General features: G+C 41.1%; 2 protein-coding genes across 2 annotated transcripts in view; both read right to left on the bottom strand.

Moving 5' to 3' along the window:
- Positions 1–34733: 34733 nt before the first annotated feature.
- Positions 34734–53427, bottom strand: srm (spermidine synthase). The gene is made up of 8 exons (XM_055659449.1): positions 52981–53427; positions 44568–44688; positions 42286–42378; positions 41146–41299; positions 38758–38841; positions 37387–37532; positions 35770–35892; positions 34734–35189 (listed from the first exon to the last, which is right to left on the bottom strand). Exons 1-8 carry the CDS (start codon positions 53109–53111, stop codon positions 35172–35174), a joined length of 870 nt encoding a protein of 289 aa, XP_055515424.1. The 5' UTR covers positions 53112–53427; the 3' UTR covers positions 34734–35171.
- Positions 53428–55955: 2528 nt separating this feature from the next.
- The window catches only part of exosc10 (exosome component 10), a 39308-nt gene continuing 23174 nt past the window's right edge, over positions 55956–72089 (bottom strand). The window contains exons 14-25 of the mRNA XM_055659448.1: positions 71608–71719; positions 71176–71226; positions 70853–70928; positions 68253–68347; positions 67362–67457; positions 65030–65104; positions 64289–64388; positions 62756–62829; positions 59606–59771; positions 58458–58525; positions 57793–57860; positions 55956–56147 (exon numbers count right to left, since the gene is read on the bottom strand). Of these exons, the coding sequence (XP_055515423.1) occupies positions 56117–56147; positions 57793–57860; positions 58458–58525; positions 59606–59771; positions 62756–62829; positions 64289–64388; positions 65030–65104; positions 67362–67457; positions 68253–68347; positions 70853–70928; positions 71176–71226; positions 71608–71719 (1012 nt within the window). The 3' untranslated portion in view covers positions 55956–56116. The remainder of the gene's footprint in view (positions 56148–57792; positions 57861–58457; positions 58526–59605; positions 59772–62755; positions 62830–64288; positions 64389–65029; positions 65105–67361; positions 67458–68252; positions 68348–70852; positions 70929–71175; positions 71227–71607; positions 71720–72089) is intronic.

Genomic DNA, 72089 nt, shown 5'->3' with positions numbered 1-72089 from the left:
TTAGGGTGGAGAGCGAGATGAAGAACACATTAGGGAAATGTCACCCATCTTCTGAAATATCGCCTGTCTTTTATTCTCCAGAGATGCTGCCTGACCCGTTGAGTTACTCCGCCACTTTGTGTCTATCTTTGTTATACACCAGCGTTTGCAGTTCTTTCTTTCTACCATTGGCGGGCATTTGGATGAAGACTGGCCGAACTCTCCAACATCTGAACCGAAACTTGGTCACTCTCTGATACACAAAGCAAGGTTAGCTTCAAGCAACAGCCCGCTGCGTCGGCAACTCTAGCCCCCTGTCTGTCCCTTAGAACACTAGTGTTAGCAAACGCTGTCTACAGACCACTCCTGCCACCCAGCTTGCCGAACAGCTCAGTGCACTTCTGCGTAGCATTTTCTGGAAAAATTATATTAAAGATTCAATGAGAAGGGTTTGAATTTCATGCCGCCTATTAGTTTTGGTATACTCCCCAGATTTTGGAAACTCAGCACCCTTTTATTAATGCAAACAAGAGCTAACGCTTAAGGACCAGATTACATCCAGATGGGATATATGTGGCAGGGAAATCTGTGGAATACTGGGTCAGAGTTGCTATTGAAATCAGAGGGTCACTGCACAGCAAGGACCAATATATTAACTGTTTCAAACCAATTTCACAGCCAAATCCATTTATGTTGTGCCACGTGGCGATGGGATTGTAGAACAGCTGTAATCAGTTGAACTAGCACTTAATATCACCAAATAATACAGAAATAATAAACACCACTCTGCTACTTTTGGGCCATTACCAGAGAGTGTGGGTGTGTTGGAATAAGGATGGGGTGTTGGGTGGAGGGTGAGGGGTGGAGAGTGAGGAGTGGAGGGTCACATCAAGTCAAGTCACTTTTATTTATACAGCACATTTAAAAAACAACTCTCATTGGCCAAAGTGCTTTACATTGGTATAAGAATAGTGTAACAAACAACAGTGGTTCATAGGGTGAGGGGTGGAGGGTGAGGGGTGGAGGGTGGATATTGAGGGTGGAGAGTGACCTGATCACAAACAGCAAAAATGGAATAAAGATTGAAAGAACATTCATCTTAAAATCCACTGTCTCGCAATGTTTAAAATGCAAAGCAGTTCTGCAGCAAGTTGAGCCTTTGATAACTGTGTACCATTGATCTACCCAGGCATGTCCAAGCCTTGCTTATCTGACAAGGCATGCATAAAGTTTATTATCTTGTCTCAGTTACACCGCTGCTCTCTGGGCTATTCTGTAACAAGCTGCTAATACAGACCACACCTACCCTGTCAACTCCTTCTAAAAGCAGACAATCCATTTTATCAAAGCACTTCAACATTTGTAGATAGGGCCTGTTCCTGCACTGCACTGTTCTATATGCAGGAAGGAACTGCAGATGCTGGTTTAAATCAAAGATAGGCACAAAATGCTGGAGTAACTCAGTGGGTCAGGCAGCATCTCTAGAGAAAAGGAATAGGTGACGTTTCGGGTCGAGACCTTTCTTCAGGCTGGCCCGAAACGTCACCTATTCCTTTTCTCCAGAGATGCTGCCAGACCCGCTGAGTTACTCCTGTACTGTTCAATGTTCCATGTATAGTTAGGCTGTGCCGAGAAGCAGAACATTTTAAGAAAAGAGAACTTAAATTAAGCTTGTATTCCTATGAAATGATTATTAAGAATTAGAGGTAGACAAAAATGCTGGAGAAACTCAGCGGGTGAGGCTGCATCTATGGAGCGAAAGTAATAGGCGACGTTTCGGGTCTGAAGAAGGGTCTCGACCCGAAAGGTCGCCTATTTCCTTCGCTCCATAGATGCTGCCTCACCCGCTGAGTTTCTCCAGCATTTTTGTCTGCCTTCGATTTTCCAGCATCTGCAGTTTCTTCCTAAACATTTAGAATTAGAAAATCATTGAGCGGTCAAAATCCAGGTGAATTTCAGGGCAAGGTGAAAGTTAGTCCAAGTGAATCACTGATTCAAGGAATTATGATTCCTTGAAAACCTGTTGCATTGGACCACAGATTGTGAGGATGTGATTAACTCTGTCAATAGTCTTATTGATTGAACAGACATTTAAACCATAGACATAGTACAAGAAGATGACAGTAACTTGTAATCAAAGAAAAGTTTTTAACTTTTTGTTTTCCTTTATTTCACATTTATTTTGCACGCTGAGACTGATAGATATTGGTCAGTTGAATCAGGGCCCTTCCTAGATGAACAATGATAACAGTGCATAAACTAATATGATGGTGTCTCAGCTGAGGTTTGTTGAATATATCTAATTGTAGAAGGCAATAAACCAATGGTTGTTTCAGTTTCCCTTCTCTGGAACGAATGTCAGAGGTTGAGGGGAGACTTGATAAAAGTATATAAAATGATGTGAGGCACAGATAATAAGGTGGACAGTCAGAACCTTTTGCTCAGGGTGGAAATGTCCAACGCTAGAGGTGAGAAGGGGACAGTTTAATGGGGATGTGCGGGGCAAGTGTTTTACTCTGTGAGAGGTGGGGGACTGGGATGCTTTGTGGAGGTGGAGGCAGATACAATAGTGGCCTTTAAGAGGCTTTTAGAAAGCATATGGAAGTGCAGGGAACAAAGGGATATGGATCACACACAGGCAGATGAGATCAGTTTAACTTGGCATCATGTTCAACACAAACATTGTTCCTCTCCTGTACTGTTCTATGTTCCATGTTCTGGAATGAATTCACTCCAGCAACATCACAACACTGGTTTCCCCATGGAAACAAGACACTTTACTTTGCACACTTATACTGAAGCCACAAACAATCTTCCTTCGTTATAATGAAGTGTGGAGCCACCTCCGCCACCACTCTAATACAACCTATGCTCAGCAGGTCATTCCTTCCATATCCATCCTGTCCTTCAATACTTATGCCAAACTTATCTTCACCTTGTCTAACCTTAGTTTCAGTTTGATCTCAGTAAGGGGATTTTGAAATGAACGAGTCTTGTTCTTGGTGGCCCTGGGTAACAGTGCAGGGGCCTCAACAGTTACAGTGTATAGAATTGACTTGAATGAACTTGCCAAAAGAATTACAGATGTTGCCTAAGATTCCAGCATCTGCACACTTTTGTGTCTCGGTGTTGCCAAAGAATGGTTGCTTCATTTGCTGTTGATGCATTAAAAAAAAATCTAGGGGAGTAAGTTGTGAAGAGAGCAATGGGAAACTACAAAGGAATGTAAATAGTTTGCAAAGACCTGGTAAATGGAGTTTAGTTTAGTTTAGCTTCAAGATGTAGCGCAGAAACAAGACCTTTGGCCCACTGAATCCGCGCCGGCCAATGAGCTCCTTACACTAGCACTATCCTACACACAATTTTACCGAAGCCCATGAGTCTACAGACCTGTACATCTTTGGTCGGAGGAAACCGGAGCACCCAGGAGAAAACCCACGCGTTCACGAGGACATCGTACAAACTCTGTACAGACAGTGCCATTTGTCAGGATCGAACCAGGGTCTCTAGCTCTGTAAGGCAGCAACTCTACCAGAGTATATAGTGCAAAAATGTGAAATTGTCCCTTTTGGCAGGAAAAATAAAAGCAACATAATATGTAAGCAGTGAGAGATTGAAGCGCGATGAGATATAGTTGGATCTGGGCAATGAAGCAGAGATTTTGAATATAGTTAAGAAAATATTTCTTGATATACAAAGAGGTGAGATGTTACCATGGGTATATGGCCATATGAAACTGAGGCTATGATCAGAGCAGTCATGGTCACATTATCTTGCATGCTGGGACTGAAAGATATTCCCTGGTTGAATCAGGATCCTACCTGAATGAACAGTGATAACAATGCATAAACAAATATGGTGGTGTTTCGGCGGCACAGTGGCACAGGGGTAGAGTTGCTGCCTTACAATGCCAAGGACCCGGGTTCGATCCTGACTGTGGGTGCTTGTCTGTATGGAGTTTGTACGTGGCGTGCATAGATTTTCTCCAGATGTTTCAGTTTCCTCAAACACTTCAAAGATGTACGGGTTTATAGGATAACTGGCTTTGGTAAAATTGTAAATTGGCACTAGTGTGTAGGATAATGCTAGTATGCGGGGGTCGCTGGTCGGCTCAGACAGAAGGGCTTGTATTTCTAAACTAAATCTCCGAGTTAAAAACTAAATGATGAAGCAGGCTCGATGGTCTAAGTGATCTACTCCTACCCATATGTTCAAGAAAACAATTTTGTTGTTAAAATAATTTTCCAAGCACAAATTGCTGTTGTTCAGCTGGCTAAATCACAGCAATCTTGTAATGCAGGTACTCTACAACCCACCAGTATGAATATTGATGTCTCTAACTTCCCCCTCTCACCATCCTCCCCCTCCAACGTTATACTATCTTCAAACTTGTCTTGTTGAGTCTCATTGTCTGTAACTCGTTTTCACCAGCTAACAATGGCCTGTTTCTTTTATGATCGTTACTTTTTTGCATATCTTTCATTCATTTGTTCTATATTTCTCTCTATCACCGTCAATATCTCTCGTTTCCTTTTCCCCTGACTCACAGTCTGAAGAATGGTCTCGTCCCAAAACGTCACCTATTCCTTCTCTCCAGAGATGCTGCCTTACCCGCTGAGTTGCTCCAGCATTTTGTGTCTATTATACTCCGTTCTCCCCTCAGGTAGTGGAAAATCTGAAAGGTAACTTATTCTTCCCCGCTCACCTACTCGAAGTGTATATGTAGTAATTGTGAGAGAATATGATCACTCTAGATCTTGCTGTTAATGTGGCCCACCAACCTTTGTCATCAAACCTTAATTAGTCCTGCAGGACTCAAACAGAGCCTTGAGAATGCGACGAGTATCGAAGCAAAAGAAAGAAAATGGGCAAAGAATCTGCATCATTAAAGTGGTGAAAATGGTTACAATTCTGGTTCATAAACACTGCTTCATCACACAGTTGGATCTGAGTTGTTGCAAGCGAAATTTATGTATTTACCAGCATACCAATTAAGACAACTGGCAATTTTCAAATAAAATTAATTTTATTTATCTATATTCCATGTTTGAGACAGCAACACATAAAGTATCATTATACGCAGAGCAAAGTAAGCACAGGTTAAAATCAATATGCATTTAGTTTCACATAGAACATCTTCTACCATTAAGACTAGGCAAATACCCAGATATTACATTAGACCCACACTGAGAGCACGTTGACACAAAGAAAGTCCATTCAAGAAGGAATTTGATTAACACTCAAATGGTTGTGGTTCCAAATCTAATTTCTCCAAACTTTTGTTTTTATTTTCAATTTACCTTGTCCCCAGACCAATGAGTATTTCTGGATGAACTGTTCAATATTTAACTAAGTCAAACCATCCTTGGAGCGCAGGAGGACGAGGGGTGACCAATAAGGTGAACAGGATCATGACAGGAATAGATTGGGTAAATGCACAGAATCCTTTACCCAAAGTAGTGGAATCAAGAACCAGAGCTTATAGATTTAAGTTAAGGGAGGAAAGATTTCATAGGAACCCGAGGGGCAACTTTTATACACAAAGGGTGGTAGGTAGGTGGAACAAAGTGCCAGAGGCGATAGTTGAGGCTGATACTATCCCAACATTTAAAAAACAATTGAACAGGTACATGGTTCGAATAGGTTTAGAAAGATATGGGTCAAATGTAAGCAGGTGGGACAGGTGTAGATGGGGCATGTTGGCTGGCATGGGAAGGTTGGGCCAAAGGGCTTGTTTCCACACTGTATGAAATTATGATTCTAACTTTTATAGAGACATAGAAACTTAGAAAATAGGTGCAGGAGTAGGCCATTCGGCCCTTCGAGCCAACACCACCATTCGATATGATCATGGCTGATCATCCAACTCAGTATCCCGTACCTGCTATCTCCCCATATCCCGTGATTTCATTAACCCTAAAAGCTATATCTAATTCTCTCTTGAATACATTCAGTGAATTGGCCTCCACTGCTGTCTGTGGCAGAGAATTCCACAGACTCACAAGTCTCTGGGTGAAAAGTTTTTTCCTCATCTCAGTCTTAAATGGCCTACCCCTTATTCTTAAACTGTAATGCATGCTCCAATTTTCACTGATAGTAGCATTGCAAACTAAAGCAGTGAGTTTTTTTGCAGTGTTGCAGTCATGCCTGTTGTACCTTGGCATTAAAATGAAGTAGATTTAACCTTGGAGCATTGTGTTACATGTTCTTACACGAAGGGATAGTGCGCGTGTGGCTGGAAAAGAGAATGAGAAGACAGCTGGAGCAATGTAAAATAATGCAGAGCAACATTGGTAGGAATATTTCATCTGACTGTTGAATGCCCTGACCCTTTCCCTGTTGGATTATCTGCCCCACGACCATCCTACCGAGATGGAGGCTTACTGTGTGGAAATGATGGTTTGAGTGACATCATCCCGCTTATTTCCATTCCTCCCCCCTCACTTCACAGACTTATGCAGATTCAGTGTGAACTAAGGGAGAAGGAGAAGCTGGAGTGAAGATTAATTTGTGATAAAAGTGAAACTGTGCATGTGTCCCCTGTAAACTCCAGCTGTGAGAAGTAGTCCATGTCATGGTGTGGTCTCCCTGTCTTAAGTGTATAAGTGATAGGAGCAGAATTAGGCCATTCGGCCCATCAAGTCTACTCCGCCATTCAATCATGCCTGTCCCACTTGGGTGTCATTTGCGCGTCATTTACGCGACATGGTGCGTGGACACCCGTACTAATCAAGAATCAATCAATCTCTGCCTTAAAAATATCCATTGACTTGGGCCCGGCCCCTCCAACCAAAAATAAGGACAGGTTAAAATTAGCCTGGTATCCTGGCTTTGGTGATCTTGGCGTTAAAGCCAGCCTTTAAATTATTTATCCGTAATTAAAGCTGCTTTTCACTCAGGCTGTGACATTCCTCAAGCCTGTGCAGGTAACTTACCGAGAACAACAGACTACAGCTTAGGGTTCTCACAGCTGAAAATGTGTTTCAAAGGCAGAATGAAGAGTCAGAACCTGGAGAGAACATTCCTCTGGCCGACGTTATAGCAAATGACAAGCTGCGGAACAAAGCACATTTCCATCGGGGAGGGGGGGAGCGTGTTCTGAATTCCCAGCACGATTTGAAGCGAGCTGGTTAAAGCTGATAGTTTAAGTCCCGATGTATGTGTTAATAATGAACAGCGTCGCATATACACACACACACACACACACACACACGGGGCCGGGCTTAATGAAGACATCCAGTGCATGCGATTAGTTCAAAGCACAGAAATCCTGCCCATCATCTGTCAGTTCAGCTTTGAAGTGCGTGCATTAGATGTTCTGTGAGACCGGGGCTGCTATCAGCAGTCAGGAGAAGGAAAGCACAAAGCTACTTTTATACACGTTACATATGCAGGAAGCAATGTGAGTTGCTGCACACCACACTCGGCTCAGCTGGTCTCATTGTCGTTCAGCTGAAATCTCAGCCTTCAAACGAAAGAGCAAAGATGCAACGCAGTTTATTTCAACATTATTCCAAGCCCCTCCATGAATGGGAAGTTGTCCTTGGGCTCCACCCACTGTGCACCCCTCGCCACTGATGTGCTCCACACTCCCGAGCAGCACAAATTGGGTGCCGTTCTATGAGATGACCTTGCCTTCTCATTCAGGTATAATTACAATATTTCCCAGTGTGTCTTCTCCCTTGGCAGCTTTGATCTACGAGTGTTTGCTTTACACAACTGTAATCTACAAGTAACCTAACCTTTTAAAACAGGAAAACACAATTGCACTTTGAGGGAGCAAGAAACCTTGACCCGTGGCAGAGCAGTAACCAGACAGAAAAGGCGCTGATGTAAATGCTCACGTTATGGCTGCGGGTTTATTAATCCCTGTAATTAATCATTGCTGATTTTCCCATTTTCGGTGATAAACAAGAATTTGTCTTCGGCACGATCATTGACTCGACTGCTGCAACACCAGGAGATTATACTAATTGTGCAGGATTAGCAAAAAAACAAAAACATGATCCTGTAAAATTAATGGACTAGGCATTTGCAGGGAATATATCATTGTGAATATTAAGGGTTGGTAACCAATACTTCCATCAAAAACATCCTACCTGCTCCTCTCTTTGTTCATTTCTTTATATTAAATCTTCTTTGGGTTATACTGTATAATCAAATGTATAGTTTAGTTTAGTTTATTGTCACGTGTACCGAGGTACAGTGAAAAGCTTCTGTTGCGTGCTATCCAGCCTGTGGAAAGACAATACATGATTAGAATCGAGCCATTCGCAGTGTGCAGATACATGATAATGGAATATGGTTTAGTTCAAGGTAAAGCCAGTATCCCCCAATCAACGATAGCCCGGGGTACCCGATGAGGTAGATAGTAGTTTAGGACTGCTCTCTGGTTGTGGTAGGATGGTTCAGTTGCCTGATAACAGCTGGGAAGAAACTTTCAGAAACTGTATAGAGTTGAACAGCACAGAAACAAAAATGGCCATTCAGCCCACCATTCCATGCCAACCTTTTATGGCCATTTGTTTTAATATGAAACTTGTACGATCCATTTTACTTCAAGTAATTCAATTAGTTGCCTGTAAATGGCAGAATTGCACCTTATTCCATTATGGGGGCGGGTGGTCTCTGCTGTTCCTCTCCGTGCAGGCCACTCAGACACGGTGACACAGCGGTAGAGTTGCTGTCTTACAGTGCCAGAGACCCGGGCTCGATCTGACTACAGGTGCTTGTCTGTACGGAGTTTGTACATTCTCCCTGTGACCTGTATGTTTTCCCTGGGTGCTCTGGTTTCCTCCCACACTCCAAAGATGTACAGGTTTGTAGGTTAATTGACTTCGGTAAAGATTTTAAATTGTCACTAGCGTGTCGGTGCAGACTCGTTTGTGTTTTTGTGCTGTATTTTTCAACTAAACTAAACTACCAGTATTTCCCCTTAAAAACACAAGAGACTGCACAAAACACAAGACCCTGGGAACATCAACAATTAATAGCATGGGGTTAATTTTCACAGGGATAATAAATGTGTCCAATAACTAACAAATGGAATGCAGAAACAATAGACATAATTAAGCAACTAGCCAAACCCAAGATGTTTTATTAACTGAGAACTGGGGGATGAAATGGGGAAGAGGTATAACGTGTACGGCATGGGTGATAAGGAACTTCCCTGTACCCATTATCACTGATATCCATTGGTGTGGAATAATGAAGGCAAATACAGTACATCAATCATGCAATGAATGGATGTGCCCATGGCTGCCACTGACCTACTAACCCAAGACGTGGACACAAGGAACCGCTGGTGCTAGGATCTTGCATGGAACACAAAGTACATGTGTAATCCCAGCACTTGTGTTCAATCCCCATGACATAGACTTTGCTAGAAAGCCAAAAATGTGTCACTTTTAAGAAAGGTCATTGGGAGTCCATATTCACAACACCAACTGATTAGCCTTTATCAGCCTCTCATAGAGTTACATAGCGCAGAAAAAGGCCCTTTGGCCCAACTTGCCCACAGTGACCAATATGCCCCATCTACACTAGTCCCACCTGCCTGCGTTTGGCCCACATCTCTCTAAATCTATCCTATCCATGTACCCGTCTAAATGTTTCTTAAACATTGTGTTAGTACCTGCCTCTACTACCTCCTCCTTCAGCTCATTCCTTCATCTTCTTGCGTATGGCGTGCACAGCCTAAAGTTGGAGGACAACTTGTTCTTTTTGATCTTATTTGATTGTGCACGCCGGGTTGATTGCATTCGTCGAAACAGGGCAGACCATGTGAAGGTTGCAATCTTCCACCCCCAGCTCATTCCATACACCTACCATCCTTTGTGTAAAAAAGGTTGCCCCTCTGGTTCCCATTAAATCTTTCCCCCCTCACCTTAAACCTATGCCCTCTGGTTCTTGATTCCCCTCCTCTGGGTAAAGGTGCATTCCTCTCCTGATTTGGAAAACCTCTATAAGATCACCTCTTATTCTCCTGCGTTCCAAGGATTAAAGTACTAGCCTGCTCAACCTCTCCCCTGTAGCCCAGCCCTTCTCAAACTACAATGCCAAGCCAAACAAACATGAATTGCTTCAATGGTTTGCTTAACCCACGCTATCAATTTCTTTGTGGGTTATTTAGGCTAAACCTTGCTTGCTGTGACTGTCGTACACACACCAGGATAACCAGCGGACATGGGTCTGAGGCTGATTGACCAACTATGGCTGCATAGGATCAGAAAGATCGTTCCCTTCCTGGTCAGGAGAATGGGGAAGGACATTTATATTTAATTATTTTAATTTAGTTTAGTGTCATCATGTATTTGTAAGTTTTTCAATAGGTTTATGATGAACTATTTTACACATGTTTTAATAACGTTGAGATTTAAATTATTTACGCTTATAATAGTTTTTTTAATATTTCTGATTCAGACATTTATATGTAAAAAAAACTTCAAGTTTTTTAACTTCAAGTGCTGCAAGCTCAAGGGACCCCCCCGGAAATTACAGAAGATATCCACTTGGGCTACACACAGGTACCAGGAACCTGACACATCCTCAGCATGGAACATAGAACAGTAAAGCACAGGAACATCCTCTTCGCCCACACTGTCCATGCTGAGCACGATGCCAAGTTAAATTGATCTCTTCAGCCTCCATGTAATCCACATCCCTCCCTCCATATTCCTGCGCCTATCTAAAAGCCACTATTGTATATGTTTCCACGACCACTCCTGGCAGCGTTTTCCAGCCATCCACTACTCACTGTGTACGAAACGTGCCCCGCACATCTCCTTTAAACTTTGCCCCTCTGATCTTAAAGCTGTGACCTCTACCCTTTGACGTTTCTACCTGGGGGAATCATAGTTCTGACTGTCCACCATGTCTATGCCTCTCATCATTCTATACACTTCTGCCAGGTTCCCCCCTGAGCATCTGACACTCCAGGGAAATCAATCTGATTTGTCCAACCTCTCATTCTAGGTCCAAGGTAATGAGTTGATGTGGACTGTCTGAGACCACAAGTGTGAGGGGCACATTGAGCAGCTTGGGATGGGATGGGACGGGACGAGCAGTCATTACTGTTAGAAGGGCTCGAATCTTCACTCAGTTTGGGACAGTGACTGCGGACAGTGCAGAGTACTGGCTACACCTGCTCCATGCGTTGATAGACGGCCCAGGTCCTGCTGCTTCCCACCGCTCGAATATGATAGACGCTGCTCTCTCCTGCACACCTCCTGCACACCAGCGGTAGTGTTGCTGCTGTGCAGTGCCAGAGACCCGGGTTCGATCCAGAACACGTGCTGTCTACACGGAGTTTGTACATTCTCCTCACGGTCGCGTGGGTTACCTCCTGATGCTCTGGTTTCATCCCATAGTCCAAAGACAAGCAGGTTAATTGGCTTTGGTATAATTGACCCTAGTGTGTAGGATAGTGCTAGTGTATGGGGTGGTCGCTGGACAGCACAAACTCATTGGGCCGAAGGTACTGTTTCCGTGCTGTCTCTCTAAAACTAAAACTAAAAACTAGCCTTGCTTGGTGGTTTAATCACTGTGGTGGTGGATGTGGTTTAGCAAGTCAGTTGACAATATCCCTTTAAACAAGAGTAATAGCCACAAACCATTGTTAGTTGCACTAAGACTGTGCCTCAGTGGTTGAAGTGTGGAGCTTTGAGCTCCGACTTGTGTCAGTACAGGTGGAAATGAGCGCTGTGTAGTTTTAACCATCCTATGAATTTGAGAACCTGATTCCTGACGTTGGGTGGGAGAAGTTGGGACAATTCTCTCCCGTTTAATATGGAAGCTAAGGTCAATCCGTTCCCCATAACCAGCAGTATATACGGATAATCGTTCCTCTTTAGCTGGGGGAAAGTGGGGCTAATACCTACTCTTTGACTAGGAGGAGGTGAGGATAATCCCACCCCTTTAATTAGGGGAAGCTAAATATAATCCCTACTCTTTAATCAGTGGAGAGTGGAGATAATTTGAATTGAAACTATAATTTCCCCCTCATTAAAGGGGAGGGATTAACCCCTTTAACCAAGTGACAATCACTCCCTAATCACAGTCTGAAGAAGGGTTTTTTACCCGAAACGTCCCCCATTCCTTCTCTCCAGAGATGCTGCCTGTCCCGCTGAGTTACTCCAGCTTTTTGCGTCTATAATCAATCCCCTATATCTGGGGGAACATGGGAATAATCCTTCCCCTTTAACCCAGGGATAACCCCACTATTAAACTTGAAGTATCACTTCCCTGAACTCCTATAGAATGTTCCTGTTCAATAAGACTTCATGAAAAAACAAATTATTTTAGAAACTCTTATAAAATCAAGTAGTTGTTACAGAGGCCAATTTGAAACGACAATTTTATTCAATTAATATAGCACTACTTATTTAATTAGAAATGTTATAATTCCAATTCAGTGTTTTGCCACTTTGATAACCTGCCCTCCAGCAAACTCGCACCAGTTTTATGTTTCCGCGCGGCACTACCAAGGTGAAGTCTTAAAATGACCGCAATCTCTCTAGTGTCTCCTCTGCAGAGTTTGGCATTTCTGTCCAACATTTCAGTCTAAATGCTCAACTCGGGCATTGATACTTCCCAATTCACCCACGGTTATTTTTGTTGTTGTTGAGATATAATTAGTTCACTGATGATTTTACCAAAGCACTCTTTAGGGATCCCAGAAACGGTTGGAAGTTCAAAGCTTTGCTGTCACTATTTGTGCAACTGATGGAAGGATAAGGTTAGTCCAAAGCCTGGAGGTACGTCAGCCCTTTAGAAGACCCTGGATTCCATAATAGTCTTGTGCAACAGCAGGGGCACAGTTGACCTCTGAATACCTGAGCTATCTCTAGGTTAAAGTCAAGCTGGCTTCTTGCTATTGATCTTGGTGCCATGCCTCTGCATAGCAAATACAGCAGTACTATCACTGGGGTAGGGCAGGATTGGGTTTGGTTGCGACAATCTTCAATCATTAGATGACAAAATATGCTGGAGTAACTCAGCAGGTCAGGCAGGACAATTAAGGGTGCCGTCCTGATCTCCCAACCTACCTCACTGCAACCCTTACACTTTTTCTAAATCTGAACTCCATCTCTTGCTGTAACACTATATTCTGCACTGGTTATATTTCTCTTTGCACCACCACTACTTGTGTATGGCTTGATTGGAGCGCACAAAGTGTTTTACTGTATCTCGGTACACGTAACAATAAGAAACCAAAACCATAACAATATCTCTTGCAGCCCAAACTATTGTAGGGCTTGAAGCTAGACACAGGATGCTGGAGGACCTCAGCGGGGCAGGCAGCATCTCTGGAGAGAAGGAATGGGTGACGTTTCGGGTCGAGACCCTACTTCAGACTGATGTCAGGGGAGTGGGATGTGCATAGATAAGGAAGTATGTAGATAAGGAAGTGTAAGGTGTGAAAACAGGACAAATGGAATGGAGATCTAGGAAAATGTAGAATAGATCATTGTTAGTTGGAAGAAGGTAACAAAAAAAGCAAACAGATAAAAATGTAGTTGTAGGCAGTAAGATTGGACAGAAAACTGGCAACGGGGAGGAGATGGAGAGAGAGGGAAAGCAAGGGTTACTTGAAGTTAGAGAAGTCAATGTTCATACTGCTGGGGTGTAAGTTGCCCAAGCAAAATATGAGGTGCTGTTCCTCCAATTTGCACTGGGCCTCACTCTGACAATGGAGGAGGCCCAGGACAAAAAGGTCAGTGTGGGAATGGGAGGGGGAGCTTGTTATTGGAGAGTTTGGTTCTGACTGTAATGTAGGTTCTCACAGTTCTCCATTTACCCTTTGGATTGGGAAGCTTTTTGGATCTAAAGGTGGATCTGCAGTGTTGGGGTGATAGAACCTGTCACCACTAGTAGTGAAAGATAAACCCTGGGATGAACAAATCAAGTGAAGGGGTGGTCGGTCGATGATCAAACGTGGATTGTTTTCTCCAGAATATCAAAGGTTGAGGGGAGACCTGATAGATGTATATAAATATTATGAGAGACGTAGACAGGGTAGAAAGCCAGAACCTTTCCCCCCTGGGTGGAAATGTCAAAGGCTAGAGCATTTAGGTAAGAGGAGTACATTTTAAAGGAGATGTGTGGGGCATGTTTTTTACACATGGGGGTGGTGGGTAACTGGAACACACTTGTGGAGGCAGATAGAACTGTGATGTTTAAGATGCTTTTAGTTACGCACATGCATGTGCAGGGAATGGAGGGATAGGGATCAACTTGGTCAGAATTTAAATAATTTAAGGTTGCATGATGGCACCACAGGCAGCGCTGTTGAGGTTAGTTTATCTCAGCATGATGTAAGGCACAAACATTGTTGGCCGAACGGTCTGTTCATGAGTTGTACTGTTCTATGCTTCATTGTTTCGGGTCAAGACCTTGCTTCAGTGGGTGGTGCAGCTGCTGGCTACGGTGTGCCAGTCAACAATGGATGCCTATGAGGGACCAACATGCCTGTGCCAGTGAGCGTACTAGTGCAGAGACCAGTGCCCTGTGTAGGTGGCAGCGACGAGGCAGGGCACCAGGCATTGTTTTCAGAGAGAGCCTGCCCAAAGAACTTCTGTTGAACATTCAACTCAACTCAACATCGCCCTAATATAAAAAGGAATTACAAAGTCGGTGCTGTACTGAATTAACTGAATTTTCTCAGAGCAATGCAAAGGACAGGTAATGGTAACTGCAGATGCTGGTTTAAATCGAATACAATAAACTGGGGTAACTCCGTGGGTCAGACAGCATCTCTGGAGAAAAAGAATTGGTGATGTTTTGGGTCGAGACCCTTCTTTAGACACAGAAAGGTCTCAACCCGAAACGTTGCCTATTCCTTTTCTCCAGAGCCGCTGCCTGTCCTGCTGAGTTACCCCAGTTTATTGTATTCGATTTTAATCAGCATCTGCAGTTCCTTCGTATACAAGGGACAGGTTTGCAGCTTCACGTATACCCAATGTCTGGTACCTAGTAACATAGAAACATAGAAAATAGGTGCAGGAGTAGGCCATTCGGCCCTTTGAGCCATCCAAAATCATCTCTGGAGGTTTGAACTGAATGTTGTCCTTTTGTATCTATCGCAACATTTAAGAAACTTTGGGCAGGTACATGGATAGGTCAGGTTTAGAGGGATATGGGCCATTCGCAGGCAGGTGGGACTAGTGTAGATGGGACGTGTTGGCTGGTGTGGGCAATATAACCATATAACAATTACAGCACGGAAACAGGCCATCTCGGCCCTACAAGTCCATGCCGAACAAATTTTTTTTCCCCTTAGTCCTACCTGCCTGCACTCGTACCATAACCCTCCATTCCCTTCTCATCCATATGCCTATCCAATTTATTTTTTAAATGATACCAATGAACCTGCCTCCACCACTTCCACTGGAAGCTCATTCCACACCGCCACCACTCTCTGCGTAAAGAAGTTCCCCCTCATATTACCCCTAAACTTCTGTCCCTTATGAGTCGAAGGAGTTACAACCAGGGTCATCAACTGGCCAAATGAGTGCGTGACTACTGTGCCTTGGTGTAATCCACCGCCAATTATACTAATTGTTTGTCGTGTTAATTCATCCTATTACTCGACTTTAATGATGCTTAATGAAGTGCCCTCTCACTGTGGCCAGTGCAGGCTCGTACATGTTGCGGCCCGTCAGCTTGCAGCTCTTCCTCAGCTCGCTTGCGACACCTGGTGGATTACTCTGGAACAGAAGATGAGCTGAAGGAATGAGAAGCATCAGTCAGAGGGAGATGCAGCACGGAAACAGGCTCTTTGGGCCACCTGGTCCGTGCCGACCATCAACCACCTATTTACACTAATCCTAGTTTAAACTCATTATTTTATTCTCCACACATTCTCATCAACTTTCCACTGACTGCTACCACCAGAGGTGATTTACAGCACCCAATAACCCTACCATCCTCCACCTCCTTGTAGGAGAAAACCGGAGCATACGAAGAAAACCCACATGTCACAGGAAGTACATGCAAACCCCACACAGACAGCGCGCATTGGGGCTGAACCTAACTCGTCTCTGAAGCTTTGAGGCAACAACCCATCGAGTATTGCCACCGGCCACCCTAAACTATGAAGTTGAGTAAAAATAAGCCTGGCCATGTGATATACAGACCTGATGAGCATAAATTTCGACCACCTAATTATTGAATAATCAGTACGTTGATATTAAAATTCCCATCTTTTTTCCCCCCGAATCCCAGCATTGTCTTGCCTTACCATTCATTTCTCTCCACAGATGCTGCTGCCTGACCTGGAGCGTTTTTTTTTTTTGCTGAAGATTTCAGCACCTGCAGTCTCCTGCATTGTCTTAGCTTTTCCCACTCATGTTCATAAAGGTTCTAGGAGCAGAATTAGGCCACTCGGCCCACCAGGTCTACTCCGCCATTCAATCATGGCTGATCTATCTTTCCCTCTCAACCCCATTCCCTTGCCTTCGCCCCATTACCCCTGACACCCTTCCGAATGAAGAATCTGTCAATCTCCGCCTTAAAAATATCCATTGACTTGGCCTCCACAGCCATCGGTGGCAATGAATTCCACAGATTCACCAACCTATGACTAAAGAAATTCCTTCTCATCTTCTCTCTATCCTATAGCTCTTTGAGATATTAACATGGTTCCAATACCGACCATCTTTTAAACTATCCCAGGTTTCTAACTCCACCTGTGGTTAGCGACCATGCCTTGCAATTCTCTGGACCCTAAGATTTGAGATTGCCCCTTCTACCTCTCCTAGCGTTCTCCTTTCCTCTCCTCTCTCAGGTTTGTCTTTGGTTGTGTACCTTTGCCTCACCTGTTTAAAGATCTGATCCACTGGCAGGTTTTGTTTCATTCCACGATACGCCTCGAGGCATTTTCTATGCTAAAGATGCTTAATAAATACAATTTATTGTCATTGTTGTAACTGCTGGCATTGCAGAATGCTGAAAGTGCCTCAGGCAACTCAACATTTCAAAGCCCCTTCCAAACAGACTCCATATTTCTTTGGTACCTACCCATCGCCAGCTTCTGTTGTGAAACCTGCACGACTATTTTATTGCCTTTACCAACAGCACACAGCAATATTTCTGCTAAAATAGCATGTGCATACCAAATAGGGGGTGTAGAATATTTGCAGCACAAGTCAATGTTTAGACCCCAGAGATGCCTTCACAGACTTCAGTTCCTTCAATGTAACATATCCAAAATAACAACAGCAACTCACATTTATTTGGCACTTTTAACATAATTAAAGTGTCTCAAGGCGCATCACAAGACTCTCATCAAATTAAATTTGACAGTGACCATCAAGGGAGGATGCTAGGGTGTGGGCGTGGTTGTAAATGAACACTTCTCATCTGTAACAACTGAGGAGAAAGGTGCAGAAGATTGTGTGTGGTATGTCATGGGCAGTTCCTGTCGGTAGTAAGAAGGTGGAAGGGTAAGATGTACAGAAACACATACACCTGGATGAGACAACCTCCAACAAAACTCAAGAAACTCATCACCATTCAGAGCAGCCAACCTCACCTGATAGATAGACACAAAAAGCTGGAGTAACTCACCGGGTCAGACGGCATCTCTTGAGAAAAGGAATAGGTGACCTTTCGATTCGAGACCCTTCTTCAGACCCAGAAAGAACTCGACCCGAAACATCACCTATTCCTTTTCTCCAGAGATGCTGTCTGACCCGCAGAGTTACTCCGGCTTTTTAAGTTTATCTTTAATTTAAACCAGCATCTGTAGTTCCTTCCTACAAATTTTACCTGATAGATGCACCTCCACTACACTAAAAAATCCTTGAATGGACTTTGCTGGGTTTACCTTGCCCTCAATGTTATTCCCTTATCACGTACATGTCTATGCACTGTAAATGGATCGACTGTAAGCATCCATTGTCTTTCTATAGACTGCTTTGGATACGACAAAAGCTTTTCACTGTACCTCGGTACACGCGACAATAAACTAAACTGAACTAGTCACTCTGTCCAGTCGCTATTACTGTCATGTGAGCCATCAATAAAATGCTTAAGCTACCTTAATAATACTGATAACAAACCTTGGGCCAGATGAGATATATCCTAGGTTGCTGTAGGAAGCAAGGGAGAGTTGGCTGGGACCCGGACATGTTTGTTTGCCATAGGTGAGCTACTAGAATATATCAGGTTAGTTAATGTGTTTCTTTATTTGGGGGGTTGGGATGTGTTATTAGAGTGGCGTAGGTGAGGAAAACCAGTGTATTTTATAGATGGTGCACACTACGAAACAGTGACTGGGCAATGTAGTATAGCGGAGGTGTGTCTATCAAGTAGGTTGACTGGTTTGAACGGAGAATCTCAAGAAAGTTAAGTGTTTTATTGTCATATGTCCCAAATAGAACAATGAAATCCTTAGGCAGCACAACAGGATATTGAAACATAGTTCTCTGTAAACTGAGGTTCTTCTCCAGTGAGTGAAAGGGAGTGCAAGAGTCGGCACTCAATGAGCCAAAGGATGCACCATTGGAACTTCTGAACAGTCAGATATATAGCAGTTCAGTAAAGTTTTACCGCATGTTCTTCCGCTGTGGAATGCATTAGAATGTCCTGAGATGTGAAAGACACAATGGAAACATCATTAGTTTCTATTTTCTTGCATTCCACGACAAGCATGTTTCCACACAGAGCCCTCATTTAACCTGCTCTCCATTTCCCTCAGAAGATGTTTGCCTGCGCCGCTATCCCCAGGGTACAACTCCTTCACACAGCTGACTGTTTGCTCTGGCAAACCTCTCCACTTCATGATGTCTTGTTTATATTTAACCTGACCCTTTTTATTCGTAGCCACGGGCTTACAAACAGAGGATTTGCATGTGACATTTTGCTAACATTAACTTGGTTTACACTCGGCAAGAACAATCTTGTTGCAAGGCTGCTTTGATAAGTCATTCATTCTCTCGGAGTCAAGTGCAGAAATTAAACAGCAGTATTGCACAGCAGTTATTTTTACTACTGATTGTGAAAGTAATTTTTGGTAATGAAGCATGCGCTGGGAACAGTTTCAGTGTCTGCTCCCATGTACTATTGCCACCATGTGAAGATCAGTCAGGACAATCAAATGAACCATGAATATTCTTAAGGGGCTGTCCCACTTGGGCGACTTAATCCGCGAGTTAAGAAGAGTGTCTTCGACCTTTAAGATCGAGGTCACTCGCCTGGAAAACCTCGAGCTGGAACGACCGTCCGCGTGGAAACCGCGAGCTGGATCGACCGACCGCGCATACACACACACACACACACAAACACATCGCGAAGGCGGGGGCCAGGAAAAGCGGGGGAGCGCTGTCTGCACGATGAAGAGGACGGTAAACGGCTGCCACAGTGTATGGTAAGTCCTTTAGAGAGTGCAGGGGGAGAAGGGGAGAGAAGGAGAGAGAAGGGGAGAGGAGAGAGAAGGAGAAAGAAGGGGGGAGAAGGGGAGAGAAGGGAGAGATGGGAGAGACGGGGGGAGAAGGGGAGAGAATGGGGAGGGGAGGGAAGGGGAGAGAAGGAGTGGAGACACATTTAAGAAGTTTAATAAAGTTTAGCGGGCATTTAACCTACCGGTCAGTTTTCTTTGGTCCTGAAAACTCCAATGAGCCAATTAAAATGCCCGGTCAGTGAAGGAGATTGCCCACGGCTGCCCTCGACTGCCTGTAACTAAATAGCTCCACTGCACTACGAGTCAAAAAGAACCAAGCCGACCAAATTTTATTCGCGGAAAATTTTTCAACATGCTGAAAAATTTTCCGCGACCAAACTGAGGCCACAAGTATTCGGGAACTTCGCTCGAGCATGAAGGAGAGTTCCAGCGACCTCATAGGACCACTCGTCGACCATGCTACGAGTTTGAAGGTCGAAGACACTCTTCTAAACTTGCAGATTAGGTCGCCCAAGTGCGACAGCCCCTTTAGTAACGAGCAAACAGACTGAATCCAGTTAAATAATTTTCTGTCTTTAATGTCTTTGCAGCCCTTGCACTTAAAAAAAAATCTACACTTTGTAACTGTAATGCTTCAACATTGTAACACGCACTATAGTGTTATTCTCTTTGCATTACTGGTTGTACTTGTGTATGCCTTGATTTGTCCTTATGTATTGTACGATTTGACTCAAATAATGAAATGTCCAGATAGAGTGGATGTGATGAGGCTGTTTCCAGTAGTCGGAGAGTCTAGGATTAGAGTGCACAAACTCAGAATAAAAGGGCATACCTTTAAAATGGAGATGAGGAGAAATGTCTTTAGCCAGAGGGTGGTGAATCATTGCCACAGACAGGGATGGAGGCCAAATTATTGCCCATTTTTAAAGTGGAGATTGATAGAATTTTGATTAGTAAGGTCGTCAAAGGTTATGTGGAGAAGGCAGAATAATGTTGAGGGGAAAAATAGACCAGCCATGTGCAAATAGCAGAGCAGCCCAGATGGGCCAAATGGCTTAATTCTACTCCACCTATGTCTTGTCTTATGGATCGCAAACAAACTAATCTTTTCACTCTCAGTACACGTGACAGTATTAAGCCAATAAATCCCAATTGTACATGTTAGTTTTTTAAAAAGAACTTCAAATTAAATGGGAGGTAATTGACTATTAATATAGACCAAGGTAAGGATAGCACCAAGGATAAAGTATCAAGACACATAATCGGACATGGAGAAAAGAACATATTTTCATTCAGATTCTGTGCAGCTGAATAAACACTTTCTGGGCTCGAGCTAAGATACAGGGTCGTCGTGGAGATTGGCTGCTGAGTAATAAATTCTTTGACCTTGGAGTTAGGAGAGTGAAGTAAGCTGGAACCAGAAACAAAATTGGAAAAACAGATATGGAACCTTGATTACAAGTCAGCCCATCCCTGCTGCCAGAACACAAACTTTGCTTTCCTTCAGCAACTCGACTCTAATTATATACATTGCAGAATCACCCATTTCTACTGCCTCCTTCATCTTCACAAAATATTCTGGTTAATTGATAGCTGCCTGTGTACCATCTCCGACTCGGCTTGTTCCATTCGGAGCACGTCCAGGGATGCATGGGGGGATCAGGAAGAAGCAAGACCTGGCAAAGTATTTTGTGTCGGGGCTAAAGTCAAGTCAAGTCACATTTATTTATATAGAACATTTAAAAAACAACTCTTGTTGGCCAAAGTGCTTTACATTTGTTATAAGAATAGCACAACAAAACAAACTACATACATATATACATGTAGCCCTCACTCAGAGGACGTCAGGAAAGGCTTGGGAGTATAGATAAATCTTTAGTCTTGACTTAAAAGAGTCGATGGAGGGGGCAGTTCTGATGGGAAAGGGGATGCTGTTCCACAGCCTAGGGGCTGCAACCGCAAAGGCGCGGAGCTTATGCCTAGACGGTGGGATATTCAGCAACCCCAAGTCGGGCGATCTGAGGGGCCTGGAGGTGGAGTGGTGGGTGAGAAGACTTTTTATGTAGGTGGGGGCAAGCCCATTGAGGGCTTTGTAGACATGGAGGAGAATCTTGAAGTTTATACTAAAGACCTGAATTCTGTTGCCCCTTCACAGAAGTAACTACATTTTACAGTTGACTTGCTGGAAAACTGGATTCCCTATGCTCCCCACCATTGTGCCCAGGGAAATGGCTGACTCAGCACAGATCATGGTTTGAATCCCATTTCTGTATGCTGTGCTTGCCTCTTCAGTCTGCAGTGAGTAACTGATTGACTGTGGACCGAAGAGCACAGCATACTGAAATGGAATTCAAACCACAATTTCTACAGTAACTTGCTCATGATCACTTCACTAATTCAAACTATAGGATTTCCATGGGAATTCTATTCAGAACTGTACAAAAAAAGGAAAACAGAGCATGAGTAACTCAGCGGGTCAGGCAGCATTTCCGGAGGACATACTGTAGATAGGTGACATTTTGGGCCGGGATGCTTGTTCATCAAACACCCCCATTCCCGTCACCTATAGCCATCTATCATTTGCCAGGTTTTGCTCCACACGCAGCTCTTTACCAGCTTCCCCCGCCTATTTTCCAGCTAATTCCCAGACAAAGGAACATGTGAAACCAGAGGGAGGGATATATAGTTGGAAAAACTAGTAGTTGATTAATTAGTCCTTTGAGTCTGATCTGCATCATAATTGAAGCTACCTCAGCACCATTTACCAGCATAACAAATCCCAAAATAACCAGGATCTACCCATCTCAGTTTTGAATTAATTTAATGACAAGCCTTCACAGTCAGGGCAGAGCCACATTGGTGAATCCAAAGATCTGCACGAATAAACTTCTTACTTCAAAAGGTCACCAAGTGCTGAAATAACTCAGCGGGTCAGACAGCATCTCTGGAGAACGTAGACAAGTAATGATTCAGGTTGAAACCATTCTTCAAACAGATCCACGTTCTCCAGAAATGCTGCTTGACCTGCTGAGTTACCTCAAAGGGTCTTGCCTGAAATGTCAACTATTCTTGATAGATGCTGGAGTAACTCAGCAGGACAGGCAGCATCTCTGGAAAGAAGGAATGTGTGGTTTCAGGTCGAGACCCTTCTTCAGACACAGCCCGACCCGAAATGTCACCCATTCCTTCTCTCCAGAGATGCTGCCAGTTCCGCTGAGTTACTCCAGCATTTTGTGTCTATCTTCGGTTTAAACCAGCATCTGCAGTTCTGTCATCCACGTCACCTATTCATGTTCTCCAGAGATGCTGACTGATCTGCTGAGTTACTCCAGCACTTTGTGTCCTATTGTGTAACCAGCATCTGCAGTTCTGTTTCATTAATTTGATCGTTGTACCTCTTCATCTTTAGTTTCCCTCTCCCCTGACTCTGTCTGAAGAAGGGTCTCGACCTGAAACATCGCCTATTCTTTTTTCAAGAGATGCCACTGAGTAATTCACTGAATTACTGAAGCTTTTTGTGTCTATCTTCTGCGGTTCTACTGTTTTCCTGACCCCCCGGTTCTAAATGGCCGACACTTTATCCCAAGATTGTGGCTCTGGGCTCTGAGTGCTATCTACGCCTGTCACCGTTGCCTCCAACTTTTGGGAATGAGGGATTGTGATCATGGATATTATGGTGGGATACACTGCGGATTTCTGGTGCTGAAATTTGCAACTGCAGCCTGATAAATAGTAATCTGTTAATCCTGTTGGGAACCTCAGCACAAAAGTGCAAGAGTAAATTATCCACAAATTCCTGCGAATAAATTTGATTCCAGAGCTGTCAGTGTGATGACATTATTAAACTAATTGATTCTTTTCAGAAATTCTCCAGTGACTACTACTTCATAATGTTACCCTGAGGCTGAAATGGTTGCAGATGTTATCACTGCATACAGAAAGCCGTTTGTTCTGTTAATTCCCACTGATAAAGAGGCTTGTGTGGTTTTATTAAAGGCAGGGCCAAATCTTCAAAGGATTAGATCCTTTGAAGTTCCTGCCTGCTCTGCAGATAGCTGTTGATGTCATTGTCACATCAGACCTTTATCGTGCTGGGAATGCAAGGCAGGCGATGCAACACTGCCTGTATGTGTTCAGTTACTGGGATCCCTCAGCTCGTCAATGTGTGTTGATTTAAACTCAATAAGCAAGTTTGGTATCTCGATTTACGCAAGGAATCATGGGATTTGTCAAAGATCATTCGGGATTTTAAAAAAAAAGCAAACGCAGCGCTGTATAAACTGTGTATAAATTGTTAACTATTCTACCGAGGAATTAATCTAGAATTCTGTCAACTCAATAGCTTCCTTTCTTCTTCTGCTGTTCACACACATCTCACACAGTCCCAGTTCCAGTTCAATTCATTCATCTGCAATTATAAGATATTCAAAAAGTTAAAGAATTTATTATTTTTATTTAATCCTTAATAAGTTTGCTACTGGAATAAGAAAATATTACTTTGAAACATTTTCTTATCTTTATTCATAATTTATATGTCAAAATATATTCAATCCGAGGCAGGCAGTGACTGTATCAGTGTGATGTGGGCGATGTGAATGTACCGTTAAGGCAAAGATTCATCTCCGAGGGAAACTGAGTACAGGGTTAGCCCTGTGAAGGAGTCACCAATCCGAGATTAGACATTTAACTGTGAAATGCCTGCCCTTTAGAATTGGATAGATTGAGTGGAGGGTCTGTGCTGTTCCAAGTTTGCGGTGGTTGTGATGCGTTTCCCCCAGCCATCTCGCCCCAGTGCACGTTGACCAGCAGTTCGCCAGCCCTTGTTACCAAAGATCCTATAGCAAGCAAGGTAGATCACTTGACGAAATAGATTTAGTATGGTCATGGGTAGATTCATGGGTAATTTTCGGCCCCATTTCCGTAACCGGCTTCCGTCTCCGCACCAAAGATCCCATAGCGGAGCAAAGATAACTAGTGCGGAGACGGAAGCCGTTTACGGAAACATCCTCGTAAAAATAAAAGTTATTTGGTAAAAATCTTCTCCTCATATTCAGAATTATAATTTATGAACACAAACTGTTCCCACGCAACGTTGATTACACTGCGAGTCGGGTCGGGTTACTAAAATGGATGATCCACTGCGACCCACTCCTGATGAAGCATCTAGTTTGGCTGTGGTTCAAATGGCTGCAAATTCTCATAATTATCACCGCCCGGTCACCCGGACCCGGCTCCCAACTGTGTGCCCCGACAGACTGGAACCAACCCCGGAGGTTAAAGCGACAGCATCTTTATTTAAGCCAACCCACCTCAAAAATGTAACCAGCCTGTTGGAATCCAATCTGAACTTTCCAACCTGCCACCCACACAGAACATTCTCCTCGTCTCCTTCAATCCAGGAAGGTTGCTTCGATCGGAATGTAAGGACTTTCCCAGATTGGTTGACCACACAACCTGTAATTAGTGTAAATCAATATTGAAATTGAATGGCTGTGACTCAGGCTAATGCCAGGGATTTGATAATTGATGGGTTCGTTCCAGACATTCTTGCGTTTTCAAGTGGACTTGGTGCTGGATTGAGTCAATAATTTAAACAGATACAATTATGGATTTGTGCAGCCTGCAGTACGTTGTGGCCTACTGCTGACATATTTATCAGATAAATTTATTTATAAATCTCATTGAAATGAATACGCAGATCCATACACACACAGATCAGCTGGCGAGAATGTTTATCCCGAATGACCCATGACCTGGGCATGCGCCGTTGTAATACCAAACGTTCTGAGTACCACAGTCTAGAGAATTCAGGAGCAGAGTACAGTGGGGGGACATCCTTCAAACAAGGGAAGGGATATATCCCAAAGGGGTCACAAGAGTGGCAAGGGTGCTTGGTTTAAGGATAATTGCGGACACTACTGAAGATGACACTAATGAATGTATAGATGCTGAGAATGTCAGATGAGTTTTGCACTATTCTTGTTTTCTATACATATTTTATTCAGAATAATTTTGGGGAAAAAACAATTCCTGTAGCATAATTCAAATGTCTTCTTTGCTTACTTTGTTAAATACATGTTTAAAATGCTTCATTTTAAGAAATCAGAAGTCGTGAAACTAGAGAGCAGTCCTGAACTACTATCTACCTCATTGGCGACCATCAGACTATCTTTGATCAGACTTTACTGGCTTTATCTGGCACTAATGTTCCTAATTTTGGGGGAGTCCAGAACCCGGGGCCACAGTCTTAGAATAAAGGGTAGGTCATTTAAGACTGAGGTGAGAAAAAAACGTTTTCACCCAGAGAGTTGTGAATTTATGGAATTCCCTGCCACAGAGGGCAGTGGAGACCAAGTCACTGGATGGATTTAAGAGAGAGTTAGATAGAGCTCTAGGGGCTAGTGGAGTCAAGCGATCTGGGGAGAAGGCAGGCACGGGTTATTGATAGGGGACGATCAGCCATGATCACAATGAGTGGGGGGTGCTGGCTCGAAGGGCCGAATGGCCTCCTCCTGCACCTATTTTCTATGTTTCTAAACTTTATTTCCTTATCATGCATCTGTACACTGTGAATGGCTTGATTGTAATCATGTATTGTCTTTCTGCTGACAGGTTAGCATGCAACAAGTTTTTCACTGTACCGTTGTACAAGTGACAATAAACTAAACAACTGAACCACAAGGTATAAAGCTGTGCTCAGCTTTAACCTTCTCAATGTATGATACAGTGCATTCAGAAAGTATTCAGACCCCTTCACTTTTTCCACATTTTGTTACGTTACAGCCTTATTCTAAAACTGATTAAATTCATTTTTTTTAAATCATCAATCTACACACAATACTCCATACTAAAAAAGCAAAAGCAGATGTTTAGAAATGTTTGCAAAGGAATTAAAAAGAAATAACTGAAATATCACATTTACATGAGTATTCAGACCCTTTACTCAGTACTTTGTTGAGGCACATTTGGCAGCGATTACAGCCTCAAGTCTTCTTGGGTTTGACGCTACAAGCTTGGCACACCTGTATTTGGGTAATTTCTCCCATTCTTCTCTGCAGATCCTCTTAAGCTCTGTCAGGTTGGATGGGGAGCTTTGATGCACAGCTATTTTCAAATCCCTCCAGACATGTACGATCGGTTTCAAGTCCGGGCTCTGGCTGGCACACTAAAGGACATTCAGGCTTGTCACAAATCAGAATCAGAATCACACTTTATTCGCCAAGTATGTTTTGCAACATACAAGGAATTTCATTGGCCAGGTCACTCATACAATTAAAAGCAACAGATCACTCAAAATACACATTTTAACATGAACATCCACCACAGTGACTCCTACACATTCCTCACTGTGATGGAAGGCGAAATAAATGGAAGTCACTCCTGTGTTGTCTTGGCTGTGTACTTAGGGTTGTTGTCCTGTTGGAAGGTGAACCTCCGCCCCAGTCCGAGGTCCAGAACGCTCTGGAGCAGGTTTTCATCCAGGATCTCTGTACTTTGCTCCGTTCGTCTTTCCCTCGACCCCGACTAGTCTCCCAGTTCCTGCCACTGAAATACATCCTCACAGCATGATGCTGCCACCACCATGCTTCACCATGTATGGTATTGGCCAGGCGATGAGCGGTGCCTGGTTTCCTCCAGGCGTGATGCTTGGCATTCAGGCCAAAGAGTTCAATCTTGGTTTCAACAGAACAGAGAATCTTGCTTTTCATGGTCAGAGAGTCCTTTAGGTGCCTTTTGGCAAACGCCAAGTGGGCAGTCATGTGCCTTTTACTGAGGAGTGGCTTTCGTCTGGCCACTCTACCATAAAGGCCTGATTGGTGGCGTGCTGCAGATATAGTTGTCATTCTGAAAGGTTCTCCCATCTCCACAGAGGATCCCTGGAGCTCAGAGTGACCATGGCGTTCTGGGTCACCTCCTTGACCAAGGCCCTTCTCCCGATTGCTCAGTTTGGCCAGGCAGCCAGCTCTATGAAGAGTCCTCGTGGTTCCAAAGTTCTTCCATTTAAGAATGCCGGAGGCCACTGTGCTCTTTGGGACCAGAAATGCTGCAGAAATTGTTTTTACCCTTCCCCAGATCTGTGTTTTGACAGAATCCTGTCTAGGAGATCTACAGACAATTCCTTCATCTTCAAGGCTTGGTTTTTGTCTGAAATGCATCGTCAATTGTGGGACCTTATATAGACAGGTGTGTGCCTTTCCAAATCTTGTCCAATCAATTTAATTTACCACTGGAGAACTCCAACCAAGTTGTAGAAACATCTCAAGGATAATCAATGGAAGCAGGATGAGCCCAAGCTCAATTTTGAGTTTCATAGCAAAGGGTCTGAATACTTATGTAAATATGATATCTCAGTTATTTCTTTTGAATTTCTTTTGAATTACTTTGCAAACATTTCTAAACACCTGTTTTCACTTCTTCATTATGTGTGTAGATTGATTAAAAAAAAATGAATTTAATCAATTTTAAAATAAGGCTGTAACGTAACAAAATGTGGAAAGTGTGAAGGGGTGTGAATACTTTCTGAATGCACTGTATGTATAAAACTGCACCTTTGTGATTGCAATATATCAACCTGTGATACAACTGTAAAGCAAATCCGTAAAAACTTGCAGAATGTACGAAGTAGATTCCATTAAATGGCAATGTGAGGGATTGCAATCTTCTTGGAGACATGCATAAACATGCACCACATTGGTGAAAATACATCTGAACGAATGCAAGATGATACTTTTGGTTAAAAAAAATATATCTAAGATTGATTTCAAAAGCAACAAAATCAAAGATCATAATCAAGTCACGGTCAAACTGGATGAATAAATACGTCTAGCATGTTCTTATTTATCATGAATCTAGATAAGGTTTTTGTTAGATGATGACAACCACTAATCACCCATTCACACGGATTCTATGTTATTCCTTTTTTGCAACTAGTCCCTGCAGACTAGGGGCGATCAGTGGCGGACTGGGGCTAAAAATATTGGTTGCCACGAGACAAAGGGGGCCCAATTCATCAGGGGCCCACTTGATATAGGGGGCCCACTTGCCATTAGGCAAGCTGACACCCTGGCCAGTCCGCCACTGAGGGCAATGTACAGAGGCCAATTAACCCACACCTGGAGGAAACAGGGAGAACGTGCAGACTCCACAGACAGCACCTGAGCTAGGGTTAAATCTTGATCTCTGGTGCTGAGGCAGCAGATTTATCAGCTTCGCCACTGGAAAGAAGAATGGCCAATTTCAAGGGTGATGGCAAATACTAATTTCCAGATTTACAGCAATAACAGCATGAACTCTGGTGAAAGGGTGATATGGCAAAACCCTCATCATTACTGGGGAGTCAAGGGATATGGGGAAGTGGGAAAAGACCAGATTAATCAGTAACTTATTGAAAGGTAAGCAGATTCAGGGGGGCAAACCCTATTTGTTATGCTCATACATGAATAGTGACATTGTTTGTTGGGCACAACAATGAGAATAGCACACAAATGATCTCAAGCCTATTCCATTCAGATCAATTCTGCATGTAATCTGGTTTCTAGGATTCATTGTATTTTATTTTATTTTTCTTCTTTGGTTCATCATTACCTTTTGTAACTTACTGGCAGAAAAGGATAAGTGCATTGATAGGAATCACTTTCAAAAGGTTTTCAACTGTAAGGAATCGGTCAAGTTCAAAGGGCAAATGGCAAAAAGAGTAAAACCAAACAATTACCTTAAATTAGAAAAAGTGTATTTTGAAGTTTTATTTTTCAATTAATAATTGTATCATGGTCTTTAGTATTAAAAGAGTGCACTTCGATTTATACATCGTCAATTTTAATAAATACTAACCATTATATTGCAGCACAACAACAAACAAGAGTTCAATGAACCATCTGACAGCACAATGGCTAGAGGTTGCAAGAAGATTTTCAGATGGAAAGCAGAAATTAAATGAGGGGAAATATTATTTCATGTTTTGTACAATTCCGACAAAGCATTCACTCCAACACTGATAAAATCTGGATGTTCAACCATTCCTATGCCAAGTTAAGGCTATGGTGACTGAGGTGATTCCAGTATTAATGAAAATTATACTCTTGGTGTACAATCAATTGTAAAGCCAATTTGTTTCACAATGCTCAGGTTTTATTATAAAGGAGCAAAAACAAAACCCTGCAGCTTTGACCTCATGGAGATATCAAGTCAATGTTCACATAGGAGTAATGGGACTGAGGCTTTGTCCCCAACTCATGAAGTGAACAAACAGGATGGAAGCAGCCGTTTAAATTGCAAATCTAATAAAAATTAGTTGCATAGTTCAGAAGTGTAATATTGATGATATAAACCAGTAAAATTTCAGTGAGCAAATATCACAAAATCCCTTGAAGAAATCGCACCTCATGGTTCTGGTTCTCTTTCTACATATCAACTACTTGAACAACCACAGCAATACCATTGGAGCCAATACAGCAAGTGAAAATAGCAAGTATAATGTAGATTTTACATGAATTGTTTAAGTGGAACTGTTCATACGGGATTATAATAAAACTAAGATTAGCAATCAAAGGAAAATTGAAACTCGTCACTTTTTGTTAAATTTGGAGACCTACGATGAAGAACAAACTTATCACCTGGTTGAGGGGACATAAACTGTAACACTGATCTTTAAGACCATTGAAAAATGAGCAAGGCACTAAGTATTAAAAAAGATAAACCCTTACTAAAGATTATGAACAGTTGTTGGTGATTTGCTCATGCAGATTCTGCACGTCTTGTATTAAAAAAATGTCACTTTCTTCAGAAGTGGATCTCATTTAACATCCTCTTTTTCTTTCAAGGTAACTTACTATTTTTAGCAACACTGAAACATCTGCTGATCCCGTTAATTGCGCACAATGCTACGATGGTTTAAACTTTAGGTAATTGTGTTCAAGGTGAAGCAAGACGTCATATGCGTAGACATCTGTCCTACTTGAAATATGCAATGTCAGCATCATGTATCAATTATTTAGGCATATGATTTTTCATTTCAACCAACTGTGCACTTTTTACACAAGGCAACTATTTCAGCAGGAGCTTGTTTCCATGCGTAAAAAATGTCACCAAGCAATAAGGTTGAGACCTGCACAATTGTTGTTTTACAGAATTACAGCAGTTAAAATATAAAATCAAGAAATATTAAATGTTACAAAGAAACTGCAGCATGTCCATTTTTTTTTACTTTATAAAAAAGGCAGTGCCCACTGCCATTTCTTGAAATTGGAGCTAATGGCATTGGATTCCATTGGGATCAAGTAATTTCCTCAAAGGTCTTACAATAACCGTTTATTTTTGAAGCAACCTTACAAAATAATTAGCAATTAAAAAAAGAATTTAAAGATAACCATAATTTATTGTATTTTGTCTGAGGAACGAGGATCAGTAGCACAAACATGGTTGATGTGCAACGTGAACTTCCAAAAGACGACTAGAGCACTGTCACATAATAAACTTCTTATCGTCATTAAATAGAAGAGGTGGTAGCAGCTTGAACAGAAAATTGACCACAACAGTGTAAATAATAGTGAGGAATTAGGTTTGGATTAAAGAGACACGTTGTGGGTCCATGGGTCATTATTGCTTTAAATAATAAATATTAATGATTTAGACATGGTAAACTGGAACTATTTCCATATTTGTAGATGACAAAATTTGGAGGCATAAAGAATTAAGGGGACGGGAATAGGTTTCAAGGAAATAAATAGGTTGGTGAAGTGGTTGGATAAGTGCAGATGGAGTTCCTGGATAGTTAATTATGTTTCACATTTCAGAAGAGCGATTCTTTCATCCATCCATGGTATCCCTTCTGAAATGATAGTGCAAGGTGCACAAAACTGTGCCAGTATATACAACTCTCCAATTGGGTTTCGCAAAAAATGTCAGTGGAACGCCAGAATTATTGTACAGGTTGCATTATCATTCTGTAATAACTCTTAGTAGGTTAGGCCTGGAAATATTAAACCAAACATCTTGGAACAGAAACATTTGATTAAAGTGTAACACAATGGATTTCCAACTTAAAATATTAGTTTGATTGGATTGGCAGATAGGGACCGAGGAGGGCAAACCTCCCCTTTCTGTAGTATTAAATACTGAAATGTTAAAGCATTTCCTTAGTGACAAAATTATTTTCTATAATAGAGAAACCTGATTAAAGATGCTCACTTTAAACAAAGACAATAAGAAATCAAATTCCCATGCATGACAGAGCTTGCCTTCTGGATTTTGGGGAATCGCAGTTTTCATTAAACTGATGATCTGATAATGTGCATAATTCCATGTTTCAAACAAATTATCACAATTATAAATAACACCTAGAAGCAGGGCCAAAGCAATAGCCTTTTCTTGGAGGTAGAAATATTCTTTTTTTTTTTTTTAAAGTAAAGCTTATTCCCTATTCCGAATGAAAAATAAATCTCCAGCTGAATGTTGATCAAGTTGACATTTCCACAAACCATTACATAGTTAACAAAAACGTTCCTTCGCTAGTAACACATTCTGTTTAAACCAACTGGGAGACTAGACTGAGGTTGTTGAGAGTATTCAATGAAGTTGTGGTTGGATGTTCCCTTTTGTTGAGGTCAAGCACAGGGGAGGTGCTGAAATCAGCAGGTTTTCATTCACAAAACAATCCTAGCCTTTAAAATATATTGTTGGATAATACTATCCCACCGTAACCTGATTAAAATAGCCCTAGTAGCGTAGCTGTTACAGTGCCCTCCATAATGTTTGGGACAAATAAATGTTTCATTTATTTATTTGCCTCTGAACTCCACAATATGAGATTTGTAATAGAACACAATCACATGTGGTTAAAGTGCAGTCAGATTTTAATAAAGGCCATTTTTATACATTTTGGTTTCACTATGTAGAAATTACAGTTGTGTTTATACATAGTTCTCCCCATTTCAGGGCACCATAATGTTTGGGACTCATGGCTTTACGTGTTTGTAATTGCTCAGATGCGTAATAATTGCTTCTTAATGCAGCTTCTTAATAGAGAGCTCTCAGCACCTATTCTTTCCTCCAGCCTTTCCATCACCCATGCAATTTTTTATTGCTGTTAATCAATGTGAGGACCAAAGGTGTGCCAATGAAAGTCAAAGAAGCCATAATGAGACTGAGAAACAAGAATACAACTGCTAGACATCAGCCAAACCATAGGCTTAACATTATCAACTGTTTGGAACAGGATTAAGAAGAATGAGAGCACTGCTGAGCTTACCAATCACAAACGGACTGGCAGTCCAAGGAAGTCCTCCACTACTGATGACAGAAGAATTCTCTCTATAATAAAGAAAAATCCACAAACACCTGTCCGACAGATCAGAAACACTATTCAGGAGTCGGGTGTGGATTTGTCAATGACCACTATCCGCAGTTGACTTCATGAACAGAAATACAGAGGCTACACTGCAAGATGCAAACCACTGGTTAGCTGCAAAAATAGGATGGCTAGGTTACAGTTTGCCAAGAAGTACCTAAAGAGCAACCACAGTTCTGGAAAAAGGTCTTGTGGACAGATGTGATGAAGATTAACATGTCAGAGTGAAGGCAAGAGCAAAGTATCGAAGAGAGCAGGAACTACCCAAGATCCAAAGCATACCACCTCAACTGTGAAACATGGTGGGGGGGGGGGGGGGGGGGGGGTTATGGCCTGGGCATGTATGGCTGCTGAAGGTACTGGCTCACTTATCTTCATTGATGATACAACTGCTGATGGTGGTAGCATAATGAATTCTAAAGTGCATAGACACATCCTATCTGCTCAAGTTCAAACAAATGCCCCAAAACTCATTGGTACATTCTACAGCAAGACAATGATCCAAAACATACTGCCAAAGTAATAAAAGGAGTTTTCAAATGGTTAATTCTTGAGTGGCCAAGTCATCACCCGATCTGAACCCAATTGAGCATGTCTTTTATATGCTGAAGAGAAAAGTGAAGGGGACTAGCCCCCAAAATAAGCATAAGCTAAAGATGGCTGCAAAACAGGCCTGGCAGTTCATCACCAGAAAAGACTCCCAGCAACTGGTGATGTCCATGAATCGCAGACTTCAAGCAACAATGTAAATTAGTGTAGTCATGTGTAGTATTTTGCTGCATATCCTTTGTATATGCAGCAAAATACTACACATGACTACACTAATTTACATGAGATTGATATGTCCCAAACATCATGGAGACCTGAAATGGGGGACTAGGTATAAACACTGCTATAATTTCTACACGGTGAAACCAAAACGTATAAAAATGGCCTTTATTAAAATCTGACAATGTGCACTTTAACATGTGATTTTTTTTTTTTTAAATATTAGAAAAATATCAAATTGTGGAGTACAGAGGCAAATAAATAAACAATGGGTCTTTATCCCAAACATTATGGAGGGCACTATACATGAATTTTAAATACATTGCTATCAATGGATAATAATAAAAAATCCCTAGAGACTTTGATTCCAAGGTTCAAAGTTCAGTTTATTGTCACATGTACCAATTAAGGAACAGTGCAACTGGAATTACAATGATGGGCAATTAATGGTCCAAGATTTAAAAAGTTTATAGGATTTTGTCCTACAGGCTAAGAAATTATACTATCTGGTGTATCAAGCCAACCCAATTAAATGCTGGATTTATTTGTCCCTTCTGAAAAAGTTTACCATTGACCAAAATGTTATTATACCCGGCAAAGAGAATAATTTTGAGTTGCTATCCTCTATCATCACCACATTTACCCCCCCCCCCCCCCCCCCCCCCCCCACCCCCCCCACCTCAGTAATTTGCCGGCCAATTTCAATCATTCCAAGGAATCTGTTCCTCCCAAGTGATTTAATGAAATAGTACACATGCTTCCACATATTGGCTAAACTTCACCCATCCCACTTCAATATATTAAAAAGAATGTGTTTTGCTGGAATGGAGAGGGAAAACTTTGTCACAAAAAGGTTTGCAGTTGCATAGTGTGCCTACATAGTATTACAAATAAGGAAAATTAGAGATAAACACCACAGAATTTAGCTTACTTGCAATGATATAAAAGCATTCACAGCCAGAGGGGAAAACAAGGACAATGTGAAGCGAGACCTCAAGGCGAAAGGGAAAGAAAATTGACAGTTTGGAGAAACAGGGGAAAAAACAAATCACAATTCATTCCATAATTAATCAATAGTTTTGAGCTGCTGCTTCAGTACAACTGTAGTGAATCCTATTGGAGACTGCATCATATTAATAAGCATGCTATTAAGACAAAATTAAGCAGGATTTTCATCCTTTTGATTCAAAGTTCCCAAGCACTTATTGTCAAACGTTTCCATATAATTCCAAGTTCTAGACATTAGATGATTGCATTTTTATTTAGTTTTTTGTTAAAATTTTTTAATCTTTTCCAGTCTAGAACCATCACTGATTAAGGTTTCAGCAATCCACCGTCATGTGAAGCATCTACAAATCCAGCTTACTGATTAATCAGCTGACTACACAAGGTTCAGGAAGTCCACAGTATACTTGACCAACTCCACAAGAAACCACCCAAATGTTTTGGTAGAAATCACAAGGCAGGTGGTCTTTAAAAAGCTACTGAAATTCAATCTTCTATTTAGCATCATTATTTTCTAGTCTCCTGAGCAGTCCAATTACAGGTTTCCTCCCTGAAGACAGGAGAGGGTTAATAAGCTGGATGGTAGGTTACAGCTCCACTATAAATCGACTATAGTATTTTTCAACACATTCCAGTACTGATGGTAGTGAACAGCAAGCATTGGAATTACTTTTATTCCCCATTAAGAGCCTGCAAGATAAACAGAAATATTTTATTCTGGTGCAAGAATTCATTAAAAATGTTTTCCGCAATCTTGGAACATTTCTGCAAGTTGCATGCTAGTTCACCTACCACACTATGGTACCAGATACAATAGAATGCAGATAGTGGAATCTGGAGCCAGAGAGATAGGGAGAGAGAGAGATAGGGAGAGGGAGAGAGATAGGGAGAGAGATAGGGAGAGGGGGAGGGGGAGAGGGTTGAGAGAGGGAGAGGGTTCAGAGAGTGAGAGTTCAGAGAGTGTGAGAGATTATATATCAGGTGGAGATATTTGATCTGGACTGAAATTGGAGTGAGAAAGTAACCAGTATAAAGAAGAGAGAGGTTGGGGTGAAAGAAGCCAATGGGTGAAAGCTGGACCAAGGAGGGATGGAGGATGAAAGCAGACAGAGACAGGTAAAGTGGAGCCACTTGGGAATAGCAGACAGAATAGATAGATATCGAGACAGCAGGTGTGGTAGAAAAACAGTTAGCAAATACCTTGTTGGAAAAAGCACTAAACCAAACCATCCCAAACTTCAAATGTGGCAGAAATATCAGGAAGGTTTACCTTTCTAGCAAACTCTGGAAGAACAAATGCAGCCCGATGCATTTCTGCATTGTAGTATTTTAGTTGCATCCTATTCACTTCTCCAGCTGACAGCTGCCGCACAGGCTCACGAAAATTTGTTTCCTATAAATGAATCAAACAAATTAGTTTCAACTGTAGCAAAAGCAGAAAGATTTCAAAAAGTTGTTGTACTTTTAGTTTAATGATGTGCATCCAACTTATAGTCTACATTGATTAGTGAAGCTGTTAAATATAATGCCCTTCACCAGCAAAGCAGCCACCGATGTGACCTGTCAAACTAAAGGGGCTGTCCCACTTGGGCGACCTAATCTGCGAGTTTAGAAGAGTGTCTTCAACTTTCAAACTCGCAGCATGGTCGACACGTGGTCCTAGGAGGTCTTATGAGGTCGCTCCTTCATGCTCGATGGAAGTTCCCGAATACTCTTGGCCTCAGCTAGGTTGCGGAAAGATTTTCAGCATGTTGAAATATTTTCCGCGAGTAAAATTTGGTCGGCATGGCTCTTTTGAACTCGTAGTGCAGTGGAGTGGGGTCGCTATTTGGTTACAGGCAGTCGAGGGCAGCCGTAGGCAATCTCCTTAGCTGACCGGGCATTTTGATTGGCTCATTGGAGTTTTCAGGACCAAGGAAAACCTGCCCGTAGGTAAAATGCCCGCTAAACTTTATTACACTTCTTAAAAGTGTCTCCCCCCTTCTCTTCCCCTCCGCGCTCTCTAAAGGACTTACCATTATTGTGCAGCCGTTTTACCTTCCTCTTCATTGCGGGTGTGAATTTCAGACAGCGCTCCCCCGCTTTCCATGGCCCCCACTTTTGCTGTGTGAGAGTGTGTGTGAGTGTTTGAGTGAGAGTGTGAGAGAGTGAAAGAGTGAGAGAGTGAGAGAGTGAGAGAGTGAGAGAGTGAGAGAGAGTGAGAGAGTGAGAGAGTGAGAGAGTGAGAGAGTGAGAGAGTGAGAGAGTGAGAGAGTGAGAGAGTGAGAGAGTGAGAGAGCCAGCTCGCGGATTCAACGCGGGCGGTTGTTCCAGCATGAGGCTTTCCAGGCGAGTGCCCTCGAGCTTGAAGGTCGAAGGCACTCTTCTTAACTCGCGGATTAGGTTGCCCAAGTGGGACAGCCCCTTAACACGGTTTATCTTTAACAAATCAATTCCAAATAAAAGATTCTGTGTTTAATCCAGCTATGTTTAATGGTCACAACACAATTTCATATAACCACCCATGATATTTAGAGAATAACAAGGAATTTCAGATGCTGTTTTACCAAAGAAAGACAAAATTGCTGGTAACAGCGGGTCAGACAGCATCCTTTAGATATTTAGAGATTTGCACAGGCCAACAATACCGAATTGTAGGTGCAATTAAATAAGTACAAAGTAAATCAAAATTCTCAGTGATAAATAAAAATACTAGAGGTTTGATAAGTGCCACAGCCTGTTTTTACTTAACCTCATGGCAAGAAACATTCATTGATGTGACCATTCTCTGGTCACATCAATGAATGTAACAAATGCCAGACAATGAACGTGAACTTTAGCACAAATCACAGGCTGCAGAGAGAGAAATCTAGAAATTGAGGAACAAATTGAAGAACAATTGACTCACAGGATTTTTACTGCACAGCATGAAGCCGATCTGCCCACTGGGATACGTTGGTATTGTGCTGTATGCATATTCAACCACTGGAAACAAGGACTTACAGAACCTCTGCATCTCCTTTATAAGCTCAAGGTGCAGCCACTGACATTCACCTACAAAAGTCAGAGTCAGATCAAAAATCTGAAAATTCTAGTTCTCTCATTTACAAAAGGTTTTGTCAACTTGCATTTTCTCCCTCTAAATTTCACATGGGCCCTTGCTGTCAAACCATTATTTAAATAAGGAATCTTAGATTAAGTGCAGAAAACCAGTATCATTGGGTCACTGAGCTGAAAGGAATCAAAATTGAACTTTCCAGGTCAATAGCTCCATAAAAGTGCAATATCAGCAGATAGGATGGTAAAGAAGGCAATTGGAGAGTGGCTGGTACATGCTTGTGGAAACAAAAGCGATCGTGGCATTTAAAAAGCATTTGGACTGGCACGTAAACATGCAAGACATGAATGGATTTGAATCACGTGCGGGTAGAATGAAATAGTTTAATTTGGCATCATGGTTAGCACAGACATCATGGACTGAAGGGCCTGTTCCTGTGTATTGCTGTATGTTTTTGAATATATGGACCAGTGTATAAACTGGACGATCAAAACTTGTTTAATTTCTAAAACAAATATTAAAAATTACAAATGTTAAAACAAAGCTGGAATTATTTTTTGTCCACTGTTAAGAGGGTTTAGAGTCAACAATAACGAATTAAAGTGTTGGGAGGGGGATTGCCAGAAGTACAAATATGGAAGTGATACTGGTATTTAAGAAAAATTGATAATTATTCAGACTGGATTTTTAGTTTATGCCTTCCATGGAGAACAACTGTAGAAAGTCAAATATTCTTATGCAAGTATTACACAGACAGAAAATTCAATATGGCCTTTTGGGGGGGTTAACAAAGACATTAAGTATAAAACAATTAGTATATTGCTTTAGCACTAATTTGCCACAAGGACATTAGTACATACAATTAATTTATGCAGTAACTGTCAGAAAACCTGCTAGTCAGGAATACAATATTGATCTGGTCATACAAATTGCAATAAATGTAAATATTTTGGCCTATTCATGACGCAGCTTAAACTGCCAAGTGGGGAATTGAAAATGAACACAGGGATGGTTTCAAGTCCTCCCAAAATATGCCAAAGGATCCACATTAAAATTAAAAGGTCATATTTTATTAAGGAAAATAAAACTAGTTTATTTAGAAAACAAGAATCAGTTACGCATTTTACTTCAAGTTGGATTGTGGGAAAAAAAAAAAAAATCAAAGTGCTATAAAGCCAGAATAAAATACAAGTTCTATAAGTGAAAATACGAACCACTAACCTTGAGCACCGAGGATTCCACCTTCACGCAACGCATACTTCATCAGTTGATAGTAAGATTCCTGAAATAGATTCTCAGCAGGACCTTGGAGTCAAAGGAGAGTGACAAACACAGCAAGGATTAAACAATGAAGGGGAACAAAAAAAGGTAAAATACCACAAGCATATTTCATATTGATACAGTTAACTTCTTTGTGACTTTTTGTGCTTTTCAACTAATTAGCAATTTGCTAAACACAAATGTTACCAAATAGAATGTCTTGGCAGGGAAAACGAAAATTAATGAATTACTAGGATAATTAAATTTTGGGAGTTTTGATAAGTACTTTGCTATGAACTAAACTCAACTGCTGATTATAATACAGACCGTCAGCAATGAATCAGCAGCCACCTAAACTTCAGATGTATTTACATAATACAATGCTTAAATTAGTATCACTAGATCCCAAAGAAATACACAAATTTACAAAATCTAGTCCTCACTAAAGCCATACCTTTTTTGGGAACATCGTGAAGTACACAGCTGCACGTGTTTGAAGCTGCATTTGTTCTGATGGAGTCAGAGCGTGGAAACAGGCCCTTTGCCTAACTTGCGCACGCCGGCTGCGTTTGTCCCACCTGCCTCCGTTTGGCCCGTATCCCTCCAAACCCTATCCATGTACCTGTCTAACGGTTTCTTAAACTTTGGTATGGTCCCTGCCTCAACTACATCCTCTGGCAGCTCTTTCCATACACTCATCACCCTTTGTGTGAAAAAGTTACCCCTCAGATTCCTATTAAACCTATTCCCCTTCACCTTAAACCTATGTCATCTGGTCCTCAATTCCCCGACTCTGGGCAAGAGACTCTTCCTGATCTATTCCTCTCATGACTTTATATAACTCCATCAGATCACCCCTCATCCTCCTGCCCTCCAAGCTAGCATAACTCGATTATCTACTGTAGTATTTGCGTATCTATCAACAGAAGGCTTCCTTTTTATCTATAAAGGGTCGGAATTTTGAAATAACATGATTATGGTCTGAAGATGCTGATAAATAAGAATCAGACAATTCAATCCTGCTAAGGACCAAATACATAATGCTCAGTGTTCAATGCACGAGTCAGCCTGCAGCACAACTGCCTACAAATGTGGTTTGCAAGTTTAACACAAACGATTAACACCATCTAACGCATCTTAGCTCATCATCTTGATAAAAGCTAATAGGGCTTTTTTTTTTTAATGTGTTGAGCTTTCTCTAAAGTCCTATTGCATTGATCAACTAAAGAACAATTTTTTGTCAAACTTAACTTTGTTTCATTTTTTTCAGTACATTCTGAATCAAACTTTACCAAATAAATTTATTTCCAAAGATCTGAGAATTGTAAATAATCCTTTCAATCTACAAGTTAACTCAGTCAGTTAAGAGCATGGGAGATTGCCAAATATCAGTAAGATGTCATTCTCACAGCATTCATTTACTCTTTAAACAAAAACAAGGAAACAAGTTTCCTGCAAAGACTCTATCCCATTTCCTCCATCTACACCGCATCGGCGCCCAAGATGAGGTGCTCCATACCAGGACATCCCCTCCTCCATCATAGATGAGGCACTCGCATGTGTCTCCTCGGCACCCCGCAGCTCCGCCCTTTCTCCCCCTCCTCCTTGTCGTAACAGCCATTGGCCATTGCCTGCAACACATAATCCTCCAACTTTTTCGTCACCTCCCACAGGATCCCACAAATCCCATCTTCTCATCTCCACCCCTTTTCGCCTTCCGCAGAGACCCTTCCCTTCGTAACTTCCTGGTCAATCTTATACATCAGCGAGACCAAGCGTGGACTGGGCGATCGTTTCACTGAACACCTTTGTTCAGTATGTATGGACCTACCTGATGCCAAACACTTTAATTCCCCTTCCTTTTCCCACACTGATCCTTCTGTCCGAGACTTCTTCCATTGTCAGAGTGAGGCTAATCACAAATTGGAGGAACAGCATCTCATAATTCGCTTGAGCAGCTTACAACCTAGTGGTATGATATTGATTTCTTTATCTAAAGGTAATCCTTGCACTCCCTCTTTCTCCATCTCTCCCCCACGTCAGACCAGGTTCCCGTTCTCACCTAGCAATGGCCTGTTTGCTTTATCATTATTACTTTTTTGCTGATCTTTCATTTATTTGTTCTACATCTCTTTACATCACTGTCTATATCTCTTGTTTCCCTTTCCACTGACTAGTCTGAAGAAGGGTCTCGACCCTCCAGAGATGTTGCCAGTCCCGCTGAGTTAATCCGGCATTTTGTGCCATTAATATTTAAGAATATTTCCACTTCTCCCTGGTCATCGAAGGAAAGCTGGTGGAGTCCAGTTACTTTCACTCTTTAACAACTGGACTGTTCAGATTTCGTACCTACTGGATCTGAGGAATCAGTAATAATTACATCAAATGCATCCTGGTTCTCCTTCATGAACTCAAAGCCATCCCCAACGTGGAGTTTTAACTTTGGGCTTGAGAAACCCACCGCCATACCAGGAAGGTACTTTTTGGAAACTTTGATTACATCCTAAAGATTAAAAAAAAACACGTAAGGCAAGTGTACCACAGCTTATACACTCACTTAACAAATGGTATGGCTCACATACAATGGTACAAATGGCAAACAGGGCTGTGGGTCAGCTGCTGGCTTTCAGCCCTGGGGCAGTGTTTGGATGAGATGATCATTTGATCTATGGACATGTCCTGAACATGTTGAGGCATGGACTATCCCAATGTTTAAGAAACAGACAAGTACATGGATAGGACATGTTTGGAGGGATATGAGCCAAACACAGGCAGGTGGGACTAGTGTAGCTGGGACATGTTGGCCAGTGTGGGCATGTTAGGGTGAAGGGCTTGCTTCCCTCTATAATTCTACATGAGGGAGTCGGGATTAGATTATGTTAACAGGATTGTGAGGCAGCATAGATGAGGCATAAACCTTGGCATGGATCAACTAATCAGCAATTGTTTATCTACAGGTTTGTGGATAAACCCAATGAAAATGAAATTACCGAGTTTAAATTTCTGCCAGTTTATGATCAGATTCCATTGGCAATGGCATTGAGATCTTGCTTGTTATGGAGCATACAAATTTTAGGCACATAGCTTGCTAATCTACCCTAGTAATTATCTGCCCCAGTCGAATTTTATCGAGGTTTTTCATAATGTCCTAATTTTGTATTTCAATTTAATAATGATTTCCAATCTTTACAGTAATTTAGAACATTTAAAGTTAGAATTCTCTGTATGCCAAATAATGAAAATATGGCTGGGGGTATTCATTAAAAGGATCTGCTGTTTAGCCACCAATTACATCAGCTGCCTGCCACTAGAAATCCATTGACAAATATCTGCCAGGTAAACAGAATTCTCGAAACAAAATCACAAGATCTTTTGTGGGGAATGGACATCACATTATAAGTGAAATCAAATTCAGAGCTGGTGTACAATTATCAGGTGGCATTAAAGATATACAAAATGTATTCAATATGTAGAGATGTGCTCCATTACCTCGTCGATTTCACACTGTGCTACAGACTCTACAGTGGAATGTTTCACAACTTCGCGCAATACTCCACCATCACCACCACCAATTATGAGGACCTAAAATATAAAAAGTGATAATCAAACGTATAAACAAGAAATTCCATTTACATTTAAGAATATTTACCAATAGGCAACTTAAGCAAATTACGCTTGCCAGAGAAATGCTGTATCTGTACACCTAACAATTCGGCAAAGCTTCACGAAAGAAGCAACTCACACTTCATGCACCCACCGAGTGTTACCATTTCAGTGAAATACTTTGAGAACGTCATAATGGCATTTTCTCCAAACAATTAATTCACTCATCAAGGAGGCTTAGCTTTAGATTTATTATTGTCAGGTGTACTGAGGTACAGTGAAAAGCCGTGTTTTACATGTTATCCAATCAGATAATATTATGCACAAATATAGTCGAGCCAAACTCAAATGGGCAGAGCAAAGGGAAAGATACTGAGCACAGAATATATTTCTCAGCATTGTAGTGCAGCAGTTCCATAAACAAAGTCCAATGGGGTCGTGGTGAATCAGACCATACCCTAGCTTTTGGAAAGGACATTGAGAAGACTGAAACAGAGGGGAAGAAGCTCTTCCTGGGTGTGGTGGTGTGGTTTTCACACACCTGTGTATTTTGCCTAATGGGAGGAGGACGATGGAGGTACAGGTCGAACATTGAATTTCTGGCACCCTTGGTTCCAGAGTCTTCTCATATTATCTGATTTTCCCAGATCACCAGGATCACTAATTATACACGTCCCATGTCTCTAAAGCACCATGGACTGCTAGAAACTTAAATTAAACAAATATACAATGCAAATTAATTTCACAGCAAAACTCATTTCTTGTATGGGCAGCCCAGATGGCAGTCAATGCATTTCCCTTGGAAGTCTCGATGCAGGTCAGACTGGCTTTCAAATCTGTTGAAAAAGTGGTAGGGCAGGCCCTGCTGTCTGACGCGGGCCTCCAAGAGGTGTCCAACGGTACCAGAACAGTCAGCCTATGCCAACGAGGAGCCAAGACGTTCACCTGGCTCCGGCAGAGTTTTCATGCAATTGCAAGACACAACTGCCTGTTCCTACACATCCTCTCTCACTTCCCACCCAGGGACTCTGTTCAAGGTGAGAGAGAAGTTCATGTGTACCTCTTCTAATCTCATCTACTACATTCTCTGTTCCCAGTGAGGCCTCCTTTATATCAGCTCAACCAAGCATAGACTAGGCGATCGTTATGTCAAATTCTTGCGCTTTGTCCTCCAAGGCTTGCTGGACCCTTCGGTTCCTAACCAATTCCCTTCTCATTCTAACAAATCATTTCTAGGTCTCCTCCATGACCTGAATGAGGCTACATGCTAATTAGAAGAATATCACCTCAAATTCTGCTTGGGTAGCTTACAACTCAATGGTATGAACATTTAATTTTTTGAATTTAAATCATAACCCTCAACTCCTGCTCTCTCTCCCTAGCCATCCCAGTGCATAAATCCCCCCCCCCCCACCACCAAGCCCCCAAATCATCCATCCCCAAGTGCACCATTTCCTTTTTATTCCCCATCTTCCTTCTCCCCTGTACTGTTTTGCCTATTGTAAATGCACGCTACATGGGCAGTTTAAAAATCAACTGCAAGAATTTTCATTTAGCACATTTACTGTAGGTGTAATCAGTCCAAAGGTATTTATCATATAGGTGTTATTTAAATAAGCTCCCGTGCAGAAAAATCATGCAGACAATGCACTTTTAAACAGACATTTGGAAAATTGCAATGCAGCTGGAGAATGGAATCATATTGGACAGAATGGAAGACAATGCACCAAAATATTTTGGAAAACAAAAAAATAATTGCTCTATATAGACAAATATCAGCTGGTTTAGTGAAAATCTCATGCATGGATCATCAAGTGGTATAGATTCACTTTGTTCTGCTACATGTACAAGTAACCTTCCAAATATTGATGTTTACTCTACCCCATCCTGTTCTTTCCCAAGCGCCATTACATTTTCCTTAATAACCGATTGTAGCTTTATCCCATTAAAGGTACAATTCTGTGGAAAGAATTCAAGAAACCATGGAATTTTGGGAAGATGACAACCAACTTGTCCAAAAGCCATTTTTCTTTGAAACTGAGGCAAGTCATCGGATCTCAAGGATTTATGGCTCTCTCAGTCCTCAATATCTTATTTTAAACTAGTAATTTCAGATGACCTTTTCTTTCCCAAAGGCTTTTGAAAAGTAAAATACCTTTTGATTTTACCTTTTTCGGATTAGGATGGCTGCAGAGTGTCAAATTTACGATCATTTCTTGGTATGCAAACTCATCCCTTTCAGTGCACTGTATCACACCATCCAGCACCAAGACATTACCATAGGTTTTGCTGCAGAGAAAACAAATAATATTTCAATGTAATTTTGAAAGTGTGGTTGAGACTTTAAATATGTGCAATAATGTTGCAGTTAAGCTTTCTTTAAGATATATTACTTTCATTAAAATGCTGAGAAGGTTGTTTCCCAAATAAAAGTTATACCCCTGCAATAGGGTATAATCACCAGTTAGGCATCAAATATGTACACGCCTGCTGTTTTGCAGTCAGGCCAACAGGTGGAATGCTATTTTATAGACAACTGTTTCCCTGGATTATGGATAAGAACTGGCTAGGATTCTCCACTGGATATTAACATGTCGGTTTGGATATAGGGAATAACATCTAGGCATAGTTCCACAGGCTTCAGAAACCAGACAAGAAGTTTCACTTCCATGCGTCACTAAATTGATAAACAGTTTATAGCAAAGATTTAATTTTGTGACATATTAAATATGTATGACACGTGTTCTCCTTCAACAATAAAATGTAGTTACTGGAGTCTCTTTTGAAAAGAATTTACTACAAATGCCTGTTCTAAATTAATTAAATTTAACCATTGTGCTATAACTTGCTTCAACATTTTCAGAGGTGGGGGGGGGGGAGAGAAGAGCAAGAGGAGGAAGTGCACAAAACTGCTGGGAAGTACAACCACCAAGTACAGATATGATTATCTCAATGGAGATAAATATCAAAATAACTGATATTTGTATGACTGTGTATATAATTAGAACAGCCTCAGATTCAGAAGGAAACCAGCATTGCTGCCATGCCAGAAAACGTATTTTAATGAAAATGTGGTTTAATGATCGCACAGAGAAAATACTTCAGAAATACATCATTTTATTGTTGAAGGAGAAAATGTGTCATCCTTATTTAATACGTCACAAAATTATATCTTTAGTATAAATGTTTACAAAAACTGCCTTGAATCAATTATACTAGATTGTATTTTTCTCAACACCCGACCCAACCTTTAAAGCTAAATAGCTGACAGTAAATCTCCAATACTCTTTTAAAAGACACAAAGTGCTGGAGTAATTTAGCAGGTCAGGCAGCAACTCGGTGGAAAACATGGATAGGTGATGTTTTGAGTTGGGACCCTTTTCGGAATGTTCAAGGTCCTTCTTCAGGGTCACCCAAAACGTCACCCATCTATTTTCTCCACATATGGTAGCTGACCCACTGAGTTACTCCAACACTTTGTGTCAAGCATCTGCTGTTCCCTGCGCATTCAATAAGCTGTTATCCAATTTCCACACATCTCATGGTTTGGACCCTGACTCACCAGGCTGTTTACCATGGTCCTTTATTTCAGTCCTGTTTTCCCCTGCTCTCACCTTTTTTTTGGTACATGGAGGAAGCATAGGTGCTTCACTCAAAAGGACTTGAAAGTATTGTCACATTTGCCAAATTTCTACCCAGCTATTATTTTCATGTGGCACATGCACATTTTTTTCCCATCCTGGCTCTGTCTGTCTGAGGGTAGTTTAGTGACAAACTCCTAGACTGAACATTATCTTGACTATACTTCCTCACACCCTGTCACTTGCAAGAACAACCAATTTTCGCACACCTTCTCCCTAAGGGAGCAAGGATAGACACTCCAGTCATCACATACCATTCCATCTGCCTCCATGTTAAACAGACCAAGCTTCACAATTTCCACTACCAGACACATCCTATCCTCTTCTGCACTTTCAGCATTCCAAGGTGATCATTCCCTTAACAACACTCTTTCGGCTCCAAGCTTTCCCCTTCTCATAGCACTTTCCCAAACAACCACTGAAGATGCAACACCTGCCCTTCCCACCATTAAAATCCTTGCAGGCGATTCACTTGTACTTCTTCCCATCTACTGCATCGCATTTAGTGCATAGTTTCCTGTGGAGAACCCAAACTGAGTATTCACTTTGTAGAGAACCTGCATTCACGACCACAGAGGCAATCAGAGCTTCCAGCTACTCATCACTTTATGTCTCCATCCAACTCTCAATCAAACATACACAGCTACAATTCAGCCAAATGCAAGCTTGTGGCAACTTGTGGAAAAGCATTTCACCTCCCATCTGAATGTGTTTCAGGCTTTTAGAATCAACATTGAATTCAATAGCTCCAGATCAAGTACACTGTCTTTTACAGCTGGCCGGTTCTAGAGCAGGCAATTCATCTGACTGTTATCCCCCCATCTATTAGGGCTACTTGACCTAATTTGTCAGCCACACAGCTCTGCGTTTCAAAGTTGTTTTGTATTATTTTGTTGAGATCTTCGCCAACTGCTCTTATTTCAGATTTTGCTTCCTCAGTCTGCATATCATCACTTATCCATGTTCTTCAGAGATACTGCCTGACCTGCTGAGTTAATCCAGCACTTAGTGTCTTTTTTGTAAACCAGTATCTGTAGTTCCTTGCTTCCACATCTCTCAGATAGATGTTGCTTATGCTACCTCTAACAGCCCTTGTTCAGCAATCAATCAGGTTATGTCATGACCAGCTTATCTCCATAGCAACCACGATCTCACCCTCTGAATGTCCTATCCATCCCTCTCACACTCCCATACAACTTAAAACAAACACTATTTGATCAATTTCCCTCCTGAGGTAAATGAAGATATATCGTATCGTAACGTATTTGTCTTTCACCATTCGGGGTTTTCTTGGACCCCAAATTTTCTGTATTTTTCTTTCCAGACATGCTACCTAATCTACTGAGCGCTTCCAGCATTTTCTGCTCTTATTTCAGATTTCCAGCATTGATTTTTTTTTCTAATTTGCATCAATTGGAAAAACAACCCATTTCATGCCTATGAATATTTCTGTCACTACTCACCACCACAAAGTACATCTTTTTCCACCTCATCCAAAATCACTATAAACAAGAATGCCAGGCTGTTGCTCCTGCCCTTCTTGAAGCCTGTTTTTGCAGCTGTCAACTGTTTCCTCAGCCTCCCCAACCAACATGGTCTGTCCATTCCCACCACAGAGGATACCTAGCCCACTGAGTTTCTCTAGTACCTGTTTTTACTCAAGATTCCAGCATCTGCAGTTTTTTGAGTCAACATAAGATTTTGTACTGGAAGCTAGACAGATTCAGATGACTGCACCAGATAACTATCACCAAAAGTTTTTTTAAATACACGGCAAATACTGCTGAATTTAAATCACTACTTGAATTGGCAAATAAATGGTCATGTGAACTTTTCTGTTGATTCAGCCGTCATCTGCCACAGTGCACAAATTAGCTTGCCACGTATCGAAAGAACAGAGCCAGAAAGAGAAAAAAACTAAATAACTATCATCTAAATTATATCACAGAAGTCAGACAACGCAAAAAAAGACACAAAGTGCTGAAGTAACTCAGCGAGCCAGGCAGCATCTCTGGAGAACATGAATAGGGGATATTTTGGGTCAGGACAATTTAGACTCTTGTTTGCATTTCTTCTGACTGCACTACAGTCTTTGCGCCGTTCTGCTACTTTGCATTAGATATATTTATTGTTGTATCTATCTTTAATATGTACTTACTTTACGAGCTTCAAACAAATAAGAAATTTCATTGCATCCTGGAGATAGGCAATAAATGAATCTGAATCTAAATCCAAGATTTCTCAAGAGTGTATTTCTATTTTGGTACGAACTTCTTGCTCATGATGTTGGTATAGACATATAAGCAAGTAAATTGCTAGATTCATGAACCCTTCAGCTTCACATCAATAGGTCTAGAAAATAAACAGGCCACTATGACTAAAAAGCTGAGAGCTGCTTGAAAGTTTAATCAGAAGGATAGGTTTTAGACGGAGTGTATGTTCAACAAAACTCAAGTTCTACCTCCACTGTAATTTCAAAAAAGGATATTATAGAGAGAATAAAACTGAAGGGCGGCAAGTGGTTTAACAAAGCTTTAATTTAAGCAAATGCACATTAGATACTTAATATGTATAGGAAAGAACTGCAGATGCTGGTTTACATCGAAGATAGATGCAAAATGCTGGGAGTAACTCAATGGGGCTGGCAGCATTTCGGGAGAGAAGGAATGGGCGATGTATTGGGTTGAGATCCTTCCTCAGAATTTCAAACGTCTTAAGAAGGGTCTCGACCCAAAATGTCACCCATCCCTTCTCTTCAGAGATGCTGCCTGTCCCACTGAGTTACTCCGGCAATTTGGGTCTATCTTCAGTTGGAAACTTATCTGTCACTGTATTACATTTTACGTGTTCATTCATATCTGTGGCTTTAAATGCATTTCGTTGTCTCTGTACTGTACACTGACAATGACAATTAAATTGAATCGGAATCTGAAACATTAAAAGCACCAGTTAACTTACTCTGTTTTGGGGAAAGACTTTTGGGTTTATTCTGTTTCAATGTATGTCCCTAATCAAAATAGATTCCCCAAATGGGCTCTCAATATAATAGGTAACTTCCATAATACAATGGAAACATCTCGATTTCCAACCCTAAAAAAGCCAATTTGCCATTCACTGTGTCATACAACATGGGCTTCATCACCACACTTTGCTTTCTGCTGCAATTACCACATATGTTTCACAGTGGCAGTTTGTGGAACCACTGCCTCAGAACCAATGACATGGGTTTGATCCTGACTTTAGGTACTATCATGGCATTTGCACACTCAACCTATGATCATGTGGGTACTGCAATTTGCTCCCACATCATAAAGATGAATGGGTTGGTAGGTTAATTGGTCATTAAATTACCTCCCCCAGATGAGTAGTAGAATCTGGGTGGAATAGATGTAAATGTGGGGAGAACAAAATAGTGGAAATTAAAGTAAAACTAGTGGGTCGTTGATGCCTGGTGCTGTCTCAGAGGCAGAAGAGACTGTTTCTGTATTGTATCTTTTATATTGTGTGCAGTGCAATTTTCTTTAAAATAAGGTTGCAATTGATGGCACTCAAACAAGTTGATCATCTCATTCAGTCATCCTAGATTAACAACTTTTGAATAAATTTACGACCTAATAATCCTGAATGGGTATAGAGTGATTACACAAAACTCAAATGCAGTAAGATTGAAAAGGACCCCACTTCAGCAGATCAAAGTGTACTGCCATATAATGGCAACAGCACCTAGTCTTTCCATCACCTTATTAACATGGTGACCAAAGCTGTGCCAATGAGTCATAGAAGCCATTATGAGACAGAGAAACAAGGATAAAACTGTTATAGAGACATCTGTCAAATCTTAAGCTTACCAAAATAAATTGTTTGGAACATGATTAAGAAGAAAGAGAGCACTGCTGAGCTTACAAATCGCAAAGGGACTGGCAGGCCATGGAAGACCTCCTCAGCTGATGACAGAAGAATTCTCTCTATAATAAAGAAAAATCCCCAAACACCTGTCCGTCAGATCAGAAACACTCTTCAGGAGTCAGGTGTGGATTTATCAATGACCACTGTCCACAAAAGACTTCATGAACAGAAATACAGAGGCTACACTGCAAGATGCAAACCAATGGTTAGCTGCAAAAATAGGATGACCAGGTTAAGTTTGGCAAGAAGTACTTAAAAGAGCAACCACAGTTCTGGAAAAAGGTCTTGTTGACAGATGAGACGAAGATTAACTTATATCAGATTGATGGCGAGCAAAGTATGGAGGAGAGAAGGAACTGCCCCATGATCCAAAGCATACCACCTCATCTGTGGAACACAGTGGTGGAGCCGGGGGGGGGGGGGGTGTAGGGTTATAGCCTGGGCATGTATGGCTGCTGAAGGTACTGGCTCACTTATCGCACATGATGATCCAACTGCTGATGGTAGTAGCATAATGAATTCTGAAGTGTAAAGAGATTTGTTTGAACTCAAGTTCAAACAAATGCCTCAAAACTCATTGGCCGGCAGTTCATTCTACAACAAAACAATTATCCTAAACATACTGCTCAGGGAACAAAGGAGACCCGACCTGAACCCAATTGAGCATGCCTTTTATGTGCTGAAGAGAAAACTGATGGGGACTAACCCCCAAAACAAGCACAATCTAAAGATGGCTGCAATACAGGCCTGGCAGAGCATCACCAGAGAAGACACCCAGCAACTGGTTATGTCGATCAATCACAGACTTCAAGCAGTTATAGGGAGGTTTCACGGCAGTTGGGTCACGACCCATGACCCGTACTGTTGCTAGGCTACTCCAAATGGATTACACGCGATGAACTGCAGGTAGGCACTTACCATTGTTTCCGTTAAAACCCACTGAAATGGTCAATTTTTGCCCTGCAAATTATTATGGAAATCTGGATAAGCGTGTGAGACGTTTAGCATACTTCAGAATTCCAAAAGTGAGGAGAAATGACGGTAGATAAAAACAAGAGCTGAAGGGACAACAACAGCCAGAGTGCTTGGCGAACATTGGCCGTTTGCTCACTGCATTTCATCAACAGTAAGACATTATTTGTGTTTTTCTTGATTCCTTTGGCATCTAAAAAGTTTCAGAAGTGATAAATCTGGCTGTACATTTTTTAAATCGCCCATAGTTCTCGTGGGTTTTTACATACAAAATGAAAATGCATCTCAAGAAACATTTACAGCCAGATTTATCACTTCTGAGAATTTTTAGATACCAACGGAATCAAGAAAAAACACAAATAATGCCTTACTTGATGAAATGCAGTGATCAAACGCGATAATTCCCAATATTTATCAAGCACTTTAGCTGCTCGCTTCTATCTTAATTTCGCTTCACGCTTGGAATTCTAAAGTTAGGTACATGTCTCTCACACTTGCCCCGACTCCCACAATTTTTTTCAGCGCAAAAATTCAACATTTTGGCGGTTTTTAACAGGTAGGAAAGTACACGTTTCTAGCATTAATAACATGTACCGGAAGTGACGGATGTCTTCCAGTTGGATTTAGCGGCTCCGTGCATCGAGCCCCATGACCCAGTGACCTTTCGTACAACCACCCTATTGCATGCAAAGGATCTGCAACAAAATACTAAACATGCCTACATCCATTTACATGACATTGCTGTCTTCCAAACATTATGGTGCCCTGAAGTGGGGGGACACTGCTAAAATTGCTACAAGATGAAACCAAAATGTATAAAAATGGCCTTTATTAAATTCTGACAATGTGCACTTTAACCACATGTGATTTTTTTCCTATTACAAATCTCAAATTGTGGAGTAGAGGCAAATAAATAAATGATGGGTCTTTGTCCCAAACATTATGGAGGACATGCATGTTAAACAAATGAAGGGTTAAAGCTTTCAAAAGGAAAGAATTGAAGAGTTAAAGCTTTATTCAAAGACAACATTAAGACCAGGCCAGCATGGCTGGTGCACTGCTGTCTGTTCTCCTTTTTAAATAAACACAAAATTGACATTATGTCCTAACTGCTATCAAATGCCATCCATCCAATTTCAGCTGGCCTGCATTGGTGCAGTAAAAGTAAAGCCTTCTCAACTTTGTTTTCAATCAACCATCCCTCTCCTTTACCAGCCCATTAATATTTGGTGACATCAGCAAACCTCCAAGTTAACAATTCCTCAGTTATAAATGTACTTTCAGATCCAATTCAGGCCCATCCTTTTCTGTAATCTTTGCAAGCCTTTTAACCCGCAGGCTTGCATCCCCTCTCTCCGTCCCATCCTCATCCTAGCCTTCGTACTAGTTTCCGGTCATTCTGTTCACTTTCTGTATAACTCATTATCACCTACCCAATAGCCAGCAATAGACCATTGTGGGCTCCACCTTTCCTAGATCATCGTTGCCTCTTGCATGTCTTTCATTCATTTGTTCTATATCTCGTTGCCCTTTCCACTGACTCTCAGCCTGAAGAAGTCTCGAACCGCAACATCACATAGCCCAGATATGACCCACTGAGTTACTCCAGTACTTTGTGTCCACCTCGGGAATAATTCTGACCTGATCAACCCAATGCAACCACTCAACCTATTTTGTACACAGAACTTTACATACAAAAATGAATTTCACTGTACCTCAGTACATGTGACAAATAAAGTACCAAATTGTCTTCAGGTGCTAAAGCACCCTGGAACCAACTCCCAGTCAAAAATTACCCGTTCTCCACGTTTAAGATGTTAGTGAAAATCCCACTCCTTTGCCCAAACTTGTGCTCATCTGATGCATGTGCACGGAATAGTAGTGAACGTCCCGATGACATGATGTAACCCTATACTCGCAGCCGTTGTCAACCCGGCCCATTGCCGGCCGGTGACTGCAACATTACTATTACTGGCGACACGAAGGCATTTTCGTTCCACCCTTTCTCCTTTTTAAGAGTAAGTTGCCCGCTGCTATTTTCTCCGGTGGGAAAATGCCTGACCTTTTGAAGACCACCACGTCCTGGAAGGGAGATTTCTGATGGTAGAGGACCTCTTCCACCTCCAGGGACATGGCTTGGCCCGGCCATAGTGTGGAGGTCTCGGTGAACCAGCCGCTTTTGATGATGTCCATGGCTGGGACGCCGAGTGTGTTCGGGCCCGTTCGCCGGTCGGTGGAGTCCGGGGTCTCGGGCCCGCTCGCCGGCCTGGTTCTGGTTCGGTCCCGGCCTCTCACGCCGGTGTCGCCGGGCCCGATCGCCGGTCGGGCTGGATGTCTCGCGCCGGCTCCCCCGCGTCCGTTCCCGCCGGTCGTTGGGAGGGTGGGTCGGTCCCCGGGCTCTCGTGCTGCCGGTGTCCTGCGCGCCCGACCGTTGATGCCCGCCCGCCCGCCCCCGGCAGCAGCAACCGCGCGAACACCCAACGAGCGGCAGCAGCTCGAGCACGGTGAGGGCCAGAAGCAGAGAGAGCGCGCATGTGCACGACCCCCCCTCTCGAGCCGAGCTTTATCGGGAGGCAGGCGCCGGATTGACAGGCCGCCGTCTACGTTGCGATTGGACGAGGAGGGCGGAGGAAGGCGGGACTAGAGCGGCCGTTGGGGGGGGGGGGGGGGGAAGGGTCAGCCGAGGTGAGGTCGGAGGCGAGGCGAGGTGAGTCAGGGAGGGGGAAAAAATGATGTGATGGGGAGGGTCCCTGTAGAGAAAGACGTGAATCAGAACTCTGCTCTATAATCTTTGAATCAGAGTAGAGAGGAAGTTTTTTTTTAAAGCGGTTCTGAGGGAATGGTTTTATCCCACCCACTGGTTTCTGACAGAGGAAATTGATGGGAGTCCTACACAGTCATTCCCCTTTAAGACAAAGACTTACAAAAAAGGCAAGGTGTGGATGTCCCAAAGGCAGTAACTGAAGGTGAGTCACTTGTCCACAGCTGACACTGTCCCGCTGAGTTACTTCGGGATTTTGTGCCTATCTTCAGTGTAAACCAGCATCTGCAGTTCCTTCCCACACTCACCAACATGTCCCATCTACAATAGTCCCACACCTGCCTGCGCTTGGCCCATATCCCTCCAAACCTGCCCTATCCAGGTACCCGTCTAAATGCTTCTTAAATTTTGCAATAGTCCCTGCTTCAACTACCTCCTCTGGCAGTTAAGAACGGAAAGATATTAATGCTAAAATTCTGTCATATCAGCTTTCTGATGTCCCATTCATCATTGTACAAGGAAGTACTACATGTACCAACTTTTAATTTCTCCTGCTGGCAAAGAAAAAAATGGCTATTATTAAGAGATGTCAGTTGTTGTTAAGGCCAATTGTGGGAAGTATAGAGCAGCCACTGTATTAGAACAGTAGCCTCATGCTTGTCTGATCAAGTATGAAGCAAGCTCTGTAACACAAAGTAGTCCTTAATTCAGCTATAATCTATAGGAGAGCAGTGGAAAACAGACCGATTCACAACATGTCTGCTTGAGCATTAAATTGTTTAGAAGGGAACTTTGTCCTGCACATCTGTTTACTCTACAAAAAGCTGTTTCCTCCATTGCATCTCCCAGCCGAGGTCACCACCGTCATTGGACAAATTACAGATGGTGATGAGTCAAAGTATAGAAGTGCGATTGACCGATTGACCAAATGATGCCAGCACTACAACCTGGCTCTTAATATCAGAAAAAAAACAATGAACTGATTGTGGACTTTGGAAGAGGAAGGATGAGGACCCACAATCCTGTTTATATCAACGGTGGACAGAGTCAAAAACTTCAACTTCCTGGGCGTGCATATTTCCACAGATCTTTCTTGGACTCAGCATACTGATGCAATTATAAATAAAGCACATCAAAGCCTCTACTTCTTGTGAAGATTCGGTATGTCAAAGTGGATTCTCTTGAACTTCTACAGGTGTACAGTAGAGAGCATATTAACTGGTTGCATCATGGCCTGGTTCAGCAACTTGAATGTCCAGGAGTGGAAAAAACTGCAAAAAGTTATGAACTGCCCAGTCCATCACCGGCTCTGACCTTGAGGGAATTTATTGGAGTCACTGCTTCAAAAAGGCAGCCAGCATCATCACAGACCCACACCATTCTGGCCACACACTCATTTCACCACTGCCATCAGGAAGAAATATTGAGTGTATAATATGTGTGTGTGTGTACTTGTGAGAATGTGTATATACACACTCAACTTTGTTTTTCTCTCGTTTATCATATTGTTTACAGTGTACTATGTTTACATATTCTGTTGTGCTGTGGCAAGTAAGAATTTTGTTGTTCTATCTGGGACATATGACAATAAAACACTCTTGACTCTTTCTTGGCTGCTAGATGACCAAAGCACGGAACTATATTCCAGGGTATTCAACATTTAGAAGAATAGGCAACAAAGTTAAAGCATGTGGGGAAGCATTGTTAAGGTATGATATCAGTAGGAAAGGATTTTGGTTCAACAGATCAAAGACATTCCATGTAGCAGGATTGGACTGCAGAACTTTAATCCGATTCGTCCGTTAGGGTATCACGTTCCTCTGTCTATTGCATGATGCTTATCCGCATCAAACCGGCATAGATACCCTGGCTTCATTGTTACAATGGAAGATTCCAGATTGTGGTGATGAGGCAGCTGATGATTCGCACCACCTCATGGATGTCCATTTTTGGACTACTAGATGCAAGTCTCTTCTATTTAGCATGATCATAGCACCACTCAATGTTGACTGGTGTTAAAAAGATGGTGGTTCATTGCTACCTTCAAAGGTGGCTTTAGGAAAGAGCATTAATGTTGGCTTGCCAGCATCATCAATAAACAAGGAAACAACTCACAACTCCCTTGGCAATCACTTGAAATATGATTGGAACTTTTATTCTCTCAAACATAAGGAGGGTTTGTCTTGGCTAAAACAATAATAGTTGCACAGTCCTAGTTGTCTACATGTGATAAGTGTGAATTTGATGGTATAGTTTAATAATTACCCAAAGCCAAATTTAACAATTTTGCAAAAGATTTATTGTAAAATGCTTTTCACATAGTGCAACGATGTCCCAGAAATTAAAAGCAATTGAATACATAATATCAACGTGGAAACAGCAACGGTCGACAAAGATGGTGCCTTTGTTCAACTCGGCATATTCCAAGCACAATTTTCTATCTTGATGGCCAACTGTGCCTGAAACCTCTGCATATTGGGGTGAAGGGTGGAGAAAGGATGGAAAACAAAATCAGTTAAAAAGAAACTAATCTAACTTCAAATACCTAAGAGTGTAAGGCAAGAGACAAAAAATTGCAATTTGCGCTCTGACACTACGAGGCGATGTCAAAAAACACTTCTTCACACAAACTTGGACTCAATCCTCTATAAAGTCCAAGGGTCACCCGAATTTTTTTAATTGCGACATGTGTTAAGCAAAGATTTTAAGGATGAAGAACCAAATGTGCGCCGGAAGGCTGTGTATGCAGCCCCATTACTATAGTTCCTATACATTCACAACAGTACCACCAAATTCTTCTTAACTTCATCTACAAGTTTACAGATCACATCACAGCTATGACTTTAATCTCAAACAATGAGGCAGAGTATAGGAAAGAGAGGTTAGTGGCATGGTGTCAGGCAAATAATCTCTTCCTAAATATCAGAAAAATGAAGAAACTGGTTATCGACTTTAGAAAATGGGGTGGAGTATACACTCCTGTCTATCAGTGGTGGAGCGGGTTAAGTAATTCGTTCTTTGGTGTAAATACCACCACCAACTTCCCCTATTCCAACCAAATTGATGCTATGTTGAAGCAGGTTCACCAATGCTACTTTTTCAAAAAGGCTGTGGAAATCCACCATATCTCAAATAAGTCTTACCAATTTATTCAGATATATCATAAAAAGCCTAATCATATTGGAATATGTCACAATTTGGTAATGGCAAGTAAGTGCAGAGTTGTGACACTACCCAGTCCATCACGCAAACCACTCGCACTCTGCACACCATCCACAATTCCCACTGCCCTGGGAAAGCAGCCAACATCTTCAAGGACCACCCAACCCTGTCATCCTCTCTTCTCTCCTCTCCTGTCGAGCAGAAGATATGAAAGTATGTTCCACCAGACGCAAGAAGATCTTCTTTAATGCTGTTATCAGACTCTTGAATGGTTCTTTCACAAGCTAAGATATATTCTTGGTCCTCAACAACTTTGTTGCACTTTTTTTTATCTTGCACTTTCCCTGCAGCTTTTTCACAACCTTGCATGTGTATATACTTATATGTGGTATGATATCCCAGGACAGCACACAGAACAAAGTTTTCACATTATGTTGGTACACATGACAATGATAATTAGCTAAACCTAAAAGTAGGTGAAGGAATTTAACATGCAAGCTGGTTGTGATCAAATTGAATGTACAACTTGTCGAGAGGTCTCCTGCATGTTCCAAAGTAGCAGCTTAAAGATTTATATGAATATTTTCGCAGATTTAAGTTAGTGGGTGCATTTATACCTTGATATCAGCAAGGCCATAAGCCAGCAATTGTTCTCTTAAACTGTGTCCGTGTTAAAATTGCGGCCTTGTATAATGTACTAAATGGCTACTCCTTTGCTCGTAGTATCATTTACATGAAACAACATCTAAAGATAGCAGCATATTTTAAAATAAGTCCAAAAATTATTCGATGTTTGTGGCTGCACTGCGAAAACTGCATGTTGGCATGGTACAGCCACAGCTTCCTTTATGTTCTTCCTGCTGAGAGATAAACCTGGAGATGCCGCCAATGTAGCTGCAAGGCTGGGATTTTACTGCTGGATTGTTGGGACTAGCAGCAGTGCACTGTTACCTTTCTGATTTGCTTGTGAAGGACATGCTCTTGCTTCCTGCTGATTGACGATTCCTCTTTCCCGTTTTCTGAAGGAAAGAAAGATGTTTTGGAACAGTGTAAAGATAATTCATATATTTTATAAATATTTAAGTGTCTCCTAAAATGATCTGGAAATAGCAGGTCACACTAGGATAGAAATCAGTATCTAAGAGAAAGTTTTCAACAAATTTATATTAAGGTTTTCTAAACCAGTGATTGAAATGCAAGTTTGACTACTGGTGATGAACTCTGAGATATAAAGTCAGAGCCATACAGCATGGTAAAGGCACGTCAGCTTAGGCGCCCATGCCAACCATTACATGCCTGTACACATCTAGCTCCTTCGCCCCTTTACCAGCATTTAGAACCTATCCTACTATGACTTGGTGATTCAAGTGCTTGACCAGATGTTTCTTATTATCTACCCCATCTATGCCTCTCATAACTTTGTATGTCTCCCTAAAATGCCATTGGTCAGTCTTCTCTTCTCCAAGAAAAACAGACGAAGCTTAAAATTCTGAGCCTTCAATGCATTTACAAGTGGCTCTTGAGGCTATTTGACAGGTTGGTTCAAGAAAAATTTCCAAGCCATCTCAATCAACAGTAAATAAAGAAAATGTTGCAGCTTTTAGCAATGGTTTTACCTTAGTTTGAGGCATGTCTGCTTGAAGGTTTGGATCAAACTGTGTTGATTCTTTAGACTTGCTTCCAGCTGAAAGGAAGGATAGTTATTGTAAAATACTTGAAGAAGGGTCTCGACCCGAAACGTCGCCTATTTCCTTCGCTCCATAGATGCTGCCTCACCCGCTGAGTTTCTCTAGCATTTTGTCTTCCTGCACATACTATAACATTGCCCGCAATGTTTGTTTATGTGTAGAAGCAGCTCTCACCCCACACACACCTCTGTTCCTGATGTTAGTTTCACTATACAAAATGGAGAAAGAACGCTGGTTATACCCCTGTTCATTGTCCAAAATGGTTACTTTTCCATTTTAATTAACACCATGTTCCCAACGATTTCCTTCTGAACCGCCACAATTGTATGATTCTGTGCACTGGAATTCCTAAAGACCAGTCATGGGAGGAAGCAGCAACATTTTATACACAATGATGATGCAAGATAATAATATACAAGGTGAACAAATATAACAAGATATGATCATTCACTTTTCAAATACATGCTCGACATTGCCAGATATAAGCTCACAAAGAAAGAAAACAAACCAGTAAGGATCAAGGCTTGTAATCAAAAGCAGAAATCCTTAAATTACTTTCTCTCTTATTGGATAAATGGCTATGACCAATCCTAATTCCTCTAGTGCTAATCCATTTGAAATAAAACAAGTTTGCATTGATCCTAGAGCATTCCTGACCCAGTGCAGACGAGAGAGAAAGCCAGTACCCATTGATTCAAAGGCCTTGCCTTTAAACAACTGAAACCAAATTAACAATGAACCGCACATTCATGATAGCCAATTTCTGTTTGTCCAATAAGTTAATGTCGTTAATGCCTAAAACTGCTTACCATTTGCCTGGATTATGTATTCAATATCTTTAAAATTGTTGGAATCTGAACTTGATATTGTTAAATCATAGAGTGCTCACAGTGGAGCATTCTAGCTCAAAAAAGTACAGGAGCACCAGATGAAGTTCCATCCAGTGAATGGGATTAGTTGATTAGAGAGCTGATTGGTGCTTTTGCACATAAATCATTGTTTTGCAATTCTTTCTACATAATTACAAACATTTTTTTAACCATAAAAGTATTAAACTGTATTAAGCCACAACAGACCTGCAAATACTTTAAAATCAGTCTTGCTATAATCGAATGGTTTGACATTTTTGGGATTTTTTGGCTTCTCATTTCCAAGTTTACGCTTCTTTTCCGGAGGTGTTGTTTCACCTCCTGGTTTGCGCTTTGCTTGTTCCCTCTTCACCATTTGCTGGTCTGCTGCCATCTGTGATATGGAGACACATGGTTAAGAAATTCAATATATGCAGATCCTAAGTCTGGTCCCAATCATTCAAAGTCTGCTCTTGTGGTATTGCTGAACACAAAAATACCCCATAACCTTTTCTTTTTCAACATTTAACAAGATTGGGATGGGTGAAAAAAGGGCAAAGATCATTGAGTTCTCCAACTTATGTTTACCTAGAACACAGCCTGGCAATAATTGTGGAATAAATTGGACTTAGTTTTGGACATGGAAACCCACCTGTCAAATTAGTGCCTACAAATGGCAGTAAAAGTGCTTGATACATTCTATACAAATCAATGAATGAGACATCTTGAAGAAGAACAGAATCTATCATTGTTCAAATTAAAATTGGAATCCCAAATATTGAGGGTGTGATTGGAACGGACTAGTCGTTAGCAAGGAAAAAGGGATGAAAAGGAGAAGCACAATACAATGTCACACAATCTTTGCGTTCAAGAAAGACAAAACAGGTCAAACGAAAACAAATTGAAGGGAGAGTATAACAAGAGGGTGATCAAGGACAGGGAGCAAGGCTATATTGTGGATGACCCACCTAAACTGGGGAGCAGGTAAAACTGATAATGGGACAATGAATACTGGACACAACAAGAAGAATCTGTACCAGGACAGGGCCATTAAATTTAGAAACAATGGCTTTATACTGGAATATGTTAAGCGACCGAAATTGTGACACAGGTATAACAACAGAATAAACGATAGAGGCTCCACAAGCATTTGCCAAGAGAACCTCTGAACTTTATGGAAGCATTCTGTACACAGGACACAATTTGTTTCTTTATTTCTTTCTTTGAGAGGCGAGTTAGCCACCTAACTCTCCTGTAACTCTCCTGTACCCCACACGATGTGTGCTCTCTTGATGAGTGGCCAGATTGGTTGTGATCTTTAGAATTTTTGGGCTTCAGCTTATTTTAGGAAGTTTACTGATAAGTATAATGTGAACGGAACAGCCATTCATTTCATAATTATACTACATCGTACAATACTCCTTCCAAAGGTCTTGATACCGTGGTTATCTTTAATTAGAAATTTACAATAGCAAAACATGGAAACATTCCAAATCTATCAATCAAAAACTGATGACAAACCTTATACAGATCAAAGGATAAAGTTTGGATGAATATGTTGATTTTAAAACTGGTAGAGGCAGAGGGGTCTTGGAAGGCAGATCAGGGCACCTCCAATCTAAGTTCATTACTCTCTGCAAGAAATTTCCACCTACAGTAAAACTCCTATCATTGACGATCAGAATTGGAGTGAAATCTTACCCAATTCCACTGCATTTCCAACTCGTTGTTCCAAGCCTTCTGCACTGTTCCGAGGCTCAAAATAAGTTTGAGAAACAGCATCTCACCGTTGGCATTCAAAATCAAGTTTAATAATTGCAGGTATCTGCAGGTTTGCATCGTAGCAAAATTGACTGACCAGTTGTTAGGTTGTCCATCTGTTACACCAACCCAACTTTTCTCTCTCCACGGGCACTGGCACTTCAGAATTCTTCTTTCAGATTCAGGACCAGAAAATGCTCTGACCTGCATTTCACTGTTCTGGTATCCCTTTCTTTGTTTTCTCACTTTGCTACCTACCCTTAGTAACCAACAAACATGGGAATCACATGGACAACTCTGACCTCACCAGAGATAATCCCTCTGTAAGTAACTTGTTTTCTCACCTTCCCAGTTCCAATGAAGGATCTTCAATTTGAAACGTTAATTCCATTTTTCCCCACAGATACTGCCAGACATACTGAGTGTTTGCAGCATTTTATCTTTTTATATCAGGTTTCCAAGATTTGCAAATGCTTTACTTTCGCTCCCAGCCTTGGTGCATCAACATATTTTATCCTTTTCTTTCTTGAACTTGCAAGAGCACTTTACAACAAACTATTTGGTAATTTTATAAATAACATTCTGGTTGGGATAATGGGACAGCCATTTCATTGCTCTGAAATGACTCGTCACCCACTTTACTCTGCAGCGTGGAGTCTGGCTCAATCTCTGGCTAGGGAGCCTGGCTCTCAACACTTGGCAGTGGCCCAGTGCAGCACAGTCTGACTGACAAATATTCAGCAAACATTAAATAACCTTTTCTCTTTAAAGCATAGCCATACATTAAATATTAGTCATTAAACATACAAACGATAACAATGGAACAGTGCGTCATACACTATCTTGAACCTGTTTTGTACTAAACACTTGTTTTGTGGCACAATCTCTTTTATTTCAGATGTTGCTTAATTTATGTTCTTGTGTATTTTCTTAGTCTAAGTGCCTGAGAGTCTGCTGCAAGCAAGGTTTCCATTGTACCTGTATTTCAAAGTACATGTACATGACAATAAACTCATCATATGCATGTGGACGTAGAACTGCCAAGCTTGTGCTGGTTTACTTGGGCAAAAGCTCAGGATCAGATTTGCCAGACTGAGCACTGGGACGTATGCGGAAGATCAAACAGTCCAATTCACTGGGGAAGCTGGCAGCAGGCATGGCCAATGCCACAACTGTGTCAAACCAAGGCCAGCACTAGTCAACAGGGCTCTTGCATGGATAAACAATTTTAAGGTCCAGTGGACAAGGCTGATGTTGGGCAGACTTCCGCAAAGTTAATTTGCCCTTTTCTCAGCAGGAAATCTGTAACACTGCACATTCTCCGAGACAGCCATCACTTCTTGATGAGCGGAAACTGGAATGCTAAGTCTAATCCAACAAGGGCCACCTGCAAATATCTCTACCCTTGCAGAAATGCCTGGCTTTATGTCATCATTTTCCCATGTGTTCTTAGGTGGTCAAGAAGTACGAGGAGGTGGTAAACAGAACAACAAATGTCCTCCCAGATTCCACCATATGCCTGGCATTACTAAAATGTCTACATTATAACAAGTTGTATCTTCTGGTTTATTCAATCTGTACCATTTAAATTAGACTCAAAGTTCTCATCTCACTTACAGCAGCCTGCTGTCTGACTGAGGGGATATCTTGCACTGCAGCAACATAATCCTGTTCTTCCTGCTGTCGGTCAACTGAAAGACAAGACATAACTCATTAAACTACTGTAACTCAGAACATGCTATACAAGGGGTCCTCGATATAAAAAAATACCCCTAAAACCTGTTTTATTCAATAGATTCGTACGCATGTAAATAACCATAAATTAGAGATGTCTGTGCATTGATAGAGCTGGATTTGGAAAAAGCCCATCACAATACTCCAAATCTGAATCAAGAACAACAAGATTGAACTCTAGAATATAAATACAACCAGTTAAAAACTAAGGTCGGGAAGTTATCATTTAGAACTTTAAAAAAAATGCGATCCCTCCCACCTGTTCCACAATTCAAAACAATCATGGCTGATCTTTTACCTCAGCATAATCTTCCTGCACTAATTGCAAACCCTTCATTTATAAAAATCAGATAATCTCTGGGTGAATAAATTGGTTTACTTCTCTTAACCCCTTATTTTATGACCGCGACTGGTTGTAGACATCTAATCCAGAAGGAGAAACATCCCTGCATCAAACTTGATAAATTCTGTACGATTCATTCTTGTCCATTCACATTGCCTATTTATATACTTCAGAATATCTTTGCACCCTTCACACAACTTAAACTGCCTTCTAGTTTTAGATCATCAGCCAGCTTGGATATCTTGCACTTGGTCTCCTGATCTAAATCAATTATATAAATTGTGAATGTCTGGGGCAACCCACTTGTCATAGGCTCCAATCTGATAATGATCTCTTTATATTTATTCTTTACTGCCTGCTAACTAATCCTTGTCAAAGACAGACAAAAACTCAGGACAGGCAGCATCACTGGAGAGAAGGAATGGGTGACATTTCTGGACGAGACCCTTCTTCAAATTATGCTAGCTATAAATGTATTAAATATTATCCCACCCAACATAAATGCATGTTGACTTTCACCGTGTTTTTATTTCACATGGGTAACATTTGCACAGGAAGGTTCCAGCCATAAGGTGAGCTGCTCTGCAATTCCCCATTTTTTAAAATCTTTTTTTTAAACTACATTTACAATACAAAAAAAATAAATGTCCCTTGCAGCTATCCTCTGCAATGCCTCCACCACCTTAAGGTCATAAGGAATAGTAGAATTAGGCCATTCGGTCCATCAAGTTTACCCCGCCATTCAATCATGGCTGATCTAACCCCATTCTCCTGCCTTCTCCCCATAACCTCGGACACCTGTAACTATTAGAAAGCTGACAGACAAATGAAGTTGTGATACAAAAAAGGGGCTCAAAGAATGTCTACTTCTGTCATCAAGGAAGACCATGCATGATTTACTCCCAAGGTGTGAATTCAAACACATATATAACCTGTGACTACCGTATGTTGGTGTACACATACAGTCAACTACTCCATTCATCAGGTTTCACAAAATAATCCAGCTGACCATAAGACATTACATGGAGTTGACAGGCATATGTAATGCGCAAAGTAAAGGCGTTGCTTATAACCTGCAGGCTTTGGAGTCTCTTTCACTTTTGGGGTTTTCTCTTGTTGCTTGACTTCCTTCTGTAAGCATTCCTGGCTTAGCAACTTCCACCTGTTACTCACCTGAAATGATACAAGTGTGAAATATAATACCCTCACACACACATATATATATTTACTTCAATGATAGACCAATATGGAGAAGCAATTCCCATTGAACACTCCTGGTCATCAATTCAAATAACTAGGCCAGTATTGGATTTCGGATATAGCATATAATCCTTAAATGGGTGCACATAAACAGTTATCCACAATCAGCTTCATGGTTTTGTGGAAAATTAACCCAAAACACAGTAATATTCCTGACCCCAGCTACAGACTGATTAATATTTATTATAAACGCAGGAAACATTGGGAAAACTGTAGATGGAATTGCTCAATTCATATACCATGTGTTGTTTGTAGATCCATGCTGCAGATTACGGCCTACATGCAAACCTGACCTTCTGACCCATAGGTCCCAGAATGTAACCTGCACCAAAGCGAAGGAAGCTCATTCCTCTCGCCATTTCATCAAAATCATCGTAGCATTTTTGGGTTTTGCTTTAAATTACAAACAGTATTAATGTTTCCAAAATTTATTTAAACGGTGCCTGTGCCTTGCAGCATCAGCAGATGAATTGCATTAAGTTAGTCTTCGGTTCCATGAATGAGAATTTGGGGAGCAATTTACCAACATCCATTAAGGTGCCCGTGGTACTTACTTCGTATATCTTGGTGGAAGGATCAAACTTGGCTGCTTGAGAGATGTATGCGTTACTATCCTCATAAGGCAAGTACTAAAAACAGAAAACCATTGAAGCTGTTTTAGGAAACTCAAAAATTAAAATATTTTTCAGATAAAATGTTAACTTTAGGGGGAAAACAAAAATCATGCATTCATCAGTATGTGAGTGCCTGGTTTGTCTATGCGCCTCGCTTCAAAATTGGAGTACTTGTTGGATATTTGTGTTGGCAGTATAAATGGAGGCCTATGTGATTTCTTACCTCTGCCTCCAGCACCTCCTTAAGAATGTAGTTTCTTCCTGCAGATGCCAACATTTTCCATAACAGGTAATGATATTAGTGCCTGTGTTAGCAATAAGTTAGCTGTAAGTTTTCTTATCAGATTTCCTTGGTAATTTGTTGACATTTTGCAAACTATTTTCCATTTTATTCGTAACTGATTAAACCATCGTTCAAGTTACGACATCAACAAGAGATTTGAGAAGACACAAAGCAACAGCAGACAATTGAACCCTTCTACGTGAAGGGACTCACAGAATGATTGAGATTATAGATGGTGTAGGGGGTTGCACATGAAGCTTCAAATCCATTTCATCAGCATTGCCTAAAAGTCCTATTGACATATGTACACGAGTCTTCCAGTAAAAGTAAAGTTGGATATATTTTCATGGAACTGGTCTGATTTACAAAACGTGGCAACACCCCAGGAACATTTCTTTATATTTTGTTAACCCCATTAGAACATATAACTGTATAATATATTAGAAATTGGAGAAAGCCATCTTTGAAAGTAATACTTGCATCAGCAATAAGGCAAAAGGAATATTTCTACCACAAATATTTGCATTGTCTTGCTCTTTTGGAAGTGGTAGTTGTAATGAAGAATCATAAGAACAACATGGGAAAAGAGGAGCAGGAAACTACCACTTGGCTACGTTCAACATGATCATGCCTGATTTGCCCCAGGCCTCATCTCTTCTGTGCCTTTTCTCCATTGCCCTCAATACCCTGTTTCAAAAATTTAGGAAATTGAACCACTAATCTGTTCTGCTATCCTGTGGAACACCAGGCTGTTCCACCACTCAATTAGATCAGGGTGTTGTTTGTTGTTTGCCTACTTTACCTCCATATCTTTATGCATTCCTTACTGAAAAACAGTCTTAAAAATTCCAACTCTGCACCATCGAAAATGTTTTGATAGAAATATAACTCACCATTACTGTATAATAAAATGCACTTTCAATTGCTCATTCTAGTCTTTTTTCCAATTTTCAAATCATATGCCTATATTCTTGATTCTACTGACTGAGGAAATGCATTCTCCATATTTACCTATGTGAATTCCTTTACCAATTAAAATATTTAAACCTCCTACAATCATTTCATTCAACATGTCCCCTGAAATATGGGACCTTCAGCAATGTATTATTTCCTCAGCACTGCACATAATGTGTCAGAATATCCTGCTTTATCGTCCTACTGCAGGAACAGAAACCAAACCTTTTGCATCTGGAGATAAACGTGTTGGTGATTGAGCTAAGTTGACCTCAGAAGAAAAAAATGGATTTAATGAAGCAAATGAGCTCTCCCCATTAAGTTCTTTCTCATGTACAACGGATAGAGAAGCAAGATAGGTGTGTTTAGTTTAGAGATACAACAGGGAAAACAGGCCCTTCGGCCCACCAAGTCCCACCGCAGACCAGCGATCCCCGCACATTTGCACTATCCTACACACACTAATGACATTTTACACTTTTACCAAGCCAATTAGCCTACAAACCTGTACTACTTTGGAGTGTGGGAGGAAACTGGAGAAAACCCACGCAAGCCACAAACTCCATACAGACAAGCATTTGCAGTCAGGATCGAATCTGCTGGTGCTGGATACAGCAACTCTTACACTGCACCACCGTGCTATCCTGAGGATTAGATTACCCATCCAGAGGTCTAGATAACGTATCTACTGATCAAGAGACATGTAATCAAATTATATGATCATTGTTAAGGAATTTAATTTTCAGCAACAAGATGAGTGGGGAGAAGGCCTGCACTGATTGTTTGTAAAGTACACCTGGTTCATTAATATCCTTCAGGGGAGAACTAACTTCTGCTCAAGGTGTACTCTGAAGAAGGGGTCTGAATGTTTGAAGAAGGGTCTCGACCCGAAACGTCGCCTATTTATTATCCTTATAGACCAATTGCATTCTGAAATGTTAATTTAGTTCAAGGGATATTAAATAGAGCCAATAAATGGTCGGCCTTGGCAGTAATTTGTCTAAAAATAGACAAAACACTAAAAAATTGGCTTACCATTTTAAAAGGATTTTCAAACGATTCCAAAATAACTTTTGCTTTCTGTTGTGCTCCTGTCCATGTTTCACATTCCTTTTTACTCGAAACATTATCCTGCAGAAAAAGATGAACACCTAATCTAAATAAATATATCTCAAAGAGCCAAGCCAAGTGGTTTAAAGCAGCTATTTTGGACACTTTTAGCATTGAGATCAATGACGCGTAACCTAATGGGAAACAAAAACCGAATTTATAGGTTGTGAAGTACAAGATTGCCAGACTGCACAGCACCACTAAATGTTAAAAGAAAAAGTATTGAAAAAACCGCACCGCAAGTTAATCCTTGCAATTAGACAACTTGATGACAGGATTGAAGAATGGAGTTTAATATATTCTCAAAACACTCCCTTGGCTCAGATGTGAAAAAAGCCACCATGCAATATCGAAGCGAGCCATGCCCAGTAACTTTCAGCTGAAGTAGTCTAACCCGGTATCTTCCCAAACAGTGACCAGTTACCTGCAGAAAATTGCCTGCATGCATGGATATTGGATGACAACACCCATGAAGACATTTCCTGGTCGGAAAGTTTTATCCCAGCATAAAACAGCAATTTCAAGGAAATGCAATGGTGGAAGTCGGGGAAAGCACATGCACATTGCTCCAGCCCCATTATCCTTCCTTTAGTTTCTACCAACTCTAACAAGGTAAACAATAAACATCTTAACAAGAAGACATTGAGAGGATTTGAAAAAAACTTGATCAGTTGATTAATTCAGAACCAAAGTACTCTGCGTAAAACTAATTGTTTAATCAGCAACTGGAACCCACTAAAGGTTGCAGCAAATTCTTCCACATCACTACACAGTATAGACTAGTAACAAGTGCAAATGTAAAATAAATGTACCTACATCAAATATGGTGATGATTGCTTTGATGGCACTGAGCGACAAGGTCTCATTGTCATTCAAATCTGGAAATAATTTACTGGTTTTCATCAGTGGTACTGAAAATAAGTGTAGGATACATTGATTATTTTCACACTGTTCATGAAGCAAATACAGAAAAAAAAATCCCATCTACTTTATGGTAACATGATATATTTTAAACAAGTTTGTTTGAATATGAATGAAAATGCCTGCAAAAGCACAATAGAAGACTTTCAAAAGACATTTGGACAGATATGGATTGGTATGGAGAGATGTGGGAAAAATTAAGGCAAATGGGACTAGCCCAGAGTGCCAACTTGTTCTGCATGGGCACGGTGGACTGAAGCTTATGTTTCCATGCTCTACTGCTCTGTGATTCTATAACTTCATCGGATGTTTCGGGAGTGTGGAGTACTGACACAAGGAAAGATATTGGTGAAGGGTGTTCTTTCTTTTGAACAATCTTGGGAAGCAGTGGCAGAAGATGATATAAGCCAGAGCTATGCACCATCTCGAGCTCTGAACAGCTATTCCCAATTCCAATTGTTTATTTATAAATCCAAATGAAACAATGTCTGGTTGGGAGAGAGTGCGTATTCCCTATATCCTTAGATCCGATTATATGCCATGATAGCTAATTGGTTGAGATACACCAAGCACAAAATATCACATGTAAATGCTAATTGTGCCTTTCAAAAAAGCATTTTCCAAACTTTTAGTCGAACCAATTATAGGACTACTAAAGCAATTAAACAAAGCTCAAATGAATTATTTTAATCATTTTTTGCTCTCCTATTCATTCATGTAACTTTGGCAACCTTGACAAATGGTTCATAGTACTGCAAGGACTCCAATACAATTGGTTGGAAAATACGTTATTGGGGGGAAAAACTGCAAATACATATGTCTTATTTCAAATACCTTTCAATAAATCAGCCTAAGATCTTCATTTGTCCGTTATATGACAAGTTATCAACACCACTTGTACATAGTCATTGGCATTATGGAGCCAAAAGTTATTAAGACCATCCTGTAAAATACAGGATGTAAGGATGCAGGCCAGAAGATTTAGAACAGAGTAAGGGTTTTGAATTCCTCCGTCTGTGCACTAACTCATACTTACACCTGAAATCCGGCACTAACTCACTGGATGGGATGACCTGTTCACATGTGGAGATACTATTATAATACAAATCCCCCTTGGTGCTATGGCAACCATAATAAATTTACAACTTATTAAAACATCCAACCATTGTGCTATCACAATAAATTAAGCCCTTTAATGTGAAGAGTATTAAAATGTCAGTACACTAAAGTAATTTGACATCAGGTCATCACAGCAGAAGTCTAAAGCTCAGAAGAGAAATGTGTTTCCAACCCTTATTTCGTTTATGGGTTTTTTAAAAGAGCAGGTCCTTTCTCGGCTACAGTGCATTGGAAGCTTCTCCAGAGAAGAACATTGGTTCTAATCTTGAAGATGTTGATATCACTGCATGATCTTGAAGCAGAAATTTGGTGTGGTCCTCCGGATTAATGAATCAGATAATTGAATGAATGATATTTTATTGTCACATGTACCTAGGTACAGTCCGATGCTTTGTTTTGCATACAATCTAGGCAGTATACCAGTGTCGTCGCGCATCTGGTGCCGACAAAGTTCCAAAGTACCGGACAGTCCCATCTATTGCCTGCAGATGCACATTCACGATTCAAAAGGCCATTCAGTCCCCAACAACAACTGATAATGCAGCCTAGTCCTGCTACCCAACACAACATCTACAACCTGGCAGATCAGGGCTCTTCTTGTACACAACTGAGTACTTTATAATGTAGCAACAGTTTCTGCCTTCACCAGCGTTTAAGGTAATGAGTTCCAGATCCTGACTGCGGTCAGAGTAAAGATAGTTTTCCTCATCTTCCCACTAATCTTTCTGTCAATTACTTTAAATCTATGCTCATAAAGACTCCTTCGCTCCCACAAGCACTCTCTCAAATGCACCAGGGTTGAAGAGCCAATTTTCTGCAATTAAATTTGTCAGGTGGCCAAAGGTCAATGAAGTAATAATCAAGTATTTTTATGATCAATCAATTTCAGAATAAACGATCATCTTTTGGAGTGATACTGAACTATTTATTTTCTATCATGGTAATATTTTACATTTCTCAATAGAAGTGAATTTTGAAAAAAATGCAGCATTTTGACACATGCACGCTTACATACATTGACATTTTCCACACATCCCAATATACTTGGTATAGAATTCAATTGGGGATTGGGGACCTTGGAAATGAGATTGCCGTGAAATAGTTATTGCAGAAATAGGGGCACACAACGATATCCAAAAAATACTGGGAAAAGAATAAAAGACAACAAGCTGGGGACGGGGGGTAATTGAGAATAAGGGGGATAAGTGGGGGGGGAGAGAACCATTTTGAAAACCTGGTCAATTTATAAATGAATGCCTGCTGATCAAATATGGTATGTTTTTTATTACAACCCTGACAAATCATCTTTCCAGGAAAAGCTGAATAAGCCAATAATGTAGTAACAAATATAAAAATATCCACAAGCCTCAACCTACCTGAGCCATGAGTAACCTGCACTTCATCTGAGAGGTGGGAAATATCATGAGGTCCAAAGAGCACATTCTCAGCTTTCTTCAAAACAAAATGAGCACAATCTAAATATGGCAGTATCCCCCTTTTCAGGGCTGATCTACCAATCAGGTCAATATTATTTCACTGAATTATACACTGAAGAAATTATATTTACACAATAAAATAAAGTATTACACCGTTCTTACAGACAGAGAATATATTTTCCATAGATTTTTTTTAATTACTTGAGTGTATCACCATGGAAGTACCCAAGTAGTAATTGAGTGTCAAATAGTTAAATACTTACATCTGTCTTTATTAACGGGCATGTCTTCTGCGGCAATGGTGTTGATTCTGTCTGGAGGGAAAAGTATTAGAAGTGAAGCGATTTCTGAATTTTTTTCAACTTAATACTGATGCAGAGTACAGACCAACTGCAATCAACCCAAAATGTGTGACAGTTTACACTAATATTTGGAAGTCCTACACTTTGAAACCACTGATCTGAACAGGAGACTCAGGGCACCAGTGGATCACAAAAATGCAAATTATCTCCCAATACCCCCAAAAAACCTTATGCTGATCAAACTAAAGTGAATAGCCAGTTCTCTCTTTTCAGAACTCAGTTATATCTGATAGCTTCAGGGACAGCTTCCAGTTTGTAACTTGCTCCCTATATATGCAATTTGATCAAATGGAGGACATATTACATACGGTGGACATAAAATCTGGTTATTACCTTAAGAAGAGGCATATCTCGTCCCTGTTGGACGAGGAGATGCAGTTCATTGACCTGCTGACGAACGAGTGGAGGAACAGGGTTGCAGCAAGCTACGATCCCCTGAGACTCTCTGGGGATAAAAGGGAATTCACATTAACCCTGAGTTTGAAGAATTCTATTATGTCAGAATATTTTACAAATTATTTTACAATACAACCAGTCAATCTACCCATCACCAACTAAATCCACTGACCAAACACTGTGAAGGAAAATCTATCGAACAGTCTAGACCATACAATTTTTCACTGAATACAGAACAACAAATCAACCCTTAGCCATCTTAGATCTCATTGCCGTGGAACAGATTATGTGGCAAAGAACAACTATGCCAACTGTTTCCAATGGGAAGACACAAAACTATCCTGGACTCCCATGTTTTATACTCACTCCTATCCAGTGTTATAGAAGTTCAAGTTAGAGACATTCTGAAACACAAATGT

The sequence above is a fragment of the Leucoraja erinacea genome, chromosome 30 (assembly GCF_028641065.1).
Source record: "Leucoraja erinacea ecotype New England chromosome 30, Leri_hhj_1, whole genome shotgun sequence".
Taxonomy (NCBI): Eukaryota; Metazoa; Chordata; class Chondrichthyes; order Rajiformes; family Rajidae; genus Leucoraja; species Leucoraja erinaceus.
Note: the sequence above shows the minus strand (reverse complement) of the source record. Positions and strands in the feature narration are given on the sequence as shown.

Coding starts and splice junctions, on each gene's coding strand:
- srm (XM_055659449.1), bottom strand. CDS start 53,111: ATGGACATCATCAAAAGCGGCTGGTTCACCGAGACCTCCACACTATGG. Junction 42,379..44,567: donor GCCATCCTAATCCGAAAAAG/GTAAAATCAAAA, acceptor TTTATATTTTAG/GTCCTCATAATTGGTGGTGG. Junction 41,300..42,285: donor CACAGTGTGAAATCGACGAG/GTAATGGAGCAC, acceptor TTTAATCTTTAG/GATGTAATCAAAGTTTCCAA.